Below are 72,089 nucleotides of genomic sequence, written 5' to 3' on the forward strand. Positions count from 1 at the left end.
TTGCAGCATTCTGGGCTTTGCCTCGCCTGAAAATTGCACCACAAAGGTGCATTGTGAAACAAACTTCACTGACAATTTTTGGTGCACCGTTCTAGTGAATGAAAAAGCATGCTTTATTGAAAATTTCTGGTGCAAAATTTGCATCGCTCTGATAAATGAAATGAACGGAAAATTTCTGGTGAAAAACTTGCACTGGTTTGATATATGAAGGCATAAGCTTTATTTAAAATTAAGCTATATTGAAAAGTTCTGGTGGAAAATCTGCACCGTTCTGGTGAAGCAAGCTTTTTGGTCTTAAATTTGCATCCTTCTGCTGAATCTAGGGGCAAGACAGCTTTTAATCATGAGTAATATTGGAGTTAATTTTGAGTAGCTCTGAGTAACTCGAGTTGCTCATTATTGAATGCTCGGTAGCACAGCAACCTGTTTGTGTACGTGTTTGTTTCCCAAATGTCGCCGTCCGATGTTTGGTGAAGCAAATCACCATCACCATCATCATCCATTGACGCATCATACTGGATCACTATGCTCAAATCCCTTAATCTTCGTACATTTTTGTTAAACCTTACTAAGTAGATTTGAATGCAGACAATCATCATTCAATGATCACCATCAACATGGACAAGATTCACGCTGAGATGCACATACCTAAAAGTCGGTAAAGAATACCTAGATATCGGTAAAAATTACCGATAATCTAAGAAAGTGCACATAGCTAAATTATCGGCTATTATGGATTACCAATAACTAACGTTAAACATGTCTTAATTTATAGTAAAAAATATCCAATTTAATGTAAAAAGTAACGATTTTTATCGGTAGAATAACCACTAATTTTAGGTAACCGTAGCTTAGGGTGTTGCAGTCGTAAAAGAAATCCAAGTATTTTAACGTCTCTAAGAATAGTAAATTAAATTGTCATAATATCTTTAACAGATAAATATTTAAAAAATCTTTGTTTTATTCTAGATAATGCTCCTCGTCAGGCATGGCAAATCATTTACATTGATTTCGTGCATTGATTCACATTCCTTTGCCTCTAACTTTTTTCATCAACAGAATTCCATGAAATATTTTTTTTTTTTTTTTGCTTTATTAGAGATTTTCAGCCTTGGGCTGGTTCATCTCTTTCCATGAAATAATGTGTGAAACTTTTGTAGGTTTTGATATGAGCTACAACTTTTCTGAATAACTCAAATCTGTTTATCTTATGCATGATGAACCGGAACGAACAGAACTTACCAATGTTTTTCAGTGAATGTAAATTACATTCACTGAAAAATAGTAAAAAGTTCTGCCCGCTCTAGTTCTTCATGCATAAGAGCTACAGATTTGAGTTATGGACAAAAGTTAGAGTTAATATTTAAAACTACAAAAGTTTCAGACATCATTAAACGGAATTCCGTTGATGAAAAAAGTTAGAGGCAAATGAATGTAAATTTAAAAAAAAATTTAAACATAGATTTATTGAAAATCGTTTAAAAAATGTTGTAGGCAACCCGTTACTTCTCTAGTATAACATCATGTGGCATCATCACTACTATAGCTTAGTGGTACTAAGAAAATAACCTCTGTATTTATTTAGGAATACCTGATTCACATCTTGGATTCACATGCTTTTCTGTAATATTAATTAAAAGAAATTCCATTTTCTAGTAAGTTTGTCACGGAATCGATGGAAAAGAAGCTTTTCATCGTATAGGCATAATTGTTTATTCAAAACCTTATGCTAGGTAATTTCAAATAAATAAAGAATCGCAAGAAGGATATTGAGTTTCATTCTTAATACATTCGATCTATGTTATTTGAATTACTGTAGTTTACAGTTACAATTGTAGATCCCAAATTTGCTTAAAACGTCCATCATTATGCACACCTTTCTGGATATTTCGACAACGAGTTCACTGTTAATGGCATCTAGCTAGTTTTCTATTTTATTGTCCACTCTTACCTTCAAAATGGCTTCCGCTTGACTATACAATTCTCCAAGTTAATCATCCAATCCAAGCTAAAATATCCCGTAGAGACCCTCACACGGTTTTGCAGCAGTTTAGATGGATTTGTGAATTAATTCATTTGGATTGAATAATCTTAACGTCACACAACCTGAACATATATTTTTTTCAAGATTTAGCATATCTGGCTAATGTGCTGTGAATGAATTAAATTTGCCTGGTTAATATTACTATCAATATAGAAAATATTACGAAATAGATCACTCTGACAGTTGATGTTTATTAAAACAGTTTTTGATTCTTATTTGTTGATGAATGTGCGACTACTTTGATCAACTTTGAGTAATCATGAGTTACTCAAATTTACTCGCTGCAAAAATATTAACTCTGAGTACAGTTGGCTTACCCCTTGTGCTGAATAGAGAAACAAACTTTAATAATAATTTCTGGTGTAAAATTTGCACCATTCTGATGATTGGAGGGAAGCTGCTTTACTGAAAATTTATGATGAAAAATATAAAAATAGGAGCAATAGGTGGAAAACCTGCAACATTCTGATGATAGAAGAAGCAAGCTATATTGAAAATGAATGGTGTAATTTCTAGTGAATCCTGCAGATAGTTCCTAGATAATTCCGAAAAGAATACCGAGAAAATTAAATTTTGAGTGAAATTCCAAAGGGAATTTGAGGAAAATTTCAAGGGACTACCGATAATTTCTAGCTCAGCCCAGGAACATTTTTTTTAGGAAATTCTTCTGAAACTCTTAGGTAGTTTCAGTTCCAAAGTGTTCTGGGTAAAAGTCAAGAAAAGTTCTACAAATAATTCGAGAGGACTTCTGAGAAGAATTTCAAAAGAACTCATAGAGTTCTAAAAATTTCAAAAAGAACATCAAGGAATTCTGAGGATGGACTTTTTTGCAACTGTACAAAATTTAAAGACAACTTTTGGATTCCCTAATTGAATAGTGTGTATTAGTTTGTCATGGAACCTTGGTCTATTGTTGTCTTACTAAAAAATAGTCTAAGAATCTTCTCTGAAAGTTTCAAGTCAGTTACAGCTATTTATGTACGTTGCAATAAATTCGGGTTTGTGTTTTATATCATCTTTTAAACATGTTGAATATTCGGCATCATTTTCTGTCACCCCGACTGACGGTACTTTGCGACGGTTCATTATCGTCGGTGCGATTAAATTGCCATTTTCCGCAGTTTGCATTGAAGAAGATGAACCGCCACCGGAGCAAAACATAAATAAAATTAGCTAAATTAAAACAGTGGTGGGTGAACAGCACCATCTCCCACGCACTTTGGAGTACTCCCCATCCCCAGATTAAATGCACCATTGAAAAAAATTGCCCCTCCTTAACAAGATTCCTGTGCACGCTAGTGGTGGTTACCCATGTGAGGGGTAGATGGAGGGTTGAAACGCCATTTGGTGTTCGTGTCCGTAAAAGTGCTGCTCGTCGCGATGTTGATTTCTCGTAACTGAGTTTCCAGCTCCCTGCTAGCACCAACGAAATTGGTGCCGTTGTCCGTATACACTTCTTGCGGTGCTTCTCTTTGGGCAATAAACCGTCGAATGGCTTTCTTGCATGAATCAGCTGTCAAACTGAAGACTATCTCCAGATGTAATGCATGCACGGTAAGGTACGTAAAGACCGCTACCCAGCACTTGACGGAACTTCGTCCGACCTTAACGAAGTAGGGTCCTAAATAATCGATTCCTACAAACGTAAACGGTCGTAGAAACGGCGTTATTCGGAACCGAGGCAGTTGACCCATCTTTGGTGCTACGGGTTTCGCTTTATACACGCGGCACCACTGGCACCGAAGTGCTGCAGAGCGTACTTGAGTTCTGAGTTTTGCTATATAATGTGTCTGACGCACTTCATTGACAATCGTTTCATTGTAAGCATGTAGCAATCCAGTAATAGGTTAGTAATCCGACGACCCCGCGGTAGAATGATAGGGTTACTGGTATCGTACGAGACGTAGTCTGCTGCTGCGATACGGCTATCCACGCGTAGAACACCGTGCTCGTCGAGTAGAGGAGGTAGCTTCGCTATAGAGCTGCTTCTATCGAACGCCTTCTGCTGTTCTCGCTACGCTCCGCAACAGACGCTTGTATTTGGAAAATCTTTCCACCTCCATGATCGGAACTGTTAGAAAATGACTGCATATGTATGCCGATCGTAATTCTTCCGTTGTTTCTTCCGGTACCTCGAATCCGCTGCTCGGCCACTCACTCTTCTTTTCGTAGAGAAGCGCAGGACCTCGCATCCACCTACTATCTGGCGTACAGTTCGGGCCTTTTGCCCATTTTGTAGCTTCATCTGCAACATTGATTTTAATTCCCAGCCATCGCCATTCCTCAACCCTTGAATGGTTTAAAATTTCGTTGACTAGGAAGGCAACATATGGCCGATACCGACGAGTGTCCGATCTGATCCACGAGATAATCGTACTAGAGTCACTCCAAAAATATGTGCGCTTGACTTGGATTGAATGACCTTCTTCAATCGTTTTTCGAAGACGCGCCCCGAGAACCGCCGCCTGCAATTCCAAGCGCGGGATTTAAAGTTACTGTAGTGGAGCAACTTTAGTTTTTGAAGCAACAAGAGCACATCGTATCTGTCCACGATCCTGAACACGGAAGTAAGCCACGGCAGAGTATGCTTGTGCACTGTTAACATCGTACCCCGAGCAGTAGCAACGAGGAATTCTCACGTTGTTCAATTCTTGCAGGGCCTGAAGCCAGAGTTTCCATGCCTTGAAAATATTCTCCGGTATTTTCTCATCCCAATCCACGTTAGCTCTCCAGACTTCTTATATGAGGATCTTCCCTTGAACAATCAGCGAACCTACCAGCCCCAACGGATCGTTGATTTTCATGACAAAGCTCAGCATCATTCGTTTGGTTGGTGCAATCACGCCATCCACTAGTTCTTCAAGATCTCCTTGCAGGCTAAGCGAAAAGCAGAACACATCTTCCCTCGGCAGCCAAGATATCCCAAGTAGTCGCTCAAATCCACTCTGGTTGTTCATCGTGAGATTCTTGACAGTAGCTGGGTTAACTTCTCCTATAGCCTCTAGTACTTTGGGTCTATTTGACACCCAGTTACGAATGTGGAAACCTTCCGATGGATCTCCCCCATACCAGAGCCAGCTCAATCGCTTCTTCCTCCGTGTTGACGCTGTCCAAGTAATCGTCGACGTAGTGTCTATTCTTGATTGCTGCCACCGCTCTTGGATGGTCTTGCTCGTTTTCCGCTGCATTCAGTTTTTTTGTCATACTGCGATTGAGCTGGGGAACAAGTCGATCGCGAGTAGTGGGACACGAACAATAGTGCACTTCGGTCCTTTCTTCTGATTCCAACCTGCAGGAACATTTCTTGGATATCACCAGAGAATGCCACTTCCCGTCACGGAACTTAAACGTAACATACAGCTGTGGAGTCAGCAAATCAGGACCTTTCAACAACATTGTGTTTAAAGAGATTCCGTCTACCTAAGCCGCTGCGTCCCATAGTACCCTCACCTTTCCCGGTTTATTAGGGTTCAGAACCACTTCAAGGGGAAGGTACCAAGTGCGGTGTGGGTCGAATTCTGTAATTTCTTCTTCCGTTACCGCATGGATGTAACCTTTTGTCTGGTAATCCGCTATTTGGAGCCGTACGCTGTCATAGAGTTGCGGATCCTTCTCAAGACGCTTCTCGAGACATTTCAGACGACGTTCAGTCATCGGCCTGCTATTCGGAAATTCGATGGAGTCTTGTTTCCACAGGAGTCCAGTCTCGTACTTCCCGCTAGTTGTTCTTACCGTCGTTTCTTCGAGGATTCGACGAGCTCGTTGATCTTCACTTCCTTCCAAATTCGGCACCACGGAAACCCCTAGACTTTCCACAGAGAAAAATTCACGTACACTGGTTCCACGCACATGTGCATCTGCCGGTATTGGAATTAATGATCTCCTTCTCGCAGACTACCGCAGACTACCCATTCGATACGAGTTGTTGTAGCGATTAGTTCTTCCTCTCCTCTCCTCTCCTTCTCGAACTTTGGACGTGGTCAGGAGGTGAGCGTTGGAACGCCCCTCTAGAAACTCTTGACTGGCATGTTTCGAGCATGCTTGCAAAATCCAACGATTTCTCTGGTAGCCTCAAGTTCTCGACGGTGTAGACTTCCGACACATCAAATTTATTTTTACCACCGGGTTCTGATATTCCCAGCTTTACCAGTTGTGTAGTGGCTATCTTTTTGTTGATTCCGCTAGTCCACTGAATACACAAGGATTGCATTTTACCATCGGCTCCAAGTTCATCTGCTAATGCCTTTTCTTCTAGGGTGACCGATGATCCATCGTCCAGAAATGCATAGGTATCAACGGAACCATTCCTCCCGTATAACGTCACCGGAAGTATCTTAAACAACGTCGACGAAACAGGCTGACGATGAATGGTGACAGTAGCGTTGGTGGTAATCGCGGATTGTCCTAAGGTGGACTCATAATGTTGAAGTTGATGATGGCGCTTTTCGCAACCGTTGACGCCGCAAACTTCACCTTCAAAAGGCCAGCGAGTGTGCGAAATGAGGTATCTACGGCACAGCTTGTTCTCTTTTACCACTTTCCAACGTTCGTCTAACGAAAGCTTCTTGAAATATGTACAGTTCGCTACAATGTGGTCCTTTGCTTTACAAGTCGGGCAGCATTTACCTCCTTCGTTTGTTTTGCCTATGCTGTTCGTTGGTAGCTCCCGCCGTACACTCTTGAGTTGATTACTGGACGACCCCGAATTTCTCCGGTCATAGGCAGCGTGTGTGTTCACATATGCCTTATCCTTCGGTCTCGGTTTCTCCTCCTTTGGATTTTTTGCTGTCATACATTGGTTTGTAACACCACTAGTAGCAGATGTAACTTTTACCATGTATTTACTCACCAAAAGCGTTCAAATCGACAACCGGTAAATTCTCTTGATAGAGTGCCCAGCTGAATTTTATTGTTGCTGGCAGCTTATCAACGAGCTCCTGAAGAAGGATAGGGTTGGAAAGCATGCCAACAGCCTTAAGATGTCCGCATAAATTTTGAACAACTAACCCAAACTGGACTAGTGTTTCCAGTCTTTCCGCCTTTGGCGCTGGAGTCGCTCGCACTTTGGCAACCATGTTATGTACGATACCGAAAGAATTTGTGGCATGGTCGACGGATGAAGAAGGAAACTACTAACTGACTCCTTTGCCACACCTTTGAGGGAACTTTGCAAGCGTAGTAGATTTTCCGAGTCTGAGTAGCCACAAACTTCGTTGGAGTGCTTGTAGCTACTTATGAAGAGTGGCCAGTCAATTGGATCCCCAGAGAAAACCGGAAGCTCTTTTGGAATAACATGATTGGCAGCTAGCTGATGATGTGTTGGACCGTATTGCACTGGTGATGATGGAAAGGGTGCAACTCCGGAGGGCGGTACGGATTGAACTGTGACTGACCCTGTAGTCCTACATAATAAGGCCCTAACGGATTGAGCTGTGGTTGACCCTGTGGCCCTACATAAGAAGGCCCTAATTCAGGGGGTACAGTAAACGTATGAGGCGTTCCTATTCTGTCTAACGAGCTAACGATACTGGGACCGGGTGTCGAAGTATGGGAGAAGTTATTTATTTCCCTACGCTCCAATTGGGGAGTACGATTTGTAGTCACATGTAGCATTGGCTGAATCGATGTCATTGGTGCCACTTGTTGCGGCTCCGTTGCTCGAAATGGACGGCTCTGTTCTCGTAGGCGAAGTAGTTCTTGATGGTCTGCAAGTTGCTGCTCTAACGAACGAAATCTTCGTCGGTCTTCTTCTCTTTCCAGTTGCTTCTGCTGCCTTACCGCCACCAGGGCCTGGTACTGTTGATTACTCATTCCAAGCTGCATATGCAAAGCGTTTTCAGCCTTGAGTAATTGGTTCCGTTCTTCCGTACGCTGTTGTTCCAACTGCTTCAACTTGTTCACCAGGTCCATCTCTCGTTTGCGCCTCAAATCGTTCTCCTCCTGATGTTTCGTTGATAACGATCTTCGGAATCGTGCCGGTTCTGGATTGCATCGGATTAATTCCAATCTTCCACTGTGCAACCCCAGACTCTTCCAGTAGGCGAGCATATGGTTGAATGTTCACTTACTGCTGCTTTGGAGAAATCAAATGGTTTTTTGGATTCCGATGTTGATCGTTTGCCGAATCTAACTCGTTCTCCGGACTTTCACCGATGGTTACACTATCGGTGGTACGCGGAATAGAAATTACATCCCCTTCAATATCAGATATTCCGCTGTTCATCAACGGAGTTGGCGTACCGACGGGTGTTGGTGTCTCTTGATCGATGTTCTTAGCATCAGTCACGTTTCCTGCCACTTTGACTCGGTTGATACCAGTGGGCTTCACATGCTGCTCAACCCATGCTTCCACCTTTTGGATGCTACTCCTGATACCATGCCGACTTCGTGTGCTGGATACTTCATCGTCCTGCTGACGGAGCAGCTCATGCTTAAGAGCAATGTACTCCTTTTCGCGTTCTAGTTTGACCTTCATCGCCTTATCGACCAGCAGTTTTTCCATCCGTAGTCGTTCCTCCTCCACTTTCTCCTGTACTTGCCTTTCTTCCTCCAATCGATCTAGATCACGGGCTATCTGAGCTCTCCGTGCACTAGAGACGTTGGACCGTCCGGCAGTAGAACTAGGGTGGGGGTACCTTAGGGGAACACTGCGCCCACACAAAGTCTTTTGAGCGTACCGTAATCGTGTCAACATTCGTGCACGAGAAATGGTACCAACGCTTACAGCCTCCGCATTGGACCATATAAAGCTCGTCATTATTGGGTCGATCACATTTCGCACACTCACACTCATTTCCGTGCTCAAGATCCGGATCATCAATCATCACACAAGCGCCGTCTCCAGATTGATTACGGTTTCCCGCTGCATCTTGGGTGACCTTGGTTCTAGATCGGTTCTGACGGACTAATGATCGCTGCATCTTGTGGCGATAATTGTTTGAGAATGTTGCGAGAATTTATTATTCGGATTTCGTTGAAGCTACTCGTCTTTGCGATGAGATCAGCTCAAAGCTGTAAAAGTTTATTATCTTTGAACATTTTCGGTTAATTTAGTTTAATTTATTTACAATCCTATTAAGTATTTCACAAAATATTTCTCAGCAACAAATTCAATATATTATGAAGTTTCAATCAATTAATTTAATAAAAAGGATTTTATTAGGTATGAGAAAATATAATTTAATTTACTTTAACAATTTCGCTCACTATAAAAATGATGACAAATCGTTCTCTGATTGCTTAAATACTCCTAATTAACAACCCACTTCCTACCACCGTTGAATTGACAGTTAACTTATCTGTAAACTCTTCCACACACAAACTCTCATGTCGACTCGAGGGAATGTCCAGTGTCAACAAGTGTTTTTGTCGGCTTGTTTTTGTAAAAGACGAGTGGATGCGATGGTGTGTGAAAATCAACTGCTTTATTCAGAGCTCAATGTCAATACATATGAAGGTGCTTATCGCAAGGTTAATATAATCAAGGTGCTTATTTGCAAGGTTAATCAAAAGGTATGCTTGTACTCTAACATCTCCCTTTCATTGATTTAAGCAAGCCTCCATTCTGTCCATTCAATACATTTCATAATCAGCAAACTTCTTCGGCGGCTGGATGGTACGTCTGGGAGGAGGGAGTTCAGTAGTGTAAAGAGTGTCCACGATGAAATTGCCACACACAAAATTGATTCGCAAAATTCGAGTTTTCATCCGATTGCCATCACATTTTCAGGGATTGAGAAATAACTATTAAACTTCATTTTACCATTTTACTCGTATTTTATTTACAGTCCATACGCAAATGCCCGCACCTTGGCCTTAACCCCGGCCATAAGATTCTGCACAACCTGTGAATCAACCGTTTTTTGCATGTAAACCCATACTTTCTTCAGTTCCTCGACTGTCTTCACTACCTTAGGTCGTTTAAGAAGGTGCTGCTTCATAATCGCCCAGTACTTCTCGATGGGGCGGAGCTCCGGAGTGTTGGGAGGGTTGAACATTTTCGGCACGAAATTGACCTTATTGTCCGCATACCACTTCAGCACCTCCTTGGAGTAGTGGCATGAGGCCAAATCCGGCCAGAAGATTGTTGGGACGTTGTGGGCCTTCAGGAGAGGAAGCAGCCGCTTCTGGAGGCACTCTTTTATGTACACCTGTCGGTTCATCGTGTCCTGGGTCACGAAAGGTGCACTCCGCTTCCCGCACGTGCAGATGGCTTGCCAAACCAGGAATTTCTTCACAAATTTGGACATCTTCTGAGTGCGGACATGCTCCGGAACGCTGAAGTTATCCTTAGCCGTGAAAAACAGGTTGCCGGGGATCTGTTTGAAGTCGGCCTTCACATATGTTTCGTCGTCCATGATGCAGCATTCAACTTTCGTCAGCATGTTGAGGTACAACTTCCTGGCACGGGTTTTGGCGGACTTGTTCTGCTTCTCGTCGCGATTAGGGGCCTTTTGTACCTTGAACGTTCGAAGCCCAGCCTTAGTTTTGGCCTTCTGGACAAAACTTTGGCTTAGGTGCAGCTTCTTAGCCACATCCCTAACGAAGGCGTTCGGATTTCGGTTGAAGGCCCCAACTACGCGGTTGTGATTTTTGGTGTTGTACGGAATACTTTTTCCTTCACTTCTGGGCTTCCGATCGGTGGTCAACCGTTCCTCGAACCGCTTAATCACTCGCGACACCGTGGAATTCGCGATTCCCAACGTTTTAGCGATGGAACGATGCGAGAGATCCTTGTTCTCGTGATGAATGCGCAAGATTTTATCACGCACGAGCTGTTCTTTCGACTCCATTTCCGCGAGTTTTGATCACAGGACTTTAAAACTTGCAGGATGTAAATACTGCACTATGAACTAAATCCACCCAAATTTTCATTAAATTCTACCCAACGGTTAAAAAGTTAGAGCAATTTCATAGTGTGACAATTTCATCGTGGACACCCTTTAGGCTTGAGATATACAATTTCGTTGTTCGACATCATAAACCTTGCTCTCTACTGACTCTATCTTTGCAGGAACAGGTGAAGCTGGCTTGATCAAAGTGTTATCTCGACGAAATTGGTTATCATCAATCGCTACAACGGTAGATCGATCAGAGACTGGATTGACTACAGTTGCCGATGTCCATTCTTTATCCGTTGGTCTGAGTTTGACGTAGACTGGCATACCAACTTCCAGTGGTGGTGAAACTTTAGCCTTTTTGTCGTAGTAGAACTTCGCTTCTTGGTGATTCTTCTTGATCTTCTCCTTAATATGGTATGTCTGTTGAACAGCCGCTGGGCCGGAGAACTGTTCATCTTATTTGGTGTGTTCGCCACTGCAACAAAAGTTTCCAGAAATCTTGGTTCGATTCGTAAGCTTACTTCACTAATAGTTTGTCAATATTCACAGCCGACTCTGCCTTCCCATTTGCCTGCGCAAACTGGCGAAACTCATCACTCAGGAACTGTGTTCCATTGTCGGTTGATACGAACTGTGGCTTTCCAAATCTTGCGAAATTTCGTTTACAAGCTTTCACAGCTGTGGTCTCTGTTCCGAAATCTAGTGCCAATCACCGACGGGCATCGATTGCCATCCATTGAAAGCAGTCAAATGTGCAAGAAGGCAGCTTCCACACCTGCGTAGGATATCGCACCCATTCAACACACATGGGCCGGGACCAACGGCTTTACTTCCCTTCCGAAGGAAGACGTGACCAGAGATTTTTATGCCTCAGAAAAATCCCACCGACCTCGGCTGGGATTGAACCCAGACCCATTGGGATGAGAAAGCAGTCACGGGCTTTGCATTGGTTGCACAAGCTGATTCGATGAAAACTTGCAATGCTGAACTTTCTGCCGAATCGGGTCGTTCAATCCGGGCCAAAACACTGTATCTCGTGCACGCTTCATCGTTGCCTGAATACCAGAATGAGACTGATGCAACTTCTCAATAATCTGGTTTCGCAGTCTGCGGGGGATCAAAATTCTGTCATTTCTAAAGACGAGTCCGTTTTGAGTACTGTAATCCTTCTTATGCTGCCAATACGGTAGGATAGTTTCAGAGACGTCTTTCTTCATTGGCCATCCATCAATAATGTACCGTATGGCTGCCTTTATCTCTTCGACTCGATCATCAGATACAGGGATACACTCGACAGTGTTAATTTGCTCTATCTCATGTATGTCGTGGATCTCCCGACTCGTGTTGTCACCTTCCGATGTGGCTGCTCGCGACAACATATCAGCTATCATGACTTCCTTGCCTGGTGTGAAACGAAGTGTAATCCTGTATCGTTGCAAACCTAGCAACATTCGTTGGATTCGTAGAGGAGTTTTGATTAATGGCTTCTGGAAAATTTCAATCAAAGGCTGATGGTCCGTTTGTACAATCCCTGGTTTTCCGGTAATGTAGAGTTCGAACTTGCGACACGCAAAGAGAATAGCCAGTGTCTCTTTTTCGATCTGAGCGTATATGCGCTTTGTTGGCGTAAGAGTCTTCGATGGATATACATTAAGTTAACCTTTCAGGATGCTACTGATCTTATCGGGATCGGCTTGTACACCGGTTGATGTAAGAATATGACCGAAGAACTTCACTTTTTCCAGACACAGCTTAATCTTTTCACTGTTGAGCTTCATGTTGTGTTGCTTCATCCTTGTTAACAGTGACTCAAGGTTCCTATTGTAGTTCATCATCGCCTGTTCGATTTCATCACAACATCCGAAGATCAAAATGTCATCTGCCAACGCTCGAACACCTTTTAGACCATGTAAGACTTCATGTAACTTCTTCTGTAAAATTTCAGGAGCAGACGATGCACCGAACGGCATTCGGAGCCACCTATAGCGTCCGAACGGTGTCCAGAAAGTGGTCAGCTTGGAAATTTCATCATCCAAACCGATTTACCAAAATCCACATTTGGCATCTACGGTCGAACAAACTTTTGCTTTTGATAATTCAGGTAGCAACTCATTCACAGTCTGCATTTGGTAGTGCGGACGTTTCAATGCTTGGTAAAGAACTATTGGGTCAATGCTCACCCAATCTGTGTTTTTCGGTTCTTCGATAATGATCTCGTCTGTCTCCATCGCAGCTAGCGTCTCTCAAAGTTCGTTCCTCAAGGTCACAGGAGTTCGGCGTGGCTGCTGTACCACCAGCTTCACGCTGTGATCCACCTCGAGATGAACGTCGCCGTCAAGCTTACCAAGTCCATTGAACTCTTCCGGGTATTTGTCGATGATTTGCTGCGCTGTTGCTGTTTGGTCCTTCGTAACGGTGAAACAGAGCAGGATCAGGTTGAGTTTCAGGCCTTTTTTCATCAACAAGAGCGGGATATGATCGAAATTCACCACATGGAACACCATGTTGTATCGAGCATCGTTGTGCACGCAATCGATAGTGACTCTTCCTAAAGACTTGTAAGAGCCAGTTTCAGCTGTTCACGTTCAAAATCTGTTTCGCATTATTTGCTCCAATAACGTTGCGCCAGAATCGACAATGCACTGTACTGGAACTACTTTTTTATTCGTGTTGTAGAGACTGATGCTGGCTTTTAGAGTAGGTTCTTTGTTGTTGCGGTTCTCGATTCCTCATCACTGGCAGACAGCGCTTCTTTTCCCTGGTTAGACACAGTTTTAACTTCGTTGGACTTCTGCTTGTTCGGCTTCGTTCTCGACGACGTAACTTTGTTGATTGCTTGATTTGATGGTCCAGCGTCGTACAAGTGATTCCGCTCCATTTCTGCCCTGGTAGCTTCTTCCGTCTGACACTATTTGATGACATCCACCGATGTTAAATCCTGCTTCTCGATGAAGCGCTTCTTGAGGTTGACGTCACGTATGCCTATGATAATCCTATCGCGCAGCATTTCGTCCATCAGATTGCCGAAATTGCATGCTTTCACCAACTCTCGTACCCGGTTTATGAACGTCGTCATGGTTTCGCCTTCATGGCCGGCACCGCTGACCTCCTGTTCACACTGGAAAAACCCGTTCGTCTTTTGCTTCGAGTCCTGATGCGATCAGGTAGATCTCGAACGCTTCCACGAAGTTATCGACGTTTTCCTTGATGTTTCCACTCAGCTTGAGGGCTTCCGGGAGCGGGACGTTGTTGTTGATGGCGGGTGCTGCTGGTGCGGGTCCTGGATTTGCCATATTTTTGTTTATCCGGTGTTTTTCCGGATGTTATTTCACTGTTCGCGGTATTCGCGGACCGAAAAATTAATTTTTCAGATCAATGATACTTGTTCGAACTTGTTATTCGTGACGAATTTTACTACTGCGTCGTAATTTTTCACTCTGACACCATTTGTGTAAAAGACGAGTGGATGCGATGGTGTGTGAAAATCAACTGCTTTATTCATAGCTCAATGTCAATACATATGAAGTGTAGGGTTTTAGCATGGGATTTTTCACTTCAAATATCACTCGTCTTCCCATAATGCACTCACAAAAACCAGCATTAATTCAATCAATCAATATTTATTCCGTCCACTTTTAGTTACATACCTTTTTGAGCCTCAAATCATGTACTTCAACAGAGCTTTCCTCTACACTGACGTCGTCCAAGTACCAATATATACCCTCGCAATCGGCCAGAATCTCGTCAATCTTTCGCTGAAATGTTTCTGGAGTCGAAACAAGGCCAAATGGTAGCCGATTGAATCGGTACAGCCCGCGGTGTGTGATAAATTTTACAATGTCCCTAGATTCTTCTTCTAACTCCAAAAGAAAAAAAAAACGCATCCTTAACGTCAAGGATGCTCCAAACCTTTCCTTTCCCAATTTTAGCCAGAACCTCATCGATAACAGGCATTGGATGCCTTTTACGAATAACGGCTTGGTTCACTCTGCGCAACTCAACACACAGTCGAATACTACCATTCCAACCACCAACGGCGATACCCAAGTTGCTGGACCTTCTTTTGTTTCAATTACATATATCTCTACGAAGCAGCTCATCTAGCTTTCGGTTAACAGCCTCCTCCAGGGGCATTGGGATTCGTCGTAACGGCTGGAACACCGGAGTAATAGTTGGGTCCATCAAAATACGTATCTTTGTATCAGCTATCTTGGAGAACGGAGAACCATTGTTCTTGGCATCCAGAACATCTGATCCTGAATCGATGAACACCTCTATCTTCACTCCTCCAACAGTACAGTCATTATATCGCTTCCGGTGTGAAAAGTAGAGTAGACTTTCTTTTCAGTTGCTGTTTTCAAAATGCCCGAGCTTCTTGAACCGTCGACAGTTCTGATCTTTTGCAGGACACAGAGGTGACTTGGACATGTGACCCTGACGACCGCAAGCAAAACAAATCCTCATATCTTTGTTAAAAGTAGATGCAGCTATCGGGAACCGGCTCATGATTCGGTCCTCCCTCCGTTCCTTCCTTGACTTTAACACCTTTTGTACCTTGCACACTTCACTGAATTCGGATCCGACACTATTTTTCTCGATTCTGAGCTCTTGCTCCTGACTCCGAACTCTCTCAAACGACTCGCCAAGTACCTCGATATCATACAACGACTGGTCCTTCTCAAGAATCCTACGCTGAAGTTCTTGAGAGTTGCAGCCTCAAGGTCAACCCAGACAACCAGAATGCACGTATATGCAAAGTTGTTTTCGTGATAAACAAACATATATACAAACAATTCGTATATAATGCAAAGAAATTGCTTATACGTACAAAAGTGGAGGCCATATACGTGCATATTTTAATTTAATTTTAAACGAGTTGATTTAACATCATATACGTTTTAATCTGTAATAACAAATCCATTTTGAAAAGTCTTACGATGTAATTCGATTTAATGTGTGATACAGTACGACGGAAAAATGATCATCGCATGTAAGCCGGAAATGTGCATTCTATACGATTTAACTTAAACATAATGCGAGGTATGCCATTCTCATATGCGATTTTGACTTAAACTGTAGAAATTTACAATACTATCTGTACATTGTTGAACGACTTCTGGTTGTCTGGGAAGGTCATTCTTGTGAAACCGCGTTGAATTTGGTATTAGCGAAGTGAAAAAATAACTTGGAGTGTAAAGATACGATTGTTGCTGTTTCTTTGGATCTAAAAATCACGCTTTTGAAACAATTTCTAGGCCCTTATTGTTAAGATCAATCAAGCGCTTTGGAATTACGAGTACTGCATATAAATGGTTTGAAAGCTATTTGTCTGACAGAACTCAACGGACTGTTTTTAATGATTCTATTTCCAGTCCCGTGGGGAATAACCTTGGAGTGCCCCAGGGAAGTGTATTAGGGCCCCGGTTATTTATTATGTATATTAATGACTTGCGACGTGTTTTACGATTTTGCTACATTAATCTTTTTGCAGATGATACTGTGTTATTCGTTGCAGCTAAGGATTAAAATGATGCCGTTTTACACTCGAATGAAGATTTGCGTTCTCTAAGTAGATGGTTGAAGTATAAGCAGTTAAAATTGAATGCAAGTAAAACTAAATTTATGGTAATTTCGCGGAATCGAGTAAATGAGAACGTCTCTGTTGTAATTGATGATGAGACTATTGATCGCGTTCGGGAGATTAAATATCTTGGCGTGATTATTGATGACACACTTAAGTTCAACTCTCACATTGAAAATGTCATCAAGAAAAATGCCAAGAAGTATGGAATTCTATGTCGACTGAAAAATGAATTAACTATTGCCAGTAAAATACAGCTATACAAATCAATCATCTCTCCTCATCTTGACTTTTGCTCTTCCATTTTATTTTTGGTCAATGCAAGACAAATTTTGAGATTACAACGCTTGAAGAATGCGTTTGATTTTTTGTTTTGTTTTTTTTTTAACTTTTGATTTGTTTCAAATTCAAAATAAATTACATTTCATTTTAACCTAGGTACTCCAGGTACTACAGTAACTTACCAGCCTTAATTGTAAACAGGTTTTTTAAACCTGCATGTCAGTATAATAATTGATATCTTAACGATTTTTGCCTAAAATTATTAATTATTTTGTCGGACATTTGTTCTAAAGTCTCAACATTCGAAATTCTATGTACCTTGCTAGTACTGTACCAGGGAGGCAACTTCAAAATCATCTTCAGAATTTTATTCTGAATCCTTTGAATTGCTTTTTTCCTGGTAGTGCAACAACTAGACCATATTGGCACAGCGTAAAGCATGGGCGGTCTAAAAACTTGTTTAAATATTAGAAGTTTATTCGTCAGGCAAAGTTTGGATTTCCTGCTTATAAGAGGATACAAACATTTTATATATTTGTTACATTTGGCTTGAATGCCCTCAATGTGATCTTTAAAAGTTAATTTTCCAAGATATTTCACTTGGTTTGACCAGGAAATTGGAACTCCGTTCATAGTGACTATGTGACTACTACTAGGTTTCAAAAACGAAGCTCTAGGCTTGTGTGGAAATATTATAAGTTGAGTTTTGGAAGCGTTGGGAGAAATCTTCAATTTTTGTAAATAAGAAGAGAAAATATCTAAACTTTTCTGCAGTCTGCTACAAATAACACGAAGACTTCTTCCTTTAGCGGAAATGCCTGTGTCATCAGCGAACAAAGATTTGTGGCAACCCTGAGGCAAATCAGGGAGGTCCGAAGTGAAAATGTTATACAATATAGGCCCAAGAATGCTACCCTTAGGAACTCCTGCTCTAACAGGTAGTCGATTAGATTTGGAATTTTGATAATTTACCTGCAGAGTTCTGTCAGTTAAATAATTTTGATATAGAGAGGAAAATTAAACTGTTTCAATTTAGCAATCAAACCTTCATGCCAAACACTGCCGAATGCTTTTTCTATGTCTAGAAGAGCAACTCCAGTTGAGTGGCGTTCAGATTTGTTTGAACGAATTAAATTGGTAACTCTTAAGAGTTGATGAGTAGTTGAATGCCCATGGCGAAATCCAAACTGCTCATCTGCAAAAATTGAGTTCGTATTGATGTGAAGCATCATTCTATTTAAAATTATCTTTTCAAAAAGTTTACTAATTGATGAAAGCAAACTTATTGGATGGTAGCTAGAAGCTTCAGCAGGATTTTTATCCGGCTTCAAAATTGGAACAACTTTTGAATTTTTCCATTTATCAGGAAAGTATGCCAAATGGAAAAATCTGTTAAATAATTTTAACAAGAGAGACAATGTACTCTCTGGGAGTTTTTTGATGAGGATATAGAAAATTCCATCATCACCTGGAGCTTTCATATTTTGAATTTTTTTAGTTATAGACCTTACTTTGTCCAAATCAGTCCCCCAGGAATCATCAAAAATATTTACCCGAGAGAAAATATTCAGACAATCCCGAGCAACCTGATTATCAATAGGACTAGTAAGACCCAAACTGAAATTATGGGAACTCTCGAATTGCTTAGCAAGTTTCTGAGCTTTTTCCAAATTTGTGATCAAAATTTTACCACCTTCTTTAAGCGCTGGAATAGGCTTTTGAGGTTTTTTCAAATTTTTTGTGAATTTCCAAAAGGGTTATACCATGATAGGTAGTTTCGTCTGACCTGAGAGGACCTGTTTTCTCATTGACGGTCGTGATATTTACCAGCTCTGTAACAGCACATACCCTAACTTCTCTAGGCCTCTTGGCACTAGCAATTTCAACCGGGTGCCCTTACACGGTTCTCTTCTTCAAATTTCCTGACACAAGCAACACTAACCGGCCCCCTGCCTCGGGTCTCTTTTTAAGGCTCCTTGCACTAACAATTCCATCCGGGCACCCTACCACGGCTCTTGTCCCTAAACTTCTAGACACAAGCAACTCCGACTGGGTATCCTACCACAGTTCTTTTCACCATACCCCCTGGAACTAAGTTTTCTAATTTTTCTTGCATAGCTTTCAATAATTCTAAGTGTATTCCAACATGGCTGACATTCAAAGGCGAAAGTAGCCGCAAAACAACGAAAACACAATCACTGAACTCGGTATTTCTGCCATATTTTCCAGTGATGAAAAAAAACCCGCACACACACACAAAAAGCTCTATTTTGTTTGAATTCACTTCAAATAATATGAATAATTACCTTATTGTTTTCCTTTACACGTCGCCAAATGTAGGATTTTAGCATGGGATTTTTCACTTCAAATCTCACTCGTTTTTCCAAAACGCACTCACGTACCGTGTTCCTCGATGGTTGCACTACTTCTCCCTCCTGTCACTCACTCAGCCGAACATTCAGCTCAGTTCGTTAAACGCTCGTGCCGTTTATCAAGATAAATACTTAACCAAGGTTTATACACTTTGTCTCAAATCCTACTTGACGGTGCTTATTCACAAGGTAAATATAATCAAGGTGCTTATTTGCAAAGTTAATCAAAGGGTATGTTTGTACTCTAAAAGCTTGCTGATTTTTCCAGATAGGACCGATAAGCTTTTAAAATTTTGAAATCATCATCACTTTCATAGTTATTCTATTCGCCACAACCCCAATGGAGAATTTTATCATCCGTGTTGAGGCATAAATGCATACAACAAGCAACAACTGAATGGTCAAAAGTTTACCTTTTGAAATTACTGATAACTACAGCTTCTAGGGATTGGGATACATTCTTTCAACATAAACACGTCATTTTAACCTATTCCCCTACTGCTAACCATATTTATTTTTCACTTCTAAACTTGCCTTGACGGATCATTATAATAATTGCTTATAGTTATCGCAAAAGTTTCCAAACACCCCCCACAGTTTATCGCACGAGCTGTTGATTGACTTCGCATGTTCGCTCCCAACACAGTTGCATCCAGCTGGTCATCCAATAAAACTTTTCCTTCTCTATCAAGCTCTCGAACCAGCTTCTCCACATTTCACATTCAATCACCGCTCAATTATGCACTCGATAAAACTTTATCTCATTTTGCATCAACAACAACAATAACAGCACCCACGCTTAACAAGAGATTAAGGTCCACAAGCGTCCAGCTTCGCTTCACAGTGTCCCTCACCCCGATCACCATCTGCCCCTGCCGCAATACCCCGTTCCCGATTTTCCCAGTATTTAATCCATTTTTCTTCTCCATCACCGTCGTCATCGCTTGCAACGTCATCCTCATCTGATTTATTGTCCACTTCGGATGAAGAAGTTCTTGGAAACTTATCACTTTCAATTATGCTTCCTCCTGCTGCCGCCGCTCCTCCCGGGTCCAGATCCGGAACGGTTTCTTTCCGTACGTTTCTCGAAGTTGAGGTTATGATTTCCTTTGCCGCAGTTTCTGCTGTTGGGAAGAAAACGAGTGGTTAATTTTATGATTACTTATCTGCAATTCCATTACCTGAAGTTCTTTTTCTGGCAAACTCCGCTTCGTTACTGGTGGCGAACAGTCGGCCAAAGTTGACAATCATCTCGTCCAGCAATCGATTGGCCGTCACCGATTTCCCGGCTTGCCGAACCTCGCTTTCCGTTACGATTTCGACTGTTGAAGACCCGGCGGCGGCAGCCGGAGAATTTTCGACGACCGGATCGACCAGTAAGTATTTGTTCTTCTTTACCTCCTCGTCCAGATAGGTTTTGAATTCCTGCTGGAAGTAGTTGCCAATGAGCCGCCAAACCCCGGTGCTGTAACCGATAATGGCGGTCACGAAAAACAAACTCTTCAGCGCTAGTAGTATCATTTTCGGTTCACTTTCCCTGAATTCAAATTGTCCAATGTCTTAAACACTCTAAAATTCACCGTCCTCATCGCCGTAGATCAAGGATTGGATGATTTCGAACGAATGCTTCATCTGCGGCCACGCCATCGTTAAGAACACCACCAAAGTGTTGGCAATCACAAACAGTTTCATCATTTCCGCAGCTGGGGAGGTTAGTGAAGGAAATCGGATTCGGTAAATTTGTTCAAATTTGATGACGCAATATTCCGACAAACCTTGCGACGACCGCATGTACTCTCCGAAGCCGGAGTTGATGTCCTCGTCGCCGGGTTGCTTCACTTTGTCATCCTTCTGGTTGTTGGCAAGCGCTTGTTTCTTGCTGTCCTGTTGCTTCTTGCCCTTTCCACCACCACCGGGCGTTTTCTTATTGGCACCGGAAGGCATAATAAGGCATCCGGGGGGAGAGAGCGAAAAAAAAAAAAAAAAGTTACAGTCTGTCTGTCCGGGGGTGTTTTGGTTGGGGGTGTTTGTGTGGTGGCTTTTGCTGTTGATCCTGGACGTGTTTGACCGGGCAGGGGATTGATTTATCGGTTTTCACTGAAAGAAAAACAAAAGTTGATTGGAGTTAGAGCATGGGGTGGTTTTTAAGTTATCCAAGTCTTGCAGTCTCAAATGAGATCATCATCTGCGTTGCCATTTATAGAGTAATGTGTATGAATATGATCATCGTGCACTGTGGGCCAAAAAGGCCTGACCTTTTAATTTTAGTGGGTTGTCCATAAGCGTTTTCTATCTTTAAAGTTAAATAAAACAAACTGTGTGTGAGATATTGATGAGATTTATATTTCGATTGAAAGGCTTATCAATACCATTATGTAAGGAATATGACATCGTTCAAATGGCCACCTTGGCTTTGCGCACAAATCTGGCTGAATATCGTTGATGGCTTCAGTAATGTTGTCTTTGAGGGCATCGGTGATTTGCGGCTTATTGGCATAGACCTGAGACTTAACATAACCTCACAATAAAAAGTCTAGCGGAGTTAAATCACACGATTTTGGTGGCCAGTTGACATTTCCTTTCCACGAAATAACCATGCCCGAAAATTGCTCATGCAGAATATCTATTGTTTCGTGCGCGGTGTGGCACGTTGCACCGTCCTGTTGGAACCACATATCCTTCACTTTAGGCCAGAAGAAGTTGGTAATCATCAACCTGTAGCGCTCTCCGTTGACAGTGATGGCCTCGCCAGCGTCGTTTTCGAAGAAGTACGGACCGATGACGCCTCCGGCCCAAAATGCACACCAAACAGTGACTTTCTGGGGATGCATTGCCACTTGGTGAACCTCGTGTGGATTGGCCTTGTCGCAAAGATTGTTCGGGAAAAATCGGGGTCTGTTTACTAGTGCTCCAAAAACCAATCAGCGAACACACGGCGCTGTCTATGATCGCTCTTGGGTCAATTGAAGCTTGTACGGGTGCATGTTGAAGCCTACGAGAGGCCCAGTTCTTGTGTGCGGCACGGAATGGACTGCCGCGGGTTCTCCTGCACACTTCTCGAAGTTATTTAAACTTTTTCTTAAGCGGTGCATCGATTCCGATCATTTCTGTATTTATTGAGTTATTTCTGAAGTGATTTATTAAGAGCTTGCAAAAGTGATAAAACTTTCTATTATGATTGAGCACTTTCCAAAGCTACTGTGAAATTTTCTGAAATGATTCAGTACTATCTAAAGTAATCGCGGAGTTTTCTGAAGAGATTTTGTACTTTCTGAAATGATTTCAAACTTTTCCAAAATGATTCAGATCTTTCCGAAGTGATTCAGAACTTGCAGAAGTAGCTACATACTTTTTCTGGAATGATTCAGTACTTTCCAATGTGAATCCCAACTTTCCTAAAGTAATTTCTTGAATGATTCCAAACTTTTATGAACTGATTTAGCAAATTCTGAAGTAATTCTAAACTTTTCCTAGGTTTTTCAGTACTGTCCGAAGTGGTGCAAAACAATTTTGAAGGGATGTAGGGAGTAATTGAAAACATCTATGAAGTGATTCAGTACTTTTCGATGTGATCCAAAGCTTATGTGAAGTGATTCAGTTCTATCAGAAGTTATTTAATATTTTCCGAAGGGATCCGAACTTTCCTGAAGTGATTCAGTATTTTCCTAAGTGACTCATATTCTAACTTTGGTAAATATTTGGAGTCGCTTCCTTGAAACGATACCATGATATTGAGCTCTATTTGAATCTACTAGAGCAGTGTTGCCATCTACCGGTTGAATTTCAAATAATTCTTGGATGGCTCTTGACTCTTACTGAAACTTTGCTGAACATTCGAAGTCACTATCATGAAATGAAACCGAGATGTTGAGCTGTATTTGATTGTACTGGAGCAGTGTTGTTATATCACAGCATAATTCCGTGACTCATACTCCAACTTTGCCGAACATTCGATCTAGAAACAGCGGTGCCGGTGGTGTAATGGTAAGCTTGATTACCTCTCACCCCAGCAGGTCTGGATTCAATCCCAGTCGGCGCCGCCGGGATGTTCTGAGGCATAACATCTCTGATCACGCCTTCCTCCGCAAGGGAAGTTGTTGGATTTTCCTCTTTCGGATATCCTCAGAGAGACGTAAAATGTTAGGTTAGCTTTTCGTAACTTAAATTCTGCCACAAATACATTTAAATAATCCAACTAAGAATTTGGTTTTCTTAAAGGCAATATAAATCCAACAAATGTATTAACATCAGTAGAGAAGCTAATTAAATATAATTTTGTAGAGCAAGGTTTTGGCTTGGCTTCAATTGTCCTTTCTCTCACTGTCACTACTGCTGAATGATTCCCTTTACCCTGCTAGATGTCAAACTATCGATCATTTCATTCCATCACTGATGACATTCGTAGATCTGGTAGCTATGTCGACCGAGGGGCTACTGTATCGATGGTTGCGTCTGCAACATCCCCCGACCGGTAACGCTGAACTTCCGGTTCCGCTTTACCTGCTGTCTCCACAGCCAGCACAGCTAGCTTCGAAACTGGTAGATGTAACAATCCATTCGAGGTCTGTACAACAGCTTGCCTCGTCCCACAACAACGGACACAATCTGGCCACGGATCCACCCATTGCTAGTCCCTTCGTCCAATATTACCACGAGATCCCCTATCTTTAGCGGTTCCGATTCGTTGTGCCATTTCGTACGGTAAGCGATAGTAGGAAAATACTTCCGGATCCATCAAGTCCAGAACTGATTGATCAGCTGTTTCGCCAATTCCCAGTTGGTCCTAGTTACTCGGTCGACTTCGGCAAATGTCTTCGGAGATTGAACAACTCCACTGGAACTCAGGTGAATGAAGTGGTTAGGAGTGAGTATGAACGTGGACGTGAATTAACGATAGATTCTGCTTCGACAAGGATCGTCAACAACGTCTCTTTGTCTGGGTTTCGTGAACTGGAAAGGCAGCTGAGCGCCGTTTTGACACTCCTTACTAGTCGCTCCCTAGCTCCCCCAAAATGTGGAGCTGAAGGCGGGTTGAAAACCCACTTGGTATTAGTGTTGGTGAACACTTCGGCCAATCCTTTGTGAATATCCTCAATTTCTGCCCGGAGCTCACAGCTGGCACCTTGGAAGTTCGTTCCATTATCGGTGTAGATTTCGCTAGGCGCACCTCGACGAGCAATAAACCGACGAATGGCTAGTTTGCAGGACTCCGACGACAACGAATAGGAGACCTCCGGGTGAAAGGCGCGTATTGATAAACAGGTGAATAAAGCAATCCACCTTTTCACGACACTTCGTTCAATCCGAACTTGTATTGGTCCAAAGCAGTCGATCCCAACGAATGAGAACGGGCGTATCCACGGAGTGAGACGAGCTGTAGGTAGGGGGGCCATTCTCGGGGCTACCGGTTTCGCCTTCTTAATCTTGCAGTACTGACAATCTTTAATGACCCGGTTAACGACTGCACGCAGCTTAGATATGTGGAACTGCTGCCGAAGCTCGTTCACTACCGTTTCTTGGTTGCCATGTATAAACTTGCGATGGTAGGCATCTAATAGCAACTCTGTCATACGGTGATCCCTCGGAAGAATTATAGGGTACTTGAAGCTATAGGTCGCGTATGGAGCTGCACTCAAACGGCTATCCACATGCATAACACCGTGCTCGTCCAGGAACGGGGACAGTTTGTCGACCTGTTGTCTCCAGTCTTCAGGGCCGCTACTGCAGCAGGGTAAACTTCCGCTTGTACCGACGACCACAAGTAGTTTTCAGCCAACTGCATCTCTTCTTGACAAAGACCTTTATCCAACTTCCTAGGCTGATTCATACGTTGGAGGCGTACATTAGCGATGAAGCGTTTAACATACCCCATGCATTTTAACAGGCGTTCCCACTTCAAAAATCTGTTAAAGTCCACCAACTGCTTACCGACGACTGCTCGGTGTACCATACTTGGGCGTAGTTCTTCGGCACTTTCGTCTGTCTGCTTCGATGACTCTCTTGGCCACTGTTCTTCCGGAAGATAAAGAAAATCCGGCTATCCGTCAAATTCATGATTATATTCGTAATGTAATTCAAAACGAAAATTCCCAGAATCTTATTGTAAACGTGAATTTCCACAAGAAAAACCTAACTGACTTGAAGAAAAGTACTATTGTTGATAAGTATTCGTCATAGTGAGGTCATATTCGAGAATTGGATTTTATGGATTAATAAAATTTAACACAAATATAATGAACACATTTCTAGATAAACATTTCAAAAGTCCTATCTGCATTGATCGATTCTCTTCCGTTAATAACTCAGCTGTTAAAGCTTTCCCTATTGTGTTTGACATTTTGGATGCTAGATAAGAACCTCCTTTATCAAACTATTTTGTAAAATTAGCGCAAATTCTGTTTGCATAGCAGTGGTTATCAAAAGAGATAGTCGATGAAGAGAATCGATCAAAGCAGATAGGACCATTTGAAATGTTCATCGAGATTTAATCATTCTCTCTCTCTCTTCTCTCGCTCTCTCTCACACTCTCGCGTTCTCGCTCGATCTGTATCGTACTCATACGCTCACTGTATCTAGCACTGCCAAGAATCGAGACGGCTAATACATAGGTGTAACAGTCGGAAGAAGTGTTAGTTTGTTTACTTAAATGAACCATGCCCATTTTGTTATGGCATGTTTGCTATACGAAATGCGCCTCGTGTTTATTAGCGAATTTCACATCAAAGATTGATTAATTGAGTAGGAAATCAGTTTGGCACGGCATTTGTGACCAGCATACACCTTCCGGTAGTATGAAACAGGTCAAAAACTGTTCAAATCCGCAGATAAAATTTTTGTTTTGAATTTCTGTATAGCAAAATAGTGAACTTTTCGTGAACATTAACGGCAAAGAACTCACCAACACTGGGAGACTGTGAGTTCCTGCCCACCTGTTCATTTTCCATCGTGGCCAAGAATACTGTTTGCGCTAGATCATATTCGTGGGTGTAAGTCCAAACCTGCTATGCCGTATATCTCAAAAATGGTTAAAGATATCGCCAAACGGACAAAATCACGTGTTTACGTAAAGACGCACTAGACTTGTTCGAAAATCAGCTTCGTTCTATATATTGGCCTCAGCAAAAATCAGCTTCGTTTGGCCCTAGTAATCATTTTCCACATGAGAAAACATGTCCCCGAAAGGTTTTGAAAAATAAGCCCCACCCTAGTGTGACTTTCACGGATGGCTTTCGCCAATCTCGTTCCCAGCAATGCTCCTTGCAGCTCCAAACGTGGTTCCGATAACGCCTTCAACGGAGCAGCAAATTTGTCCACGAATAACTGCTCTGAAATACGTTACGCAGGCCGTACGCATTCTCGCTTGCGTCCAAGAAGGCATGAAGTTCAAGCGGTCCTATCTCTTCCGATGTCAATCCCGGGAAATTGATCTATTTATACGGATTTGGTCTAGTCCTTTCAGCAGAGAAACCCATTCCGCCAACTTTCCAAAATCTTTTGTTCCCGCCACGCCTCCTGAATGATCAGTTTACCGTGAATTAAGGCGTGCGATATAAGACCTAGTGGGTCGAAAACACGCACCGTTTGGCATAACATAACTTGGCATAAGTATATCAAAAGCTTAACTTAACTTAGATAAGAGGACTTAAGTGCCACACGCCAAAACAGCATAATAAAACCCTTAGCTCTACACTTGAACTCCCGGATCACTGGCAATTGTGCCCCACGGGTGTGCTTTCAATATGGATTTTTCAAACGTTATTTCATCAGAGCGGTTCTAGATTCGTCTGGCGTTCGACCGGCTATGGTGACCAGTGGGCGATGATGTGACTCATCGAGACGGGGGAACAAGACAAATACAAACTATCAAAAGACAAAGGAATTAAATTCTTATACTAGAGATTTGCAGAAACACATAAATGGACTGCATATAGCATAGATCGCGGGTTCCCAACACGTCTCTGATAGGGATATAGGGTTAACGGCGCCGGTGGTGTAGTGGTAAGCGTGATTACCTCTCACCCCAGCAGGCCTGGGTTCAATCCCAGTCGGCGCCGCCGGGATGTTCTGAGGCATAACATCTCTGATCACGCCTTCCTTCGGATGGGAAGTAAAGCCGTTGGTCCCCGGTTCATGAGTTGATGGATCGATAGGTAGGGTCCAGGTGTGGGAGCTGCCTTCCTGGCACGTCGGTAGCATTGGTGCTCAGCACGGAAAACAAGATCGACGGAAAAAACAAACCAAAGGGAAAAAAAGGGATATAGGGTTTTCTTTCTTGACCTCGAGGGTATTCAAAAATCACTCTATGGCGGCGTCATAACATTTCCAAACTGCGTGATCGATGTCATCGTAACCGTTTCCACACCGACAGATGTTGCTGTCCAGGAGGATTATTCTATGAAGATGCGCATCTAGCGAGTAGTGGTTGGACATAAGTCTACTCAACACGCGAATGAAGTCACGACTTAAGCCCGAGCCGCTAAACAACGCTCTCGAAGAAACATTAGGAATAATTGAATGTAACCACCGTCCAATATTTCCAGTGTCCCAATCGGTTTGCCAGCTCAAAAGGGTACTCTGACGCACTAAATAGCAAAATTCATCGTGTGAAATTTTTCTGCCTTCCTGCACGCTCACCTTTGCGAGAGAGTCCCCCTTCTCGTTGCCTGGGATTGAGCAATGTAAGGGGACCCATACAGAGGAAATCATGTATATCTTTCGATCAGTACGTTCAAGGGAGTTCAAAGGCAAGTCTAGTTAAAATGAAGGATACATTCAAATGATTCTCAAGATACATTTAATTTAACTAAATACTTCGTAAAACCGACACAGTAAAGTCAAACTGGCCAGCGAAATTCTCCCAGTGCTCTCCCAAACAGGAAGCAAGCACAACATTTTCATCCGCAGCTTTGACCATTCAGTAAATGGAATATCCTCTCAATCACACCTTCTTTTGCTACTTCCTACTCAGGAAGGATGCTGGCTACATACACAGAACCAATGCAGAGCCCTTCACGTTCCGCCATGTGTAAGGTAAAGGATTGCACGGATATTGGCCGACGTAGCATGTATTGTGACCAAAAATTGACTTCGGAATGCCGTAATTTGTTTTCGCTGTTGTTTCAATTTTGCCAAGAATCCCAGAAGCCATGGGGAGGGGGGAGGGGAAACAGTCCAATCAATCACGTTGTTGCCGGTCCGAATTCTGGAGGAGGGCTGTTGTGGTGTTATTCTCGTTGTTGTTGTTGTTGTTGGTCACTTTGTTGATGTCTGGGAAAGTCGGACAATATTGGAATTTGCCGGGGAATGACGTCTTTGCTCATTGTGTGGCGAATGGCAATAATCATATTCTTCTTCTTATTTGGATTTATTACGTCCCCACTGAGACTTTACGCTGGCTCTCAACTTGGTATTCTTTGAGCGCTTCTACAGTTGCTTATTGAGATCTTTCTAAGCCAGTACCATTTTTGCATTCGTATAATTGTGTGGCAAGTACAATAGTACTCTTTTGTCCAGGGAAGTCGAGAAATTTTTCAACCCGAAACAATCCTAGACCGAACCGAGAGCTGAACCCAGCTGCTTCCAGCATGGTCTTGCTTTACCGCTTTGTTTTTACCAACTGATCTAAGTAAGGCCCCATTATTAATGACGATGGTAATGTGGGAGGAATGCTGGAGGGATTCCGTTTCATCAAAAAGGATTTCGAGGAAATGAGTCTTGTTTTTTTTTTTTGTGTGGAAACGAAACATTCAGAACTACTGTAACAGTATCAAGAATTGTGTTATAGTTTCCACGATAAAATCCGAGTTATTTTTTTTAGTAATATTATCTAGAACTGATAAGTCGGACAAATTACACCGCTATTGGTAGTTTTAATCAAAAATGAATTTTGCCATGCATCCTCAAGTCGATTTATCGATTGAAGGCTGCTCGACCTCTGGTCAGAAGCAACATGACCTCATCGAATGTAGTAATTTGAATTGTATTTTTTCATCCACTGCAAGCTTCCACAAGAAGTGAATCTATTTCTTTTTAAATGAAACATACCCATTTTCCACTGCGATACTCATAATTGTACCATCTACATATCGTACGCACTCTCAATTCCAGCTATTTATGGGCGCGTTACGAAAACGCTTAGCACCCGCTTTTCCGAATTGTTTACAAAAAGTGGTGCGAATCAAGGTTTCTAGAGCATCACCATCGGCTGGCTGATGAGATAGTACACACAATAATAATAATAGTAGCTCCAGCCGCAACAGCAGAAGCAGCAGCAGCAACAACAACGATGCTAATGGCCAACGATGGCCAGCGGACTCGAAGCAGTGAGTGGCCGCAACGTTCAAAAGCCTCTATTTTTCACACGAAGAGTTGCACTGGTCGTTGTTTTTGCTAAAACAATTGAAGCATGAAAGCAGCAGCAGCAAAAGGCCACCCCTCGAATACCCGGACCAAGACGAATTACCGTCAGGCAGGGTTGGCATGCTCAATTTTTCGCAAAAATTGCTCATGTGTTAATAGCTCTGCACTCACTTGATGAAACATGGTTTTTCTGGAAGCAACTGATAGAATCCATCCATTTGTTTTGGTCCTTCATACAGCGATTTGTTGATGATGACAATCATCATTTCACATTTTTGCGTTTCAAATAACTGCTCTTTCCATACGTTCGAAAAAGCTGTGTGAATTCAAATGTTGTGATTTAGCTACTCCATGCGTGTCTACAGTGATCTTCAATCCTACCTCATCAATTGATTAAAGCTAAACCAAGTGTCAGCAGCTGATTGAAATTCTATTACCATAAGAGCAATTTCTGTACCAAAATGAGCATGCCAACCCTGCCGTCAGGTGAATTCGATGCTTGCTGGGTGGGAGGAAAACAGTTGTTTTTGATTTATCGCTCCATGGTTCCACTGTAGTGAAGAAAAATGAGAAACGACTCGGAATTGGAAAGGCTTCACCCAGTCAGCGCTGCAGCGTGGCCTTTGCGGCGAGCCGAGCTTGTGAAATTTTCCCCAAGTCCCACAAGAATCGCACCCAGTAGTCGCCGCATTTGACGAGGGGTTCGTTCTAGTTAGGAGTGGGAAGGTGTCAATTCTCTAATGAAATTAGCACTTGGCTGTAATTGATGTGTGCGAAGGAACGGGACTTCGTGTTTTATTTTCATCGAAACTCTGTGGTGGGTGTGACTAGGAACAAGGTATATTGAGGTATCCGTGAACTGGCGATGACCAAAAGAAGAGCTGACCCTCGTCAATGTTCGGCTGTGTTACAGCTAGCAGGTTTTATCGCCTTCTGTCGGGAGTGGAATCCGTTGTAATCAATTTGCCGGAATGGAAGATTGAGGAAGCTCCGTTTTGACCGACAAAATGTGGATTTAGGATTCGATCAAATTGACTTTCGAGACAATTTTTTTGCATGACATCTTCCAAGATTGATCATTTCGCTGAGGTGGTAGCGATAGCTCAGCAAATAGTGGCAGGAAGAAGAAGTCCGGCTAGGTGTGTTTGTACTATAACTAAAGGCTATGATTCCAATACAAATAGTTATCTCGAATTTCCAATACCGATCAGGTACCAAATTGTCATTAACTACAAAAAAAAAAACCCTGTGCAAAATTTGAGCTCATTCGGAAATGATTTAGGGGCACAAATAGTAGTTTTGGTGATATTTAATCGTTTAAAGATTCACTTTCTGCGAAATTGTTCGGGAATCAACTTACATGCAAGTTGCACCTTTGACATTAATCATAGTTTGGCTGACGAAATTTTGCTACCTTGGCTGAATGACACATAAACATACAACTCAAATTGGCCTAAAAAGTACTCAGAAGTGAACACGCAGTGTTTCTTAGGAGAAATTCTGATATTCTTATTATGATTATGGAAATCTCCATTTTGTCTCTCTAAAAACTATTAATTTTGTTTGTCTTGTCCCCCCGTCTCGATGAGTCTCATCGTCGCCCACTGGTCACCATAGTCGGTCGAACTCCAGACGAAACTAGAACCGCACTACCGTTCATACTGGCGACAACGCTCTGATGAGACAACCAAACTTTACCCCCAAGCTCCTCCCCTGATCCTATCCTTCGACAATGTACCACTCTAACCTCGGGTAAGCCGCGAGTATTCGGCCCAACTCCTACTAGACATAGAAATAAGTGAATTTTGTTACAAACAATGAACAATGCACTATCGGCTCCGCAAAGCTAACGCGATTGAGCCTTCCAAAAAACGAACTAGTTAAAAAATGGAACCCTTGATACATTTTGTCATAAGTGACACAGCTTGCATGCAAGCTGATCTCCGAGTAATTTGCTAAGCAAGTGAATCGTTAAACTCTGCCATATTGTCAAAACTACAAGTTATGCAGCCATTGTATGTTTGGACGAAAGTTGTACCCAAGTAACCACCTAGTCCATTAACAGCACGATATGGGCCCTTCATTCAATAAACGGCTGATATACGGCTTTAAATTTTTATATTAGCCTTTTATAAGCATTATATTGTACCTTCTACATTAGAGCGATTCCAGACGAATTCGCAAATCCATGATTTTTCGTATTTTACAGGTGTACACCTGTAGTAGCTTCCAATCTTGCATGCTACCGAATAATTGTTTGCGGTGATATCGCGGGTAGCGATCATGCGTGATAATGCAGCTTCTGCATCATGGTTAGTTGCTGGTTTGAATGGATCAGTGATTTCTGGAAGACGGAGATTTGGCACAGACGACGACGGAATACACGGAGGGGGCATCTTGGTTGCCAACGTTGCCTTCAGCGTGTAATAAATATTTTGAAATGTCCGTCTCTCATCCCTGAACTCGTCGTCTACGTCTTCAAGATCTTCGGTTTGTTTTCTACTCCCTCGAATTTCCGCCACAATTCATCCAAATGTATTATGTATTTGATGCTACGTTCGAAATATTTCAAATTAGAGGTAGATAACTTTGATAATTCGCTAAGATTTTTGCATCAAATTTCTTCAGAATGACCTCAAGAACTTTTTTAGAATCATTTGCCTCTAAAATAAGCTTAACAAAAATAGTATTGCATTCTTGACATTCTTTGCAGAACAATTAACAAAATTCTTGTAAATAAATTATGTTCGTAGTTGGAGATGATTAAGGTGATTCCTTGGAAATCAGTGCCTCACTTCCTTTGAAATTGCTACTTCATGTATGCTGCAGTGCAGCAAACATGGAGTAACAATTTGAATGTTGCATGTATCGTAGGAGCTGATATAATAATGTCACAGCGAATCACCTTAACGTCAAAAATCAGACTTAAAGTGGACATTTTTAACGATAGTTGAGGAGATGAAAGTATAGAGTGGATAGTTACCGTTAGAGAACGGCAATGTGAAAATTGTTAATAGAAAGTAGAATGCGAGCAAAGGTCAATGTTGATAAAGGCACGAATCGGATCGAGCATTCCTTTTACCAAACTCACCCGTTGATGGATGGTGAGGGGTATTTCCCCCCGCCACCACTGGCAAAAGGGATGATCGCCGATATGCGGAAACAGTTCTATCGATTGTTTCACACTCAAGTTGCCATCTGACATGCATCTACCCGATTGCCTTACTCAAAATTGCCTTTTTTTCTACTTTCTATATACAATTTTCACACTGCCGTACTATAACGGAACTAAGAGTTCTATACTTTCATCTCCTCATCTATCGTAAAAAATGTCTTTCAGTCACGCATGAAGTAATGACACATGATTAGTTAGAGTATTTTTGATTGTTTAATTATTCTTCCAGGAATTCCGTGAAGGTTCCTTCTATAAATCCATTTTATTAATTTTTGAATTTTCATTCAAATTCCCATGCAATTAAAGGTTATATATATATATATATATTATGTCACGCTCTAAGGAGGGAAGGGGGTTCTAAGCTTTTGTGACAAGCAATGCATTAGGTATAGGAAAAATGTCACGATAGGGGGGAGAGGGTAATTTTTTGCTCGATTTAGCGTGACATAATTAATGCATGGGCCCTAACCACAGAAATTATATAAATTTTTCCTTGGAATAATCTTGGAGTTTTCCCTTGAATTCTTTTGGTAAGTAAATTCGTATTTTCCTCAGAATTACCATGGCATTTTCTTAGAATTCTCAAAACCAAAATTCATCTCAGAATACTCTTGAAACTCTTCTCAGAGTTCCTTTGAGATTGAACCCTCCAAATTCGATTCCATTGGATTTCTTCTCGCAATTTATTTTGAACTCTTTGGAGTTCTCTTGGAAATATCCTCAGAAATCACCCAGAATTCTTTTAGAAGTATCAGCAGAGATCATCTCTCAGAGCTTTCTTAAAAAAATCAGAACCTATTTTGAGTTGTTATTAGAATTGGACCTAGAATCCTCATCCAATAACCATAGAATACTTCTTTATGTGTATGTGTCAGTCTCAGGGCCGTTTTTTTCAACTTCGCTTAAGCCTTGAAACAAGTTTAACTATATTGGTCAATCTGATTTAAGATTTCAAGTAGAGGTTAAGAAATCGGCCCTCAAAGCATTTAATTTTGCATGAGACTTTCGTAGTCTGTACTTTGGTATTATTCTCTGAAATAACTTGCTGTCATCCCTAGAATTCCTTTCAAAGACTTCTGAAGAAGTGACTTTAGTGACTATTTTTAGAGAACTAGTAACTTCAGCGACTTTTTGGTTTAAAAAGTGACTTTTTAGTGACTGACTTCAAAATAGTGACCAAGTCACTAAAAAGTGACTTGCAACCAGCGCTGCCATGGGGGCATATCGGCAAAATTACAAAATTTCTTGCATCAGCCTGTTTTCCCACGGTCTGTTGATCCTTTTCAAGCAGGGGAGAAAATCCGTAGTGTATATCCCCATGTATAGCCACATTGCTCGAGACTATTTATTAAGAATGATTTTCTCGGTGAATCGATTATTTTCGAAAAAAATAATCGATTCACTAAGATCAATTCTTGTCTCAAGATTGCCAAATGCTACTCTAGACATCACCCCAATTCCAAAAATAGCCATATTGATGGGCATTTGACAGTATTTCCCACTTTTTTTTTTGAAGCCGGTTGCCACCATCTTGGAATTCAAAATGGCGTAGGATGTCGATTTTCAGCCTCTAGACGTCACCCCGATTCCAAAAATACCCTATTGATGGGTATTTGACAGTATTTCCCACTTTTTCTGAAACCAGAAGTCGCCATCTTGGACTTCAAAATGGCGTCGGATATTGATTTTCGGCCACTAGACGTCATCCCGATTCCAAATTATTGAATTGATGGGTATTTGAAAGTATTTCCCACTTTTTCTAAAACCGGAAGCCGCCAACTTGGAATTAAAAATGGCGTCTGATAGAAATGTTTGGCCTTTAGGTAGATGGGTATTTGATAATATTTTCCACTTTTTCTGAAGCCGGAAAGCGCCATCTTGGAATCCAAAATGGCGTCGTATCTTGGATATCATATTGATGGGTATTTGTTAGTATTTCCCACTTTTTGAAGCCAGAAGCCGCCATCTTGGAATTTAAAATGGCGTCGGATATCGATTTAGACGATCTAGACGTAGGCCGATTAAAAAAATCCTTTGGATGGGTGTTCGACAATATTTCTCACTTTTTCTGAAGTAAGAAGCCGCCATCTTGGACTTTAAAATGGCGTCTGATAGTGATTTTTGGCCTCTAGACTTCAGGCCGATTCCAAAAATACTCATATCGATGGGTATTTGACAGCATTTCCCACTTTTTCCAAAGCCAGAAGCCACCGCCTTGGACTTCAAAATGGTGTCAGATAGCTATTTTCGGCCACTATACGTCACCCCGATTCCAAAAATCTCACATTGATGGGTATTTGACAGTATTTCCAACTTTTTCTGAAGCCGGAAGCCGCCATCTTGGAATTCAAAATGGTGTCGGATATTGATTTTTGACCTCTAGACGTTACATCGATTAATAAAATACCCAATTAAATGGGTATTTGACAGTATTTCCCACTTTTTCTGAAGCCAGAAGCCGACATCTTGGACTTCAAAATGGCGTCGGATATTGATTTTCGACCTCTAGACGTTACCCCGATTCCAAAAATCCCATATTGATGGATATTTGACAGTATTTCCCAGTTTTTCTCAAGCAGAAAGACGCCATCTTGGAATTTCAAATGGTGTCGGATATCGATTTTTGGCCTCTAGACGTTAGGCTGATTCTAAAAATACCCATATTAATGGGTATTTGACAGTATTTCCCACTTTTTCGGAAGCCCGAAGCCACCATCTTGGACTTCAAAATGGCGTCAGATAGCGATTTTCGACCTCTAAACGTTACCTCGATTAAAAAAATACCCAATTAGATAGGTATTTGATAGTATTTCTCACTTTTTCTAAATCCAGAAGCATCCATCTTGGAATTCAAAATGGCGTTGGATAGCGATTCTCGGTCTCTAGACGTTACATCGATTAAAAAATACCCAATTTTATGGGTATTTGACAGTATTTCCCACTTTTTCTGAAGCCGGAAGCCGCCATATTGGAATTCAAAATGGCGTCGGATGTCAATTTGCGGTCAGTAGACGTCACCCCGATTCCAAAAATCCCCATATTTATGGGTATTTGATGTCAAACGTCCCTATTCTAAACATTACCTGTTCGGAGACCATCCAGATACTATCCGGATAGAAAAATAATGGATAATATCCAAGTTAAAATTATCCGGATAATTTTAACCTGGATATATTCCGAATAGAAAAAAAAACTGTGGATATGAAAAGCCTCCGTTTATTTCTATCCACTGGATGTGTATCGGATAATTTTGAAGCCTGTTCAGGATATCAAACTAGCTCTCCTAGAATTTGGAAACGCAATTTTTGGTGAAATTATCGGGAATTTATTCTCAGGATGTCAATAGTATTTCATCCAAATTTGTATTTTTAGTCAAGTAATTTTTACAACACCCCCCTGCCCAGGTTGAAACCCTGGCTGTGCCACTATTGTTGTAATAAATTGGGTTAAATTGCATATCAGAACGGCGCTTGGGGTGTCCGTGATTCCGGAGAAGGGGGGCACGAGCCACACCGTACCACCGCTTTTCTCCGCCATTGTCAATAGTAATGATTTACTGGAATCTTTCCATTCCCAGCATCGAATTGTAATCGTTCAAACTTATCCTGGCCATGCAGTTATAAAATAATTTGTTTTTGTCAATAAATGCAGATAATTAAAAATTGCAACCCATTGAACATGTGTGCCATATTTCCTAATCTATTTGGAACATTATTAAATTATTCAAACCCTGCTTTGTACCGTCCATGTCTTTTAACTACTTTACGGTGTTCGGTTGCCATAAACTGCACTCAGAAAGAAACCACCAAATCAGCTCAAAAAACCTATCCCACAGGCACCGCCAAAGAGCAGGCACGTTTATCAATTCAATTTTTACTGCCGGGAAGCCGTTAATTAATACTTAATTAAAAACCAGAAAAAAATTTCTACAAAACGTCAGCGAAAAAGAACTGGAGCCCGGCTCACTCGAAAAACGTTCACCAAAGTGTTTTAAACGTTATAACGCACCAACGCGCGTACACACCACCTACCACCCCCTACGTCCCTTCTCTTCTACCCGTTCCCTCTCTCTTGTTCCGAGCCGTCCGGGATCGGTCGATGGTGGTTTAAAACTTTTAAAATCACCGGGAAAAATAGAACTCCCTTCCCTCGAAATTTCCCGTTCCTCCGAAAAAAAAAAATTTCATTCGAATTCGAGCAAAAACAAGATCCAAATACGAACCGACGAAGCCGGCCAAGTCGACCGGAGGGAAAAGATCATTATCATAATTATGTTATTACCGATGAGCGAGCGATGTTCTCATCGCCATTGGCCAAGAATCGGAATCCTCCAAAAGCCGAATGGCATTCATGCTGCCAACCACCCCCTCACCTTGAAGCAACAACTTCAAGCTTGCCTGTCGACGGCAATAATTGATGGCTTCTCTGTTACGCGCCGATCATCCATCCTTCCTCAACTGGTGGTATTTGCGATGGGCCAACTTTTTTCGGACTTTAAAATCAACGTTTGAGGAAAAGTTCGACCGTGCTTTTGCAGAGCACAATTTAACTAGGTTGAGAGGGAAAACAATTTCCCTCCCCGTTCTAGCTACTGGCAAGTCACGAGGTCGTCCAAAATACCACCACCACCTCCTTGGGGGGGAAAAGCTCCACTCGAGGTTTGAGGTCTCGCAGCTTATTAAAAACTTTTGTTCCTTCAATGCTGCTGCAACTGGGCTCTGGTCGGGGGAAATGAGTGTCTCTGTCTCGCTATCGCATAGTGTCTGCAAGTTGTCATACTCTGAATGCCATTTGAATATGACCGGTTCTTATCGGAACCGGTGGCAGATGCAGCATTTTAGTGGCAGTAGCCGAAAGCGAATGCTTTCGGTTCGTGTGATTCCAAGGGAGGGGGACGAGTAGAGGGGGAATGCGGCCAAACCGCAAGTGATTCTGTTCCTTTTTCTTGCGATAGATAGCATTCCAGAGGGCACTCTCGCCAGGAGAGTGGCTTGAATAGGATGGATCAAATCACGGAGTGGGGTAGGGTAGAGTTGATAAAATCTACCGTGGTCGAAAAAGTTACCGAATTACTTATGTTTTAAAGCAAAGGTAAGGAGCACAATTATATGCGGAATTTTTGGTGGAGATTAAAGGGAGATACCGTGAATGCGTGCTTTGTCACAGACTGAAATGGAGTAACAGATAATGTCTAGTATTGATTGGGATGTCTGGAAGACTGAACAACTCACTTTTTATATATGTAATGAAAACATGTTGTGAATGCTAGTTTACTGTGGTCTCGAAGAATTCTGGAAAAAAAATATCTTGTTCGAACGGACAAAGGGCTAAAGAAAGAACAAAATTTCAAAATCGACGAAACTTCCCAAAGAAGTATATTAACACTCCGAAAATGGTGGGTAAAAAACTTTAAGCCGACTACGAAGCCTCCGAAAAACGTGTAACGGCAAGTTTGCAATGGCACAACTTAGCCATTTCTTAATGAATTTTAAAAATTGTGGTACCTTTAGAATTCCTAGGGTTTGTAGATGATTGTCTATTTTTCTATCGTTCGAACGACGGTCCCATGGCTATCTAGGTACATATTTAAGTCACAACCACAAATTCATTCTTATATCACAGTTGCTAATGTTTTTGGAAAAAACTGCGGAGCTCTAGGATCAGTTTCATTGATTGACCTCTTTTACGATGTTCTGGACTTACTAGAGGATGGCCCCATAGCTATTTGGGTTCATGTTTATGTCATGACCTCAAATTCTTTCTTATATCGCAGTTCCACATGCTTTCGAAAACACCGTAGAACTCTAGGATCAGTTTCGAGGATTGAACATTTTTAAAGATGTTCTAGATCTTTCGGAGGACGGTCCCATGGCCTTCTAGGTACCATAAAACGGGGTAACATTGATAGTTTTTTTTATAGTATATTCTAAATAAAATTTACAGCAATGAATGTTTTTCAATTTTTTAATTTTTAAGACAAGTACTGAGGATCCAAGAGTCAGTTAGTCAGTAATATATTTAAAGGAAATTAAAGCATTTGTACTTTTTTTTTAGTTTTGTGACTGAACTTCAGTTTTTTGATTTGGGGTTACTTTGATGAATGTAGAAAAATATGGTTGAAACTCAGACAATTTAATTCGTTAAATATGGAACTTTGATCATAGATAAGAATACCACATTGAATTTGTGATGACTATATCGGAAATACATTTCATAAGTGAGTGCTCTTTCAAACAGGCGAAAAACACGAAAATTGATTTTTAAAATGTTTGTAAAATATGTAACACATACTATATAAAAACTATATACAATATCAACGGAAATACCCCAAACTACAATATGGAACCAATGTTTTTAATTTGGAAAAAGCGCAACGAGTAAATTTAATCTTCACATTATATTATCGAAGTTACCCGCATTATAAAAGATAGCCCGTTTTACGGTACATGTTTATGTCACGACCACAAGTTAATTTATATATGATAGTTCGGAAAAACCGAGGAGCTCTAGGATCAGTTCCATACATTGACCACTTTTACGGATTTTTCGGATCTTCCAGAGGACGGTCCGACGGCCACCTGGGTCCGTGTTTATGTCACGATCGCAAATTCATTCTAATATCACAGTTACTAACGTTTTCAAGAAAACCACGGAGCTCTAGGATCAGTTTCATGAATTTTCCAATTTCACGGATGTTCCGGATCTTCCGGAGAACGGTCTCATGGCCATCAAGAACCATGTTTATGTCACGACCCCAAATTCATTCTATCATCTCAGTTCCTAATGTTTAAAAACCGCGGAGCTCTAGGATCAGGATCGTGGATTGACCACTTTTACCACAAACTTGCCGTTACACGTTTTTCGGAGGCATCCTATTCGAAGTGTTTATCATATCTCCTACACTGTACCAAAACGTCATCCTCTGTTCGAATGATACCTCTTACTTACCTTACCAATCAGGATATGGCCTTTTTGTCCTCTACTGTCCGAAGAAGTCGCCTTGACTCTAATCGATCGATCCGTATTTATTTCTTCGGTATTTACAACTTTGTATTTTTCCAGGGCTGCTTGTTGGGCTTGCCCCAACTCATTGTCTCGCCGGGGAACCATTATGCACAGCTCTGATTAAAGTCCCATGCTGGTACTAGCACGGGGAGGCACTCTTAAGATGGAGAACAGACGCCATTTCGAGCCGCACCTCCATGGTGAATAGATACTCTGGTTTGGTGAAGCATTTCCTCTATCACCGTACTTTGGTTACCGCGCCAGTGTTCGCGTCGCACCTCTTCACTTTGCTATTGCCGGACTGGCAACATTGCCCAGGCTACGCCACCCAGCTGTGTCCATGTTTCAGCTGGTAGTCTTTTGTTATCATATGATTCAGGGAGGCGTGAGGTAGGAACTTGTGAGGACCAGAACTTGTGAGGACCAGAACTTGGTATTCCGCTCCTTCCAGGTTGTCAACTCACCATAGTCCCAATGAAACCTCAAACCATTCAAAATCAAAACATCGAAATCGCTTTTTCGAATGATAGCTGCAATCGGATGACAGTTGTTTTGAAACCAGATGATGCTCCTCTCGAATACAGGATGAATATTGATACGAGAAGCGAACGGACCTCAGTTGAAATGTGTAATGCTCTCTGTTTAATGATTGTCATTCCCAATTGATATGCATATGGTATTGGTTCAACCCCATAACGTAAATCATCCAAAATCTAATTTAAAGGATTTGCAAGTCTTTCTATTCTTAAATTGTTATCCTCTGAGCACTACATGCTGTCCCTTTATTTGGTATTTATTGACTACGAAAAAGCTGTCGACCGACGCAATCATGAGAATCTGTGTGGCGCCCAGAGACGCAAGGGAGTCCCGGATAAAATCGTCAACCTCATCGAAGCGCAGTATCAGGCTTTTACGTGCAGAGTTCTGCATAACGGAGCCTTGTCTGACCCTATCCGGGTAGTAGCTGGTATGAGACTATCACCGCAATTGTTCCTCATCGTAATCGACGAGATCATGGTGGGTTCAACTGACCGAGTACCGAACCGTGGGCTGCTTTGGCAGCCTATCACCATGGAGCATCTCAACGACTTCGATTTGGCTGATGATGTTGCTCTACTAGCACAACAAGCTCAATGACCTAGCCGAACGCTCCTCTGCGGCGGGTCTCACCATTAACGTCAACAAGACCAAATCGTTGGATGTCAACACGGGCAACCCTTCCAACTTTACGGTAGCGGGGCAAACAGTGGAGAAGGACGAAAGTTTCCAAAATCTTGGCAGGCAAAAAGCGTCGGACGGCGGGACCAAGAGCAACATAGGTGCACGAATCAAAATTCGAACGACGACCAAAATTCGAATTTTCAACTCGAACGTAAAATCTGTGTTGTTATACACCGGCGAGACGTGGTGTGTATCAGCGGAGAACACTCAGAAGCTGCAGTTGTTCATCAACCGATGCCTGCGGTATATAGTTCGTACCTGGTGGCCTCACAACTGGACCTCAAATGCCGATGAACAGAAATTCGAGAGCAAAAGCGGAGGTGGGTCGGCCACACACTTCGACGGGGCGGAAACGAAATCTGCAAGCAAGCGCTGGATTGGAATCCGGCAGGACATCGCAGCAGAGGCGGACCCAGGGGCTCATGGCGGCGGAGCCTCAACAAGGAAATAAAGCAAGTCGAAAGGAATCTGACCTGGGGCCAGGTCAAGGCAAAAGCGAGCAGCGGCTTCCGTGAGGCTAGGAAAAATTAAGTTAATGAATTACCTAACGATCAATAGAATGCAAGAATAGAGCACACACAATATAACATAAACGACCAAAAATATTATTGGAAAAGCATATGTACCCGGGTAGACCCGACAGTTATTTATGGTTCATTGGTACTTCTTATCATAATTGATCCAACAACGATAATTTTTGCTTTCAGAAATTGCCATTTTCAGAGAAATTTTAACTGAAAAATTGGTGGCAATTTGCTATAAAATCGATTGACAAAGCAAATGAATCGATTCAAAATATTGCAGTCTTCAAAAAACTTTTGTAGTTTTTTTTATATTGAAAACATTGTAGAACACACACTTAGAAAAATTGATGTAAGTTTAGGTGCTCTGAGACTGACATATACGAGCGTCAATTTTGACATAAAATTGAGTCATAATAGACGCGAAATTCAGCTCAATAAAACGTACTTTCAAGCTTTTCAGTCTCGGAGCACTTAATTTTACATGACATGTTTGTTAAAGTCTCATCATTTCTGTTAAATATGGATTCGGTCACGTGTAAGATTAGATATTTCTAAGTGTGCACATCAAATCGATTAAATAAGGTTTATGATGCAAACAAATCAAAAGATGGATTTTAAGCAAGTCCTGACAAAAATTCATTTATGTATCGTTAAAATTATTATCTAGAACTAAGTGTCTTTGGCAAAGTTTCATGGAATTCATACATCTTTTCCAAAGTTATAAGCCTTTTATCTTGTGATTACAAAAAGTTAGTTTTTCTAAGCGTTATACCACCTTAATAAACCTTTATGGACATTATTCAAAATATGCAAAATGACATTTCACATTGACATTGAAATAGTAAACATATTTAACAGATTAAATTATAGTATACTTTGAGTGGTTTACTAAAAATTCCGTATTCCGGTTTAAACTCCTAATTCATTCTGATGAGACGTCTCTGAGCGTGTTTTAGAAATAAAATAACTGCTGAGTTCTAGAATTTAATTTTCAAGAGTTGACCAGTTTTTCCGAAGGACCATTACGTTGTACCAGGGGTCCATTTTCTGCTCACATCTCCGAATTCATATTGATAAGACTTTCATAAATAGTTTCGAAAAAATGGCTGAGTTCTAGACTTAGTTTCATGAGTTGACCACTTTTACGGATATTTCAGATCATCCAGAGGTCCATTCCGTGATCTCCACGGTTCATATTCCGGCCACAGCTCCGAATTCATTCTGATAAGACGTCTATTAGTGGTATTGAAAAAACCACATAGCTCTAGGATCAGTTCCACGAATTGACCACTTTGCGGATGTTCCGGATCTTCCGGAGGACTATCCTGTTGTCCCGTGCGTTTAAATTCCAGTCATAAACTCTGAATTCATTCTGATAAGACCCTTAAAGAATTACTGAAAAAAACAATGATCAGTTTCATGAATCGATCACTTTTACGGATGTTCCGGATCTTCTGGTGGAAGTTTTTATTCCGATCACAACTCCTAATTCATTCTGATATGACATCTATGAGTGGTTTAGAAAAATACACGGAGTTCTAGGACCAGTTTTATGATTTGACCACTTGTACGGATGTTCCGGACCTTCCGGTTGACCATCTCGTGGTCCTCAGGGTCGTTTATCCAATCACAACTCCAAGTTCATTCTGATAAGACGTCTATTAGAGGTTTCGAAAAATCCACGGAGTTCTAAGATCAGTTTCATTAGTTGACCAATTTTTGGATGTTCCGGTGGACCATTCCGTGGTCCCCAGGGTTTATATTCCAGTCACAACTCCAAATTCATTCTGATAAGACGTCTATGAGTGGTTTCGAAAAATCCGCGGAGCTCTAGGATCAGTTTCATGAATTGACTACTTTTACAGATGTTCCAGATCTTCCACAGGGCCAGACTTGTGACCTACTGGAATCTGAACGTTCGCAAAAGGTTGGCAAATGCCTGTTTAACAATTTCTTCATAAACATCAGGAAGTTATCTCTTCAATTTGCCGTACAAATATGGTACGTGTATTCGTTTATGCCGGATATGAACTATAGGAATCCGGCAAGAACGAATCCGTCTATAGGAATCTTGACTGTATGTTGGTACATCTTAAATATACTGTTAACAGAAAGTCATGCAAGCTTTCGATCTTTACAGCCATTTTATTCAGTGACAGTTTATTCACCTCATCCTGTAAATCAGAGTAAATTTAATAAATTTTATTTTTATTTAAATACTTCCATCGTGTTAGTATTGGTATGTGTCAAAAATGATGTTTGAGTAACCAAAACGGCAAACATGTGTCAATGATACAAATTTTGGCCAAACATCCATCCGAACAAACGTCCATTCGGCCAAATGTCCATTTATCCAACAGTCTGTTCAGACAAACATCTTTAAATCTCTAAAAGCGGTATAGCCCAGGATCAGTATTCCAGGATAATTTGGATGACCTAGGACTTCCGAGAAACTTTCACGTGAACCAGATTAAAATATCTAAAAATGTCCTGAAAGGATGTTTGTTGACGTGAGGCAATTTTTGTTTCGAGGTCTTCTTAATTAGCTATTTAATACATTTTTAGGGTTGACTATTTAAGTGCTATTAAGGCCATTTTTTTGTAGCAATTTTAGAAGATTTTATGCATTTCATATCATTACATCGTGTCTGAAAATGACACCCTGCTTGCAATCCAACAATTTCCATCTTGCACCTAAAACGCGCTGGGATACTCACAAGTTCAGTCCTATCAGTCGGAGCCGCCCATCACAATCTGTCCAACCGGGAACCACTTTCACTTCAACAAATAAACGCTCCTCTCCAACTGCGGAGTCAGCTCACAAGCAGAAAAGTTGCTTCTTGCCAGCCACGCAAATTTTCCTGGACAGAAGAAGTACACCGCGCGATAGAAAGACACTTCATTCGTCGACCTTCGCCAAACCCGTACTAAGACACCACCGGTAGCACCACCACCGGCCGGTCCGCCTGCGATAATTAAATGGACCGACAGTACAGGCGGTAGTCGGAAATAGAACCGAAGAAACCCGGTAAGTGTTCCGCGCCCTACACGTGCCGTATACTGTTTCTAACGAAGGAACGGGCCATGTGGGAGTTTGAACCTCCACTGGACGAAACGAAAGTTCTAATCCTCTTACATAATGGGATTACATGCGTATATGGCATGAGTGTGTACGGTTAGTCTGGTGGTCAGATGGCTGCTGGTTGCGCGTTCTGTTCGTTGTTGTTTTGACTTTGGAGACGGATTTTGATTTAAGAAATGCTTGTAAGCTTTCGCAAAATCTTGTTTTCAATATCCTCTATCAAAACAAGTTTTCATCTTCCTTTTTTTCCGCTCCTGTTCTCAATTACGCTACCTACGAAATCGTATTTTCCTCCATCCCATAGGTGCTCTCAAGTGTGGAAAACATTCCCTGCGGGATAGCACCATCCGGAACAGGAACGACCTCACCATCCATACATACATACATATCCATAAATTGCACGTAAGTAGGGCAAAAGAAATCCCTGCTGCTGCTGCTGCTCGGTGCGAGCGATCCAAACACAAGCTTCGCAAGAACTGAAAATATTTTGCCATCGGAAACGAGGATGAGAAGGTAATCGAAACGGATAATCCCTGGATCCCTGCCGCGCGCATTCTGTACGTACCGACATTGGATCAGATAAGCGGTATTTTTCTCTGTTGGATTGGAAGATCTCTCCAATAAAAGAAAAAAAAAATTGAAGCATACCCAAACAAACGCTCCGAAGAATGCATAAATGCATCCAACTCTATCGATGGGACAATAATGATGAATCCTGTTCAACGTTTCCATGCAATCAGAACCGCTAGCTCAAGGATGCGTGAAAATCAACTACCTCGGAGCCATTTAACTACCTGTCTTGGATGTCGTGATTAATTTCCGGAAAAATCTAGGAAAAACTATCCGATGGGGGGGGTTCCCACTTCCGAGGAAGACGGTGAAACATGACGTGATAATGGATTTTTCCACCTGAGAAGAAAGTGCTACCCATTAGAGGCAGTCATCCGCCCAGTCAGTCAGTTCTGGGCTGGATGTAATTATCTAGACGCTAATGATATAGGACCAGGTGACGTGGCCTGGCCGTGGCATTCGTGAGTTTGGTTGTGCCTGTGTGGAAGGGTTGACACTTCATTAGATGTTGTGTCTCTTCTATCATGATTTGTTTGGATAATGATGGGTTCGTCATGCTTGGGCTTGGTGGAGGAAGCTTGTAAATCTTTGGGTTGAATATCAACTTACAGCTAGCGAACTGAGTATTTTGATTGGGGTTGTTTAAGTTGATATTTTCTATACTTTCGTGCTTGAAGCTCTAATGCTATTAGTCTCACACGGAATCTAGAATTGCTAGAATTACATACAGTTTTGTTTAAAAGATAAAGATAACCTTTAGTCTTGGAAAAATATGCAAAGGTCATTATTAAAATCTGTTATCAGTTGAAGATCTATTTAAATACTTTCTGACCAACCCACCATCTTGTGACAATACCTGTGAAACGTGATATATATTTATGATCAGTTTAGGATCTTCAGAATAATACTTAATCAACCTCAAGTCTTGTAAAAAATATGCAGAGGACTAAACTGAGTAGTACAAATCACTTGAAAAAAAAAACTTTTTGATCAGTCGTTCATGTTCTTGAGTCTTGAAAAATATCCGGAGGAATTTATTGATATCTTATCAAAAAAAAAATGGTGTCTATCATCAAAGTTCTCTAAAATTCTTAAACATAATATTTAAGACCTAAACTCAGTTCTCTGAGCTCAAACGAAGCTCCTTGAACATCTCTCCAATCGAATGAGCTTATCAAATAATTGCAGCATCCCTATGAAGTTCCTTGAACTTGTGGGGAATTTCACATACATCTGGAAATGCTGTCTGTTTTTGACGTAGGACTACGTCTGTGACTTCTATATGGGAGCACACTTTGTGAAAACCGGAAAATGGAAATTGTAACAAAGTTATGAAAGATTTTGAACATTAATAACTCAGATGCCCCTGGACCAATTTCAATAATTTTATCACCAATCGATCAGAAATAATTCCACACATCAATAGCAATGCTTCTGAGTGATGATTTTCAACAAGAAACTTTTGAAAAAGTGGAAATGTCAAGCATTGTCCAATGTACAAATAAAAAGTGATAATTTTAACAGTATTTTCTTGAAATTAACGTGCTTTCCAAACCCAGTCGTCATAATCGAGTACCACTTGGTTGCACATCATTCTGTTTTAACCTGAAAAGATATAAAAGAGCGCTGGTCTAGCCTCAACTCATTCGATGATTCTCTGCTTGAACGTCAAGCAGTACAGTTCGGTCTTTGCTCGCTCTGTCGAGTTGTTCGAAAGTTCCTAGTTTGTTCCAAACATTCGCAGTTTAATCGCGTCGTCGGTAGTGTCGGTCGCTTCGTGTGATGGGAAGACAGCGCTCCCGGAGCAGGCTCCGAGAGAAAACGAAGAAGAAGAACAGCGGTGAGGGTAGCTTGAGTGTACCTATTTCGAATAGGTACGCTACTCTTCCCACCGATGTAGGGAATCCCACCTCAGCCACGGTGAAGCGGTCTAAGAAGAGGAAGAAAAATCAAGGCCAGTCCGATGGTGCGAGTGGACGGGACGATGCCACCGCGACGAACGTCAGCGTCATTGGTGATTTCGGCGACGCCGTCGACAACGAAACTGCTGCCAGCCCGAGTGCAGCAAAAATGAAGCTTCCTCCACTGGTGGTGAAGCAAGTCCCACTCAACACGCTGATTGGCGATCTTTCATCGCTGGACGTTGCAGCTGAGTTTAAGCTCGGCAGGATCGGCACCAAGGTGATGCTCCGAACCAAAGCGGAGTACGAAGTGGCCGTGAAATATCTGAAGGATACCAAGGCGGAATTCTTCACGCACGACATCCCCGGTGAGAAGCCCTTCAAGGTAGTCATCAGGGGTCTACCAAACTTCGACCCCAAGATGGTCGAAGCCGAAATCAACCGGTACAAGCTAGCCCCAATCGCTGTCTTCCGAATGACAAGGAGAGATGAAAACGTGAAGACGTACCCGGATTGTCTTTTCCTGGTGCACTTCCAGAAAGGAACGGTGACGCTCAATGCGCTACAAGCCATCCGATCGATCTACTCCATCATCGTACGGTGGGAGCCATACCGTGGCGGTCATCGTGACGTAACGCAGTGTCAGAGGTGCCTCAATTTTGGACACGGTACCCGCAACTGCAACATCAAGCCACGCTGCAGCAACTGCGCTCAAGAACACGCCACTTCCAACTGTCCTGCGGATGGAGCCGTGGCGATAAAATGCGCTAACTGTGGTGGTGCACATCAAGGCTCTGACAGACAGTGCTCCAAACGCGAGGACTTCAAACGCATCCGAAAGCTGGCGTCAAGCAACAATCAACCAGGACGCAAGAAGGACAAAACCCCATCATTCAGGACGGAGGATTTTCCGCCTCTTCGTGCTCCCCAGCAAAGGCAAGCGAATTCGCGGGTGCAACCCGCCCCCCCTCAAGAAGCTTCCGGTGATTCTGCTGGTCAAAGCTCTCCATCCCCCCCTGGATTCTGGAGACAACCAACAGCGCAAAACAACAACCCCGATCTGTTCTCAGCGGATGAACTGATGGAAATTTTCGTCAACATGTCCGGTGCTCTTCGTAAGTGCCGCAATAAGCCCGAACAGATCCAAGTGCTCGGTAAGTTCATCATCCAGTATGGCGTCTAAACCGCTAACTATCGTCACCTGGAATGCTTGCTCTGTAAGAGCAAAAAAGATTGAGCTTGCCGACTTCCTCCGCAAGCACAGCATCGACGTGGGCCTTCTAACCGAGACCCATCTAAAGTCCGGTGACAGCTTCTGGTTGCCTGACCACAACACTATCCGGCTTGATCGCACCAGCTCCAGGGGGGGTGGTGTTGCGGTCATCGTCAAGAAAGGAATAAAATACCACACTCTGTCCCATATCCGCACCTCTATCATCGAGGCCCTTGGTGTGGAGGTGGAGTCGTCGACTGGATACGTCCAGTTCATCGCCGTCTACTGCCCTCGACAGTGTGCCGCCAGCAGTGGACTAGCGGCTAAATTCAAGAAGGACCTGTCCACCATCACCCGTACCGGTTCCCGCTTCGTAGTTGGAGGAGATCTGAATGCTCGCCATGAGGCCTGGCGGAACTACCAGCAGAACCAGAACGGTCGTCTCCTGTTCGACCACTCACAGCATGGGTTGTATTCCGTTTGGTTTTCGGATGAACCAACATTCATCTCACCGGCGGGCAACCCATCGACGCTAGACCTGTTCCTGACAAATATCGGCTTGTCCAAGCCGGTAGCCTTGAACGAACTCAGCTCCGACCACCAACCGGTGGTGGCTGAACTGGGCTGCAACGTGGCTCCTGCTTCAAGCCTGCGCAAGGACTACCATCGCGTTAACTGGGCCCAGTTTGGACGCGTGGTAGACAGGCACATCATCGACAACCCGCCGCTTGACACCGTGGAGGACATCGACCGAGCGTTGGAGGGACTCCACCAAGCCATAACCGTGGCTGACGAGGCGTGCGTCCGACGAGTTCCTGTGAGGGGTAAGTTTATTGCCATTGATTCCCACACCCATCTTTTGATTCGCCTGAGAAATGTTCGTAGACGCCAGTTTCAGAGGACTGGAGATCTGGGCAAAAAACGTGAAATGGCTGATCTGAACAGACAGATTGCTTCCAGAATGGACTCACTCCGAAATGAAAGTTTCGGGCGTGTTGTCCAGAATCTGGACGACCGCTCCAGACCATTCTGGAAGGTAGCCAAGGTTCTGAAAACTCATCCCAAACCCATTCCACCTCTCAGAGTCGAAAATGATGACGATCGGCTTTTAATCACCCCACAGGAGAAAGCAAATGCGATCGGCGAGCATGTCGCTTCATCGCATTTGCTTGGCTCGAATATCCAAAGTCCGCTCGAAGATCAGGTTGCGCAATGCGTTCAAAACCTAGATACCTCCCCTTGTGTCGTGCCTCCGGCGGATATGATTACAGTACAACAAATTTGCTCAGCGCTGAAATGCACCAAGAACATGAAGGCTCCCGGGTTTGACGGTATATTCAACTTGATCTTGAAGAGACTCAGCATGAAAGTGCAGTCTCTTCTAACCGCTATCTTCAACAGATGTTTGGAACTGCACTACTTTCTAAGTATCTGGAAAGTAGCAAAAATCATACCTTACGCAAACCCGGTAAGGATCCAACATTGTCTTCAAGCTACAGACCAATCAGCCTCCTTTCAGCGCTGAGCAAATTGTTCGAGAAACTCATTCTCAATCGTTTGCTCAAGTTTGTCGAGGAAAATAACATTCTCCTTCCGGAACAGTTTGGATTCAGAAAGGGGCACTCCACCAATCACCAGCTAGTACGCGTGATGAATAACATCCGAAGCAACAAAGCTGTATCCAAGTCCACAGCCATGGCCTTGTTAGACGTTGAAAAGGCGTTTGACAATGTTTGGCATGACGGACTTGTGTACAAGCTTTGTAACCTTAACTTCCCATTACATCTGGTTAAAATCACCCGTAACTACCTTCAGCAAAGGTCGTTTAAGGTATCGTTGAATGGTTGTCTTTCCGACACGTTTTCCATTCCAGCAGGAGTGCCGCAAGGCAGTCTGCTGGGCCCCTTGCTTTACAGCATTTATACTTCCGACATTCCTCCCCTTGGAGACGGTTGCGTGTTCTTCCTGTTCGCAGATGATACCGCAATAGCCGTCAAAGGAAGGATGCCTCGCGAAATAACGAACAAACTTCAACGATGCCTTAACGCCTTTGCTGATTATGCCACCACGTGGAAAATCAAAATCAATGCCACCAAAACACAAGCGATCATGTTCCTCCATCGGCAATCGCCCAAACTGAAACCGGCTCCATCTTGTACTGTAATCATGGATGGCACAAGGGTTGAGTGGTCCGCCGAAGTAACCTATCTCGGGATGTTGATCGATGAAAAACTCCTCTTCCGTTCGCATGTAGAGAAAACTGTAGTCAAGTGTTCTACCTTGGTTAGGTGTCTGTATCCGCTGATTTGCCGCAGATCCCGCCTCTCAAGGGTGAACAAACTGGCCGTCTACAAACAAATCATAGCACCTGCGATCCTCTACGCAGCTCCGGTGTGGGAATCATGTGCACAGACTCACAGGAACAAAATTCAGGTCGCTCAGAATAGAGTGCTGAGGATGGTTCTTGATCGTCCTTTCGACACTAGAATAACAAATTTACATGAAGAGGCAGGCATTGCCAAAATAGATTCCAAAATTAACGAAATTAAGACTAAATTTGCACAAAAATGTAATTTATCAGAACATGCTTTGATAAGCAATTTGTATATAGTAGGTTAGGTGTATATAGTAGTTGTAGGTTAGTTGTAGTTGTAAATAGTAGTTATAAGTAGACTCCTTTTTCCAATTCAAATCATACCAATCCCACCAAGGTGGTCATACTTTAAAATAGGCCTGATAGGACTAGGAACTGTAAATAATAATTAAAATCTCACTGTACTAAAGTTGAAAAGACGCATCTGTGTCACTTAAAAAATTCATACATGTAAACCACACAATCACAAGAAATAAAGATCATTTAAAATGGCAAAAAATGGCCTCAACTCATTCATTCGTTGCTAGACCGTCTAGCAGTATAGTTCGTTCGTTCGATCGCTTCGCTATCGAGTTTTTTCTAGTTCGTTTTATTGCTACGTTCGCGTCATGGAAGTGCCGTCATCGACAGGCGCATTGGCAAATCTAATTGCACTTGCCAATAAACAAAGCATGGTACGCAAACGTACTACTGCTCCTGCATCGGAGGGCCCTAGCAAGAAGGCCAAAACGGATCCCAGCGCTGCTTCGGATGACGCAGCAAATCGGCTGCTACAGAGCAACCAATTCTCGGTGCTCGGAGTAGAAAATGGCACTGGTGACGCCGCTGAAATTGCGAAAAAGGAGCGGATTCCCCCGCTGTTTACCCCGGTGAAGGACGTCGCCCAGCTTAGGGATGAGCTAGCAAAGCGCAAATTGTTCCCGCGATTCAAAATCTGTAGCGTTGGAACAAAGATCATGTGCTCCAGCCTACAGCAGTACAAGTCGGTCGGTGACCTGCTGAAGAACAGCACAGTGGAGTTTTACACCCACGATTTGCCTTCGATGAAACCATTGAAGGTTGTTTTACGAGGTCTGCCGTCGTACGAAGCGGCTACCGTAAAAGATGAGCTGGTGAGGCTCGGATTGTAACCAGAGGTAGTCCACCCAATGAATCGACGGCCTATGCCCAATACCAACTATCGTGACCAACTGTTTCTGGTCCACCTCACGAAGGGCTCCACCACCCTTGTTGCGCTCAAGAGCAACATACGTGACCTGTTTCAGGTCATTATCGACTGGGAATACTACAAGCCGCAACACCGTGATGTGACCCAATGCACACGTTGCCTCTCTGTCGGCCATGGCACGAAGAACATGTCATATGAAACCACGCTGCGACAAGTGTGCTATGGCCCACTCGACGGCGACCTGTGCTCAAGCTGATGACACCGATCGGAAGTGCGTGAATTGCGGCGGAACTCACCGTGCCACTACTCGGGACTGTCCCAAGCGAACGGAATTCATCACCATGAGGAAGAAGGTGGCTACTAGCAACCAGCCAGGCCGGCATCGAAATAAACGTGCACTACCAGCCATCACGGACGAACAATACCCGGCAATCCATCCTCGTCGTCTGGTCCCAAATCTTCCACCGCTACCTCTCAACAACAGTCAACGAGCCGCCCCCTCAGCTCAGCATCGCCTCACTGCTGCTGCAGCTCTGCCAAATCAAGCTTCTGCCTCGGACTATCGTATGCCCGTGTTGCCTCAGGTGACTCAGTTGACGAATCTCCGTTAACATCAGAGGAACTAGTAACGCTGGTTGCAGAGGTGATCGTCATTCTGCGTACCTGCAAGACTCGATCTGAACAGCTTCATGCTGCCTTGTCACTCGTCACCAAGTATGGACCGTGAAGCTATAAAAATTGCAAATTGAAGCGCTTGCTCACTGACGAACAAGCATAAAGAGCTACTCGATTTCCTCAACACCAAGGAGGTCGACATTGTTATCATCACCGAGACGCATCTGAAGCCCGAACTGAACGTATTCCTTCCCGACTTCCGGCTCGTCAGACTTGATCGCACCTGCTCTGGAGGTGGAGAAGTGGCCATCGCTGCAAGACGGAACATCAGTTGCCGGCTGCTACCAAACTTCCAGCTGAAAACAATTGAAGCCATTGGAGTGGAGGTGAGCACATCACTTGGCCCAATCACCATCATCGCGGCCTACTGTCCCAAGCAAACCAACATAAGGGAAGGGTCGTCAGTGGCCCTCCGCAAAGACATCATCAAACTCACCCGGAGGAGGGGGAACTTTATCATCGCTGGCGATCTGAACGCAAAACATCAAGCTTGGGGCAACGGTCGGAGCAATAGAAACGGCATCATCCTCAATGAAGACCTGCAAGAGGGCCACTATACCATCTTGGCACCGGACTCTCCCACCCGGTTGAGTCGGTCTGGGGTCCATGCGACCGTCGACATCTTCGTAAGCAACGTGGGACACAACGTCTCGCTACCTGTGGCATTCCAGGAGCTGAGCTCGGACCACTACCCGTTGGTGGCCGAAGTTGGATCCTCGGTAAACCTATTCGAAGCTTCCCGGTGCAACTACCATCGAGTCAACTGGGCGCAATATCAACACTGCGTCGACACAACCATCGACTACGATGTCCAACCGGGGACGTCGGAAGATGTTGACCGGTGTCTACATACCATCGAGAAGGCGATTTCCCGGGCCAGGGAACAACACGTGCCAGTATCCAGACAGGTGAGTAACTCTCTGAACCTTGACAGCTCTACCAAAGATCTCATTAGACTCCGTAACACCATTCGTAGGCAGTACCAGCGTACTGGCCTGCCTAACTTGAAGACCAATTGCAATCGATTAACAAAGATCATTCAGGCCAGGTTGGTGGATCTCAGAAATAACGATTTTGCTAGTAAGATCTGCTCTCTCCCAGCCCTTCTGGAAACTTACAAAAATTCTTAAAAACAAGCCTAGGCCCATTCCCCCACTGACCCCACTGGATCGTCCCGGCGACCCAGTGGTTCATCTGATAACTCCTGAAGAGAAGGCTGCCGCGATAGGTCAACACTTCGTCAGCTCCCATAATCTCGGACAAAACATCGTCAGTCCTCATGAATCTGAGGTTGCTGAAAATGCAACCAATCTTCTTCAGATTCCTAACATTTTTCTAGAGGAGTACGAGATTACGGCTGACGAACTGTTGGCCTATATTAAATCATCTAAAAACATGAAGGCCCCAGGTTTCAACAACAATCCTGAATCTGGAACTCAAACACTTGAGTTCCAGATTCTACAACCATCTGGCACTGATTTTTAATCAGTGCCTCAGACTTGGCTACTTCCCCTCGTGTTGGAAGTCAGCTAAAGTTATACCCATCCGGAAACCTGGGAAGGATCCGTCCTCTCCTTCAAGTTATCGACCAATCAGCCTTCTGTCAGGGTTATCCAAACTGTTCGAAAGAGCAGTCTATCACCGGCTCCCAACATCTGCCGAAGAAAACAACTTGTTACTCGAGGATCAGTTTGGTTTTCGGAAAGGTCGTTCGACCGTCCACCAGCTGACTCGAGTAACAAACATTCTCAGACGGAACAAGTCTGTTTCGAAAACATCTGCCATGGCGTTGTTGGACGTTGAAAAAGCGTTCGACAATGTCTGGCATGATGGCCTGGTGTTCAAATTGCAGCAGTACGGTCTTCCAATCTTCCTAGTGAAGATCATAAACAAATATCTATAAGACAGGACGTTCCGAGTCTCTCTGAATGGCATCACATCGGATGCTTTCAACATCGGTGCCGGGGTTCCACAAGGAAGCATCCTTGGCCCCATCCTATTCAACCTGTTCACCTCCGATATGCCGGCTTTCCCTGATGGTGGATCGTTGTCTCTGTTCGCAGATGACACATCCATCGTCTACAAGGGTAGGGTCATCGGAGCTCTGACTGCCAAACTTCAGAGAGGCCTTGACGTCCTGTCTGAATATTTAAACAGCTGGAAGATCCGTATCAACGCGGCAAAGACCCAGGTCATTATCTTTAACTCTCCTAGACTTGTTCCGTCGGAGAATAACAAGATCTGCCTGAACGGCACAGTGGTGGAATGGTCCAAAGAGGTCGTGTACCTCGGGCTAACACTAGACAGCAAGCTTCTTTTCAGGGAGCACGTTGACAAAACAAAAACCAAGTGCAACATCTTGATAAGATCGTTGTATCCACTTATCAACAGGAAGTCAACCCTGTCGCTGAAAAATAAGCTTGTTGTCTACAAACAAATCATCCTTCCTGTAATCGAGTACGGTATGCCAATCTGGGAGAGTTGCGCAAAATGCCATCACCTTAAACTCCAAAGGATCCAGAACAAGATCCTAAGGATGGTCCTAAACAGTCCCCCGCGGACTAGAAATTCTGAGATCCACTTCCTGGCTGGAATTCAAACATTAGAAGAACGGAGAGTATTCATCCTGGAAAGGTTCAGAGACACCTGTCTGAGATCAAATCATCAGATCATACGTGATCTAGCACGTTAGGTTAAGTTATACTTGTAGTTAGGTAGGTTATCACTTTTTTCAATTCAAATAAAACACATCCCCAAAAGGATATTCTGTAAACTAGTTGAAAACGCAAATATTAAATTAGAATATCAAATTAAACAAAGATGAAGAGCCAAGTAGGCTAATCAATTAAAATGATAAATCAATGTACTCCCATAATCAACAGAAATAAACATAATTTTACTACTACTACCTCAACTCATTTTCGCTTCGGTCGGCGTGGTGAGCAGGCAGTAGAAGCATCAATAGCAGCAGTAGGAAGGTGTTGGTAGGTTAGGTAGTCCACTATTCTACTCAACAAGCAACAATGACTGGTCGTGGCAAAGGAGGAAAAGGTCTTGGTAAAGGAGGCGCCAAGCGTCATCGCAAGGTTCTTCGTGATAACCGCCATCCGTCGTTCTACGTCTGATCTACGAGAAAACACGAGGTGTTCCTGGAAAATGTGATCCGTGATGCTTTCACCTACTCTGAACACGCCAAGCGTAGGTGGCCATGGATGTCGTCTACGCACTCTGTACGGTTTCGGAGGTTAAATCATCACCAACTGTGGCAACAAAACAGCCCTTTTCAGGGCCAGCAAGCTTATTACAGTTAAGAATAAGAATAGAATTTATCTGTGCCTGTTTGTCAATATTGAGAACCACACGCCCCAACGACCAAAAAAAATGCTCTCCAAAGTTGTAATCTTGTAACCAAACTTGGAGTAATTGTGATCGATTCTCTTCATCAACTGACTCATTGAAAAAAAAAAATACTACAAATTTGGTACGCCTTCAATTCAAAAACGGAAAGAGTTAATATAATAGATGATCGATCAATAAAAAGAACTAAATGTTCTTCAAATTTCTTCCGTCCACTAGCGGTCCTACTTCAAGCTTCCGTTCGTGACCCAGACCCTTCCACTTTTTAAGAAACTGAAACTGAAAGTCATTTTATTAAAAAAAAAAAACTGATGTATCCTGATAGTCCCAGCCAGAAGCATGGATACAGCCAAAACGTTGTGCTTTAGAAGTACGATGACATCAGATAGATTAGCAGGTACATATATAAAATTTCAGTTGTGGATGACAGCTGCTGCTTGAATAATATCCTTGGTGAATAAATTTAAAAGTCATCTTTCATAGAAAAATTCCATTTTTGTTTAAACGCGTTCAGAAAAGAGAGGTAAAGCGTAGGTTGTGTTTTTAGTAGTACGGAAATAAGATCAAAACCCCTATACGTGTTCATTAAGAAAAATAAAAAACAAAACAAATAGTAAGCTGTAGGGGAATTTACGTATTCTCGGCAACCTAAGCAGCGACCTTCTTTCTATCACCTTTTTCTCTAAAGAACGCACACATATGCAGTATTGGTTTGTTTACAATCTTTTGCTGCCAGCTGCTCTAACAATTTCAGTCGAAAGAATTGTCAAAAACTGTTTTAAAAAGGTTTTACAAAGCTCCAATCTTCTCTAGTGAGAGCGAGTATTGTCGGCAACCAGTTTTTCTTCGGCAACCGTTCCACTTGAACTGCATGTAAATCTGTTGTTCTATTATCGGCAACTCGAAATCAGCTACAATTTGTAGTGCGTGTGTTGCATTCCAAGAAAACCTTGCTAGATTGCTTTTTCTCAGTGGTAAAAATATAGTCAAATTGAATCTGAAAGCATAAAGAATCGTTTGCATGCATTCAGCGAAGTGTTTTTGTAAGAAAATCTAGTGAAAATAGTGTTTCAATTTGTGTTGCCGAAAATAGTCTGTCATGCCGAAGCCGTAATTTCCCCTATTTGTGCTCAGAAGACAAAATTCGCCTGGGGCATAAGAAGAGGTATATTTTCAACGTTGGGAGCACTACTAAAATTATTTCATCTCACTTGGTAGGTAGCAAACAGATATTTATGTAAAACCGAGTCACCAGTATGTAACATGAGTACCATCTTCCGAATAGCTCGGGAAGTGGTACTATTTTCCCATCGATATTTCTCAGTTGTCCTCCAACCAATCGAACAGATTAATTGCAGATGACTTATATAGAGCACTATTAGTAAAGAAAATAGATAGTTTTGCCAAAAGACAGAAATAACGCTGGTGATTTTCCGCCAGAAAAGCTCTAAACTACCACTCACTCATCTGGTCATATCTCAAAAACTATTTGTCCAAATCATTTGCCCTTGGAAACACATCTTGTAGAAGAGTTTTACAAAGTGTGGTGAAAATTTGAACCCAAAATATTAAGAAATAAAAAATCCCGCCCATGGTGAAAATAGGCAATTTTTTACAATTTTGATACATGGTGATAATCAGTCTGTTAACTGTTGTTACTGTTACAAAAACAAAATGTGGGTATATTTTTCAGAATCTACATTAAATAACTTTTAAATTTACGTTCTAATATCACGAATAGCTTATTTGGTTGTGGAGTAATCTCTTCTGAAAGATGAAATTTTTAAAACCCTCGAAAATCCAAGGTTGTAGCCCAGAAGGATCTAGGCACTTTAGAGTAAAATCTAAAACGGCGTTTGTTCAGAATGTCAAAAAAGCGTCAAATTTGGCTCAAATCAGCGACATCGACCACAACTTTTTAAAATTCTGTACCTACTTGAGCTGGAATGACCCATATTAAATTTGTCTAAATCCTGGATCTTGATTCTTTTATTTATGTCCAATATCTCGAAAATAACCTCTATGTTCAAAGCATCTCTTAAAATCCTAACAGGATTTGTTTAGTATTGTCTGCATAGTTTACTTGAATCATCTCAGATTACCCTCAGAGTTCATCTTAGACCTCTTTTTGGTATTTTCTTATAATTTGCTCCATAATACTGTTTAAAATCATTTGCAAAACAATCGTTGAAGTCAATCTGAAATGCTCTTCGTATTATTAATAATTTAATTGAATTCTCTAAAAATTATCACCGGAACATGATTACAATTCTCCAGAAATGTTCCTCGAAATATCGTTGGAATCAACCTTGGAGTTCAATGTCCACGGAATCTTCCTCTGAATTACCTTGAAATGCTCCTCAGTAAGAAATCCATTGGAATTAATCTCAAAATTTTCAATAAATTCATTTCAGAATGTCCTTTGAATTTTACTCCTTCCCTTGGAATTCTACTCACTTTGAAAGTTTCCTAAGAATTCACTTGCAACCAATCCCATAGATTGCTCATTAAAAATTATTTGGCATATAAGTCAGAACTCTCCTGGAATTATTTCCCAAGTTCCTACGAAGTTTTCCTGGAATTATTTGAAGATTTAATTGTAATCCTCCTTTTAGCATTCTCCCGAAGTATTCTCTAAGAACTCCTATGGAATTATGCTTCGGATTCTTTTTCTCTCTGAAACTTCTTGAAATCATCCTTGAAATTCCTTTGGAATTCTTCTTTGAAATTTCCTTGGAGTCCTGTACAGAATTTCTTAGGCATTAACTTAGTATGAATTTCCATTAAAATTTCTTTTGAATACTATTCATGGTTTACTTGGAATTAAAATCAGTATTACCATAGAGGTAACTCTAAAACTAGTAGGTCCTGAAGAAACATGCTCAATTTTTTGGCTTAGCTCTGGTACTATCTTAGGTCTCAAGTTAATCGATGCACCCCTCGAAACATTGAAAAATCCACGAACCCCTCTGTTTGTACAATGTACACCTACCCTACCGGCGATACACACATTCACACAAGCAGATACAAATGATACCGATGATAACAATAAATATTCATATCAATAGTTTTCACTGCCTCTGCCATGGCAGGACGGCAAAGCAATCGGTGTTGTTTTATTATCCGTAACACAACGTAGGGATTCCGCCCGTGCGCGATCACCCTCATATTATCTGTTAAACTTTCATAGCGAATCAAAACAAACATAGTGTAGTGCTAGAATTTCGACTAGAATGGGGTACGTTAATAGATTTGCTTGGGACCAATAGGCTAGTCAAGTAGTGAGCCAATTTACAATCGTTAGTTTCCACCGGTTGGTACTACCTTGGTATGAGGGTTTTTCAAAGAATCTTGAGTTCCTCAGGACTACCTTGAAAGCAGATTGCACTTGATGTCCAAGCAGGAACGAATATCTCGATATCTTAAATTGGTATGGATGAGCCTGACCAAAACTATGGTCCCACAATACCATGATAATACAAAATTTTGCAAATGCAATGCCAAAACAATACTGCACAGGTATTCATTTGGTATCCAAGTATCAGTTTTTGTTATTTACAAAGTAGTTTGCATGTAATTTTTTGGTATTATTCTTTGGTATTATTTCTCTTATGTCATGCTGATCAATACCAAATTTAAGTATCAGATCAGAACTAGGTACTCATCAGTTGTTTTCTCCTGCTCGGGATAAGTTCCTTAGAAATTATCATTATGAGCCTTGAAAATTATGTAAGGTTCTCAATCTTGAAGTTTTTCAAATTTGTGATCGAGGAAATAAGCTAGGAAATAGGTTCTTGAAAATTTCTCTAAGTATATTTTTTTTTCTTTATTTAGGAGATTTTCAGCCGTAGGCTGGTTCATCTCCGAAAGTATAATTATTTTTAGGTACACAGTATTTAAAACATTCTTCAAATTTAACATTTTCAAGGCATTAAATAACAGTCTTTTACAACCTTTTGACAGCCTTCTACTTTTATTTAGAAAATAATTGAAGATCGCTTCAGTTTTTTTTTATATTTTTATGGGACTGCAACAAGGTGCTTACTAACTAATTGGATTTACATATTTATATTGTTATTATAAGTCTTAAAATTACCTTTGAATTTCGGGATTCGAACCGGAAGTCACTGATTCTCAGGCATCAATCATACCTACTGGACCACTAAAGCATATCTGTGGCAAAAGGTATGATCATTGACTTGAAACACGTCAAATTTAAGTTGAATAACAGCAACCGGAAGAGCATTATACAGCAATGCAGAATTGTAAACAACAACTGGTGACAGTAAAACATTCCTCGCATTTTTAAGTACAGTTAACTTAATGTGGACACAAGTGCGTGATTTATTTCGATGGTCATATGGAAGCTAAATCAGTGCCATAATTGAGTTATATTTTTGGAATTCTGCCTGAAAATTCAGTGTAATATATCAGTCAAAACACAGAAATACAAAGTTTAATACTTCCGATGTCGTCGCAGCCCACTTCTACCTGGAGCTAAAACGCTCCTCTACCTTGTCTCTACTGCTACCGCTGCTTGGCATTAGAAAAGTAGGCAGTGAATTTAGAAGAACTAAAATGTCGGAAATTCAACGAGTGTCACTGACTACATTTAACAAATCAGGATATCAATATATTTGTAGTGCATTGCTGATTTGTGGAGTAGTGTTAAGCTAAAATAAGGTTTGTTCAACCTTTAGATCAGCCAACTCATTGAGGTTGAACTATGGGGATACAATTAGCTTCTCGTACTATTATTCAACTATATATTCATCCTGCTGTTAGTCAGCTTTGTACACCTTAAATCAACCAATAACCAGCTTTTGTTCTTACTGTTCAGCTTGAATTGTTGCTTGGGATGATAAAATGTATTATTATTATTCCCTGACTAATGATGAAATTCCTTAAGAAATAGTAGTTTGTTTTCTTCTTCTTCTTCTGCTTCTTTTTCTTCTTCCTGACATTAGACGGAATAATTGTAGGCAAGTTGAGTCCAAAATAGTGTAGGCTTATTTATCCTTCTTTAATTTGCTGTTTATTCTCTTTCCAATCCAGAAAATTTTCTTCCTAAGTGTTCCGAAATATTTTTTCGGAATTCAGCCCAATGACCGTGCGGTTTTATGACCGTTCAACTTAATAACCATTTGCATGGGCTAATAACTGCATCCTGCGCATTCAATATAACCTGTTTGATATACCTCATGATAGGTTCAAAAAGAGATAGTACCTTAGATGCTTCGGTAAAAATGTTTGCTACAAGGAGTAAGTCACTCAGCACATTGTGTCGAAATTAGATTCAGCACCACTTGGGCACATCTATTGGCATACCTTCGGCCAGTGCTGAGTTGCCTTTAGTTGCCTTTAGATTGTCAAAAGAGATTCCTACGGTTAACAATCAAAGGAACTGACCGTTGACCGTTGACCGTTGACCGTCAAGGTACAATAACCGTTATGATAATGCACAGCACTGCCTTCGGCACACCATTGGCACAATATCTTAGGCATTTTAGTAAATAAAATGGGAGCACTGCTGGACAACTGTCACTGAAATTGTTCACAACATTACGTGCTGTTGGACTGTTTATTCAGGGACATCCTCTAATTGATAATTCCACATTAACTCAGACCACTTATAGATCTAAATACAAAATGTAGGTTCTAGAGTAGGCTTCAAAAGAAAGAGGCAATTAATCAGAACCCATGAATACCCTTAATTCAAATAATTCTGCAACTCACACAAAACAAACTACAGAAGTCTATTGTACAAGTCAGTTGGCTGTAATTGCTGGACCGAAGGTTTTTCTTCGCCGTCTAAACGGCTGCCAAAGGGCCAGTAGAATGGCTACACTAACTTGCTCTTATTTTTGCTATCTTCGCTCTTTCACTAGAGCGCAATACTAGCACACATCGATCGCGTACCGTTGGGGGATTAAATAATCGTCTGCTTTCCCACTTTGCACTAAAGGGTGTCCACGATGAAATTGCCACACTATGAAATTGCTCTAACTTTTTAACCGTTGGGTAGAATTTAATGAAAATTTGGGTGGATTTAGTTCATAGTGCAAGTTTTAAAGTCCTGTGATCAAAACTCGCGGAAATGGAGTCGAAAGAACAGCTCGTGCGTGATAAAATCTTGCGCATTCATCACGAGAACAAGGATCTCTCGCATCGTTCCATCGCTAAAACGTTGGGAATCGCGAATTCCACGGTGTCGCGAGTGATTAAGTGGTTCGAGGAACGGTTGACCACCGATCGGAAGCCCAGAAGTGAAGGAAAAAGTATTCCGTACAACACCAAAAATCACAACCGCGTAGTTGTGGCCTTCAACCGAAATCCGAACGCCTCCGTTAGGGATGTGGCTAAGAAGCTGCACCTAAGCCGAAGTTTTGTCCAGAAGGCCAAAACTAAGGCTGGGCTTCGAACGTTCAAGGTACAAAAGGCCCCTAATCGCGACGAGAAGCAGAACAAGTCCGCCAAAACCCGTGCCAGGAAGTTGTACCTCAACATGCTGACGAAAGTTGAATGCTGCATCATGGACGACGAAACATATGTGAAGGCCGACTTCAAACAGATCCCCGGCAACCTGTTTTTCACGGCCAAGGATAAGTTCAGCGTTCCGGAGCATGTCCGCACTCAGAAGATGTCCAAATTTGCGAAGAAATTCCTGGTTTGGCAAGCCATCTGCACGTGCGGGAAGCGGAGTGCACCTTTCGTGACCCAGGACACGATGAACGGACAGGTGTACATCACATGAGTGCCTCCAGAAGCGGCTGCTTCCTCTTCTGAAGGCCCACAACGTCCCAACAATCTTCTGGCCGGATTTGGCCTCATGCCACTACTCCAAGGACGTGCTGAAGTGGTATGCGAACAATAAGGTCAATTTCGTGCCGAAAATGTTCAACCCTCCCAACACTCCGGAGCTCCGCCCCATCGAGAAGTACTGGGCGATTATGAAGCAGCACCTTCTTAAACGACCTAAGGTAGTGAAGACAGTCGAGGAACTGAAGAAAGTATGGGTTTACATGCAAAAAACGGTTGATTCACAGGTTGTGCAGAATCTTATGGCCGGGGTTAAGGCCAAGGTGTGGGCATTTGCGTATGGACTGTAAATAAAATACGAGTAAAATGGTAAAATGAAGTTTAATAGTTATTTCTCAATCCCTGAAAATTTGATGGCAATGGGATGAAAACTCGAATTTTGCGAATCAATTTTGTGTGTGGCAATTTCATCGTGGACACCCTTTAAAGTCGCGGACAAGTACTAGAAACCAACTTTCCTTGGATCAAAGAAATTTGTGTTTAATTTTGTCGCACACAATCGACCGTGTATTCACGCTGTGAGTTGAGTTTGTACTGATTGTTTTGATCAGGTTGACACTGACCTCTCATCGATCGGGTGATCAAGTGTAATACTTTTGTGTACGGACAATGGTATTAGTTATCACTCTTTTTTTATCTCTTATCACACATGCATCTTTAAGTATATAAGCCGTAGCTTTAGGGTAGGTTTGGCAATCTTTGACTTAAGTATATAATTTAGATTTAGGTTTACGGTAAGGCCTCAACATCTGTTCATCATCCTCTATAGTCAATCTCCATCGTTGTTCCCCATCTGTTCCAACTATTTCCGGCCGCTGATAGACCGTTGCTTTTCACATCACGAAATGCTAGGTTTCTGGTCTGCCTTTGAGAGCATTATAAAACCCTAAAACACAGGACTTTTATTATCCTATGAACACAAAACACAAAAATTTCACACACCCGTCATTTACCGTGTCATCCTCAATCCGGTGTATCCTTGCGGTTTCAAACCAAAACATTCAAGATGTCAAGATTGGTGTGCTATCAAATTTTTAAAAAAGTATCAGGAACATGCTGTACACGAAAAATAAATGTATCGCGTTGGAGTTTGGTGAACTTGACGGAAGCTATAGGAACCAGTGCTGATAAAAATAATTTCTTCTCCTCTCAACTTAGCTGAAAATGAAGACAACCTTAACAGATAGACAAACTACCTGCATGAATTTGAATTTTGACATAACAGCATTCTCTTGATCAAAGCAACCTCTGAGTATTCAAGTCAACATTGGTTTTTCTTCATTCGTGGCTAGATGCTCATTATCGCCTCTGCTGTTGTCAATATTGGTATTCGTTGTCATCTAGGTGGGAATGATTAGGACGATCAAATGGCAAAATGATTATTTTCGTTTTTCACAAATATAGCGCTGAAGAACGTGTCGTGTCAGTGTTTGCACACAGATCGATGGCAAATTATTGCCTCATGCTGAATTGATGATAATATCTAGGTTTTAAGGCTCTAGGCGAAGACAACAAATCAAGAAAACTGGCAACTTTGCCAGAATCCAAGCGACAGATACAGTAGCGCTGCGCTTGAGTGAAGGTGGAAGCAACGCATAGACAAATGGGCAAATACACAAACCCTTCGTCTAAGGATGTAATCTTTGCTATCAAATTCGTTCGAAGCATCTACCTTTGAGCGGCACCTGTCTCATAGCGTTCGTATGAGAAAATGGAAGAGTTGCCAGTCTTCTTGATTTGTTGTCTTCGCTCTGGGGTAGACAATATTCAAAATAATCATCATTGCATTGATGCATAATGAGCTCATTTGTTTATTTCGCTCGTAACAGCGAAAATTTTCAAAACAAACGAAATTCATCTACACTGGGTTGAAGTGCTACTGCTTGCTTGTAATGGTAAATGATAAAAACAGCACTGATAGGAACAATTCAAAAGTTCTTTGAAATGCTCGGAAATTCTATTCAATTCTCGGAAGTTATAAGAACTACTCAGAAGTTTTATGCTAATCTAGAAAGTTCCATGCTCATCTAGGAAGTTCTATGAGAATCTCTGAAATTTTATGAATACCTCGGAATGAATATTGAAGGAGTTCTACAAACATGTCGAAAATTCTACGAATTTCTCGAAAGTCCTGTGAACTGCACGGAAGTTTTATGAACTAGTCGGAAATTCTAGGGAGATTTTGAAAGTTATTTGGAAACTTATATTAACTGCTCGAAAGATCTATGAACTGCTTGGAAGTTCAAAGAGAGTACCAACCAGAGGGTTTCTACACCGGAAACGGCTGATAAGGAGCCTATACGGTCTCAAACAGTCAGCGCGGGTGTGGAATAGAAAGGTAGACTCCGTCTTTAAAGCAATGGGGTTTGTTCAGTCGAATGCAGATCCATGCCTGCCAGAGGACAGGAGGAGCATTTGCGTACATTCTGATTTACGTGGATGACATGATCATCGCAGCGCAGTCCGAGGGAGAATTCCGCTCCATTCTGGTGAACCTGGAGCAGCAGTTCGCCGTTACCAACCTGGGAGATCTACGCCATTTCTTGGGGATGGAAGTCGAACGTGGTCAACGTGGGTTCAAATTGAACCAGCAGGCCTACATTAACAAGTTAGTCAAAAGGTTCAGCTTGGAAAATGCCAAACCAGCGAAGGTTTCCATCGATGCAGACTATTTATAGCTGAAGAAAGAGGAGCAAGACAAGCTTCCGAATACATTTCTAGTTGAGCATTCAGTCGGTTAACAACGTCCCGGTTTCAGTTGCGCGGCATCTAGTTTTTTTCGGTGTTTTTTTTCCGCCCGAGCGGTTTTTTTCATCCCCCATTGGGTGCCCCAAGTGACCAGTGTCCAACAGAGGAAGTGGAATTCCATCGGCCGAGCCCCTTGGAGTTACCATCCAGCTTTAATTCATCCCGGTAATCCATCACCGGAGTTAACGGCGTCGTCAAGTCCATCATTTTTTCACGCCGTCGCGTGGGTGTGCAAGTGATAGTGAAGCGTGTCGTATCACCATCTTGCCGACCCACCAACACCAACCATCACCACCGGATAGCAGCGTGGACCAACACCAACGCACCACGTGATAGCAGCGTTTCCACACACACGCTTTGTGCCGGTGTAGTTAAGTAGCGAATAAGTTTTATTTATTGCCCCTTTGTTTTAGTTTCCCCTTTCTCCCATCCCACGCAAATATTTTCTTCTTCTTCTTCTTTTTCTCTTGTCCCTGTGTGTTCCCTGTGTGTAGTTGTTTTGTATCTATTGCGGTGGCAGTTGCCCCGCAATGGATGGTAATAGTGATGGCGGGGGGAATACCCTTCCTGCCCTTCCCACTGAAGACGAACTGTCCGACGTGGAAACGACAGCCACGGTGAAGAAGTACACCGGAACCATCCCGAAGCGGCCGAGGCGAAAACGAGCACCGGAGCCCGTACCGCCTACCCCATCTCCTCCTACCCCGCCTAATCCATCGCCACCAACACCACCAGCACCGTCACCCCCCGCACCACCAAACCCGTTTCCCCCTACCCCACCTAATCCCTCTCCCCCCACACCACCAAAACCGTCTCCCCCTACTCCGCCTAACCCCGCCAAGAAAACAAAAACTGCCCCCCGCCATAAGTCATACCCAGACGCCTCGACAGGCCCATGGGTTGTTTTTTTCCGACCCAAACAAAAACCGCTTAACGTTAACCAGATCGAAAAAGATCTATTCAAACGTTTCTCGTCAGTGGCCGACATTTTGAAGGTGAGGCCAGACAAACTGCGCGTCACTGTTGGTAACCGCAAGCAGGCGAATGAGATTGTTGCCTGCGAGCTTTTTACGTTAGAGTACCGCGTTTACATTCCCAGTCGTGACGTGGAAATCGAAGGAGTGGTCACCGAAGCGAGTTTGACCTGCGATGACTTCTTGAAGAGGGGGGTTGGTGTCTTCAAGAACCCCGTTCTTCCAGAAGTCAAGATTCTTGACTGCACCCAAATGCAGTCAGCATCCCTCGACGGGACAAAAAAAATCTATTCGCTGACTGACTCGTTTCGAGTGCCTTTCTCCGGATCGACTCTGCCGGATTACGTCCGAATTGGGAGGATTCGACTTCCTGTGCGGTTGTTTATACCAAGGGTGATGAACTGCACCAAGTGCAAACAATTAGGCCACACCGCCACCTTCTGCGGCAACAAGCCACGATGCGATCAGTGCGGCGAGAAGCATGCGGAGGGTGCTTGTGGTGCTCCTCCTAAATGTGTTTATTGTTTGGCACCTCCGCATCCTCTCGCAGATTGCCCGAAGTATAAACAGCAAGGAAAAAAACTTGAACGGTCTCTGAAGGCGCGCTCTCAGCGTTCCTTTGTGGAGATCTTGAAGACTTTCAATCCTCCTCCCAAAATCACTCCGGAAAAAGAAAACAATAATCCGTTCAATCTTCTCCCAGTTGACGAGGATGACACTGACTCAGAGGGCAATGACGGAAATCCTTTTGTTTTCAAAGGTCCTTCAAGGAAGCGATCCAAGAATGACTCGCAGAAAACTAAAAAAACTGACTCCCAAGCCCCCTTGGATAAATCAAGAGGTCACGGAAATAAACCGAAACCCAATCCACCGGGTTTTAAGCCTGTCGATTATGGCAAAGAATTTCCGGGGCTTCCGGGAACATCTAAAACCCCAGATGTCCCAGTTTTGCAACCAGAACAGCAGAACGCCATGTTCACGCTTTCTGGAATTGTGGACAGCATTCTCGATCTGTTCAACATCACTGACCCTCTTCGGAGCATCATTAACATGATGCTTCCAATCGTGAAACCTTTTCTGAAGCAATTTGCTTCCAAGTGGCCCCTCCTTGCTTCATTCGTATCCTTCGATGGATAATTTTCCAAAAAATGATACGGTATCTCTCCTTCAATGGAATTGTAGAAGCATTTTACCAAAACTAGGCATATTCAAATTTTTACTGCATAACATACACTGTGATGCGTTTGCTCTCTGCGAAACATGGCTCTCTCCAGATGTTAACCTTTCTCTTCACGACTACAACATTATCCGTCTCGATCGTGCAGATTCGTACGGTGGGGTGCTCCTAGGGGTCAACAAACAACACTCATTCTACAGAATCGACCTTCCTCCAGTGTCAGGTATTGAAATTGTCGCATGTCAGGTGAATATTAGAGGTAAAACCTTCAGTATTACCTCGTTATACATCCCTCCGAGAACGGCTGTTTCTCGGCGAGCGCTATCTGACATCTGCTCAGTGCTACCTGAGCCGCGGTTGATCTTAGGGGATTTTAATTCCCACGGTACAGGCTGGGGAGAGCTGTACGATGACAACCGCTCAACCATCATCTATGACCTATGCGACGATTTCAATATGACCATTCTAAACACCGGTGAAGTAACTCGAATAGCCAAACCTCCAGCAAGAGAGAGCAGACTAGACTTGTCACTCTGTTCGAACTCACTATCATTGGATTGCATGTGGGAGGTAATCCAAGACCCCTATGGAAGTGATCATTTGCCCATCAAAATTTCGATTTCCAACGGTTCATCTTCACAGTGTCCTATCAACATCGCGTACGATCTCACGAGAAACATCAATTGGGAAGAATACGCGAACGCGGTCCGTGACGGTTCAGAATCGGTCGACGTTCTCTCTCCATTGGATGAGTACTCCTTCCTATCGCGGCTCATAGTGGATTGCGCGTTTCAAGCACAAACGAAGCCTGTTCCTGGCACTACCATCCGCAAACGTCCTCCCACTGTGTGGTGGGACCAGGAATGCACCGACGTGAATAAAGAGAAGTCTATCGCGTTTAAACAGTTTCGTAAATACGGTTCCCGCGAATACTTTGAGCGGTATACGGTGCTAGAGGAAAAGTTTAAGAGCTTGGTCAGGGCCAAAAAACGCGGTTACTGGCGTCGGTTCGTCGAAGGGCTATCGCGAGAGACTTCCATGCAAACGCTCTGGAATGTCGGCAGGAGAATGCGTAACGCGGCATCGTCGGTCAACGAGGGCAAGGAGTACTCTAACAAGTGGATTTTCGACTTCGCGCGTAAGGTTTGTCCCGATTCGGTTCCGGTCCGATGCAACACTCGCGATCCGCCGCTGGAAAACGATGACATGGACTCCTCGTTTTCGATGGTAGAATTCTCAATTGCTCTTCTTTTATGCAATAACTCGGCTCCGAGAATGGATCGAATCAAGTTCAACCTGCTCAAGAACCTCCCAGACGTCACAAAGAGGCGATTGTTGAACTTGTTCAATCGATTCCTGGAGCGCAACGTTGTTCCGGATGATTGGAGACAAGTGAGAGTTATCGCCATCCAGAAGCCCGGTAAACCCGCGTCGGATCATAATTCGTACCGTTCCATCGCGATGCTGTCGTGTATTCGGAAGCTGTTAGAAAAAATGATTCTTCTTCGTCTGGACAAGTGGGTCGAGGCGAATGGCTTACTCTCAGATACGCAATTTGGATTCCGTAGGGCCAAAGGGACGAACGACTGCCTTGCGTTGCTTTCAACTGAAATCCAATTAGCCTATGCTGAAAAACAGCAGATGGGTTCAGTTTTCTTGGACATTAAAGGGGCGTTTGATTCTGTTTGCATCGACATCCTTTCGGAAAAACTCCATGCGAGTGGGCTTTCTCCGATTATCAACAATTTCCTGTTTAATTTGTTGTCCGAGAAACGAATGAGCTTCTCTCATGGCAACACGGAAATTGCACGAATCAGCTACATGGGTCTTCCACAAGGCTCATGTTTAAGTCCCCTCCTGTACAACTTCTATGTCAAAGACATTGATGAATGTCTGGCCGAAAATTGCACGCTAAGGCAGCTTGCAGATGACGGCGTGGTTTCCATGGTTGGACCAACAGCACCGGACCTGCAAGGACCATTGCAAGATACCTTGGATAATTTGTCTACTTGGGCAATGAATCTGGGTATCGAATTCTCTCCGGAGAAAACAGAGATGGTTGTTTTTTTCTAGGAAGCTTTATCCAGCACAGTTTCAGCTTCAACTTATGGGTAGAACAATCACTCACAGCATGTCGTTTAAGTATTTAGGTGTCTGGTTCGATTCCAAGTGCACTTGGGGAAAACACATAGCGTATCTGAGGCAGAGATGCCAACAGCGAATCAATTTCCTTCGTTCCATTACCGGCACTTCATGGGGAGCCCATCCGGAAGATCTGATAAGACTCTACAAGACCACCATTCTCTCGATTTTGGAGTACGGTAGCTTTTGCTTTCAATCGGCGGCAGGGACGCACATATTGAAGCTCCAAAGGATTCAATATCGTTGCATTCGAATCGCGCTAGGTTGTATGCAATCGACGCATACAATGAGTCTTGAAGTTCTTGCGGGCGTCCTCCCCTTAACAAATCGTTTTGCGGATTTATCGTTCCGGTTCCTCATCCGCTGTGAAGTCATGAACCCGCTGGTGATCGAAAACTTTGAGAAGCTGCTAGAGCGGAATCCTCAAACACGATTCATGAGCTTGTACTACGAGTACATGATTCTGGACATCGGCCCCTCCTCGTTCAACCCCAATCGCGCTGTCTCCCATCATTTCAGTGGTTCTTCCGTGAGATTCGATCTCACAATGAGGCAGGAGATTCAAGGAATTCCAGAGCCTCACCGTGCCCTGATTGTCCCAACTATTTTTGCGAACAAATACCGCCACGTCCCCACCGAGAAGAGATTTTTCACAGATGGGTCGGTGATAAATGCGTCCACTGGTTTTGGAGTATTCCACGATCTTCATAGCGCCTCATTCAAGCTTCAAAAGCCGTGTTCGGTATACGTTGCTGAACTAGCAGCTATATCGTACACGTTAGAGCGTATTGCCTCACTTCCACCTGACCATTATTTCATTTTTACGGATAGCCTAAGCTCCCTGGAGGCTATGCGTTCAATGAGGCCGATGAAGCACTCGGCGTATTTCCTCCAGGAAATACGATCGTCATTGAGTGCTTTATCAAACAGCTCACATGTCATCACCTTGGTATGGGTCCCTTCTCATTGCTCTATCCCGGGCAATGAGAAAGCGGACTCGCTGGCCAAGGTAGGCGCTATGGAAGGCGATATTTACGAGCGACAAATCGCCTACCACGAATTTTTCACGATTTCTCGTCAGCAAGTCCTCGCCAACTGGCAACAAAAGTGGAATGATGGTGATCTGGGAAGATGGCTACATTCTATTGTCCCACAGGTGTCGATCAAACCCTGGTTCAAAGGGTTGGATATGAGTCGTGATTTTATTCGTGTAATGTCCAGGCTCATGTCCAATCACTGTTCGTTAAACGCCCACCTCTTCCGTATTACGCTCGCCGACAGCAACCTATGTACCTGTGGAAACGGTTATCACGACATCGAGCATGTTGTTTGGTCCTGCTCCTTGCATCATGAGGCGAGATCCGTTCTATGTGATTCCCTTAGGGTCCGAGGAAAACAACCCTTTAAGCCAATTAGAGACATCTTGGCTTGCCGTGATATCGACATTATGAAGCTTATTTACGACTTTCTTAAAGCTGTTGATGTATGTGTTTAGTGTTTTGTGTTTTAGTCATCCTTTACGTTTAAGTTTTAAATTAGTTCAAAATGCTTTCCCTTGTCCTCCCTCCAAATGATCAATAAATGTAATCCCTAATCTCGAGTAAACCGCGAGTAATCGGCCCCCGTTCTACTAACATTAGTTGTAAGAAAATGATATTCACACACAATAATGTAAAAAATATTCGGCTCCGCAAAGCTAACGCATTTGAGCCTTGACAAATAAATGGATTATTAAAAAAAAAAAAAAAGCTTCCGAATAACACCCAGTACATCAGCTTAATCGGAGGCTTAATTTACGTGGCTTTACACACACGTCCGGATATTTTAGTGAGCACTACGGTCCTGGAGCAGAAACAACAAGTTGGCACTTGGATCCAACAGTGATGGTTTGTCAATGTACGCCAACGTGGATTGGGCAGGAGACCAGCGAGATCAGCGAGACCGGACATCCAAATCTGGGCATTTAATCATGTTTGGAGGAGGCATAATTCAGTGGGGTTCCAGAAAGCAGTCGTGTGTGGCCTTAAGGGGAAGCTCACCGGCCCAAAAATAAAAAAAAAATATTTTCGGTACGTTTTTATTTTTCTAAAAATATTGGGAAAAATTATCAAAAATCCAAGAAAATCAGTTTCTTCCTTAGATTTTTGTCAAAAATTACATGCAAAAAATTTTTTTCTATCCCATCATGAAAAAAAATTGGACTCTCAGAAAAACCGAAAAGTTGCTGTTTTGTGGTTTTTTGAGTCCAACTTTATGCCATAATGACTTATAAAACAATTTTTTGCATGTGAATTTTCTTTAAAAAATTAGAAAAAATGTGATTTTTTTAGATTTTTGATACTTTTTTTCAATATTTTTAGAAAAATCAAAACGTAATTCTTTTTTTCGAAGCGGTGAACTTCCCCTTAAGCACAACTGAAGCAGAATTAGTTGCACTCGCAGAAGGATGTCGAGAACTCGTCTGGACGAAGCGTTTATTGGACAAA

General features: G+C 42.5%; 2 protein-coding genes across 3 annotated transcripts; both read right to left on the reverse strand.

Annotated features, from left to right (window-relative positions):
- Positions 1-19,620: 19,620 nt before the first annotated feature.
- LOC135711476 (uncharacterized) lies at positions 19,621-20,640 on the reverse strand. Of its 2 annotated transcripts, none has more exons than XM_065234331.1 (2): positions 20,301-20,640; positions 19,621-20,240 (listed from the first exon to the last, which is right to left on the reverse strand). In XM_065234331.1, the coding sequence occupies exons 1-2, from the start codon at positions 20,638-20,640 to the stop codon at positions 19,930-19,932; spliced, it is 651 nt and encodes a 216-aa protein (XP_065090403.1). In that variant the 3' UTR covers positions 19,621-19,929. The 2 variants fall into 2 exon arrangements, with proteins under 2 accessions (XP_065090403.1, XP_065090402.1); XM_065234330.1 differs by having other exon boundaries at positions 19,621-20,243.
- Positions 20,641-20,688: 48 nt separating this feature from the next.
- Xport-A (exit protein of rhodopsin and TRP A) lies at positions 20,689-44,329 on the reverse strand. Its single transcript, XM_065234332.1, has 3 exons — positions 44,121-44,329; positions 20,895-21,216; positions 20,689-20,822 (listed from the first exon to the last, which is right to left on the reverse strand). Exons 2-3 carry the CDS (start codon positions 21,061-21,063, stop codon positions 20,689-20,691), a joined length of 303 nt encoding a protein of 100 aa, XP_065090404.1. The 5' UTR covers positions 21,064-21,216; positions 44,121-44,329.
- Positions 44,330-72,089: the final 27,760 nt, after the last annotated feature.

Source organism: Ochlerotatus camptorhynchus, unplaced genomic scaffold (assembly GCF_037179485.1).
Source record: "Ochlerotatus camptorhynchus isolate MF236.1 unplaced genomic scaffold, CSIRO-AGI_Acam_v1.1 ptg000433l, whole genome shotgun sequence".
In the NCBI taxonomy this organism is placed as follows: domain Eukaryota; kingdom Metazoa; phylum Arthropoda; class Insecta; order Diptera; family Culicidae; genus Ochlerotatus; species Ochlerotatus camptorhynchus.

Bases quoted from the DNA above. Each gene is read 5' to 3' on its own strand.
- LOC135711476 (XM_065234330.1), bottom strand. From the start codon at position 20,640: ATGATACTACTAGCGCTGAAGAGTTTGTTTTTCGTGACCGCCATTATC. The intron at 20,244-20,300 runs GTAATGGAATTG...TCTTCCCAACAG, and splicing joins TGCCAGAAAAAGAACTTCAG to CAGAAACTGCGGCAAAGGAA.
- Xport-A (XM_065234332.1), bottom strand. From the start codon at position 21,063: ATGCCTTCCGGTGCCAATAAGAAAACGCCCGGTGGTGGTGGAAAGGGC. The intron at 20,823-20,894 runs GTTTGTCGGAAT...TAACCTCCCCAG, and splicing joins GTACATGCGGTCGTCGCAAG to CTGCGGAAATGATGAAACTG.